Source organism: Schistocerca cancellata, chromosome 2 (assembly GCF_023864275.1).
Source record: "Schistocerca cancellata isolate TAMUIC-IGC-003103 chromosome 2, iqSchCanc2.1, whole genome shotgun sequence".
Taxonomy (NCBI): domain Eukaryota; kingdom Metazoa; phylum Arthropoda; class Insecta; order Orthoptera; family Acrididae; genus Schistocerca; species Schistocerca cancellata.
Window position 1 is genome coordinate 665,042,611 of NC_064627.1, and position 72,089 is coordinate 665,114,699.

General features: G+C 43.6%; 3 non-coding genes across 3 annotated transcripts; 2 read left to right on the top strand and 1 right to left on the bottom strand.

Moving 5' to 3' along the window:
• Window positions 1-6,912: 6,912 nt before the first annotated feature.
• On the top strand, window positions 6,913-7,002 carry Trnay-gua (transfer RNA tyrosine (anticodon GUA)). Its single transcript is given in 2 exon segments — window positions 6,913-6,949; window positions 6,967-7,002. It is a non-coding gene; the product is annotated as a tRNA-Tyr (tRNA).
• A 17,996-nt stretch (window positions 7,003-24,998) lies between these two features.
• Trnap-agg (transfer RNA proline (anticodon AGG)) lies at window positions 24,999-25,070 on the top strand. Its single transcript has one exon. It is a non-coding gene; the product is annotated as a tRNA-Pro (tRNA).
• Window positions 25,071-64,689: 39,619 nt separating this feature from the next.
• On the bottom strand, window positions 64,690-64,762 carry Trnar-acg (transfer RNA arginine (anticodon ACG)). Its single transcript has one exon. It is a non-coding gene; the product is annotated as a tRNA-Arg (tRNA).
• Between the last annotated feature and the right edge of the window lie 7,327 nt (window positions 64,763-72,089).

Genomic DNA, 72,089 nt, shown 5'->3' on the forward strand with positions numbered 1-72,089 from the left:
ACGTTGAAAACCGTTTTTGAATATCTAGTATAGTTTTAAAGTTATTAAAGCGTCAGTTTGTAAAGGTAATTCATGGACACCCCGTACTATGACTAGAACGGCTTACCTTCGTCCGCGATAACAAAAGTCATGAAATTTCAGTAGGGAGTAGAGAGGAGAAATAATGATGGTTTCCAAACAGAATTATATCGATTTACACAGACTCGATTGCCTGCACCAGACTGTCAACAATTATCGAATAACTTGACAACTGATCTCTTGGAAAGCCATGCATTGTTAAAGAGCTCACTCGCCTGAAAACCAGATAACTATATATCACCGCAACTCGTCAGGAAAGGCAAGATTATTAGGATCAATTAACACATAAGCAGACATCAGCTGCCTCTACTGAAAACAGTGCAGGTCTTGCAGTATGAAGTGACACAATGGTTAAGCTGGACACGAGATCGCAAATTTCGGCACGTGTGATCGATTTATATCCCATTCATTTCCCAAAAATAACAGTTGCGGTAGCTTTGTCATTTTCTTCGTAAATATCTTGTGTTGTCCGCGGGTTGTCCAGGAGAAGGCATACAAGTAGGTGGTTTGGATCTTCTTCAGCCCCGCAATAGCAAGAGGTGTCTGCGCTCGCTGGAAGGATTCCCCATTTCTTCAGGTTGGTCTTGCATCGGGGGACGCCCACTCTTAGACGGTTGAGGGACCTCCATACAGGGTGCTGTGGGTTTGCACCAGAAACTAGCTCATCTTTTGGTGGTACGTCTACGGGCAGTGAGCTTTTCCATGTTGTAAGATGAATTGCATCTGGTGCTCCCTCCAGTGGCGCAGTCCTAGCGTGGAAACTATTGCAGGATTTAAGGCGGGATCTTGCTGCCTGATGACCATACAGAGGATGTCGGCGGTCATTCTTTGTTCTCTCATTGTCTGCAGCAATGCCCCTCCGAATGTTGGGTGGGGTGGGGCTATTCCAACAATCGGATACAATTTCTGCACTGGTGTTGGCTCCAAGCATCCTGAGATGATCCTTTCAGTATCGTGGACCGCGATATCGACTTGCATAGCATAAGCTGAGCGTTCCACACAGGAGCAGCATACTCAGCGCCTGATACACGAAGCGCAAGTGGAGAAGTCCTTAGGAGGTGCGGGTTGGCTGCTTATGTCTTTAACAAACTTCCACCGCGTGGCTCGTTGGCCTAGGGATTGCCGGCACGGTAGCTCAGCGTGTTCGGTTAAAGGATTAACTACCCTCTGTAATCAAAAAAGAGGAAAAAAGGGAGTGAATGGATCAACGATGAACTTGAACTGTTGTCAAGGGACGTCCGCCCCAAACAAATGCAACGAACATTAACGAACAAAATGAGATAAGAGAAAAAAAAAGAGGGAGCTATGATTCTCTCTTCGGGTGCGAAAGATCCCGGCTTCAAATCCCGGGTGAGTTCTGCATTTTGTACCCGTTTGTATCCTACGACAGGGATTTGTAGAGTTTCAGAAAATGGGGTCTCTTACTTTTAACATAGCATTAGAATTTATTTTGGTGTTCTATTATCGGATATCGTCCGTTTGTTGGGTGAACTAAAGTAGCGAGCACTTGATACTATATGGGACACACATTTCCTTATACTCCCCAAATAGAAAAACGTGTACATTATATGAGCATATCGTCTGATTTAAGCAGAAGCTCCGCGTTCTTTGCTGATATGTTCGGAAGATGTACACCACCATTCGCGCGTTTCGGCGTAACTGTAAACAAGATTCGTTGTGTCTAATGTATTCTGCACCTGCTTAACAAAAAAAGTGCGCAAAGGGATTCTTAAATGCGCACAAAACTGATTTTAAATAATTTAATTGCCGTTATAAATTCCTGTAGATGCTGTGTACCTCCAGATGCTGGGTAATATACACCATGTGTACATTTGATACCTCTTCTAATGGCTCAGTCACCTGTCCACATTTGTGGATAGCTTGTATGGAACGAGCAGTTTTTGCCATGCACATACGAAAGTGATCACAGCTGTAGTTACCTGCATTTCTGGCGAATACCTGTAGTCTGTCGAGTAGTGTTGTGGGACGGTTTTCTATCTTGGCTGCAAAGGCAGCAGAGGAAACAAGAAGCAGAATGTCCCGCTGGCCTATACCGAGCACCAGCCACTGTCCGGTGATCACCTGAGGTGACTGTACTGCGTCACCACAATAAGTAGGCTGTGTGACAGTCTTCAACAGCCAGTAGAGAAATCTTCTGTGACATTTCCCTGTAGCCAAAGCCTCGTCTATGTTACTGAATCTAGGTCCCTGTGACTTCTCACTATACGTTTGATGTGTTCGAGGATAACCTAGATTGTAGATTTCCCTCGACGTGTAAACAGGAGGAGACTGTACGTGCCTGGAAATTTATTTGAAGACAAAAATATTCTTGAGCTACTACTGGATAAATTCATAACTGCATCTGGGACAAACGTCATACTGGTGACCATGTCTCCTATTTCTTTAAGCGATGTGGCGCATTGTTTAGCGCACTGGACTCGCATTCGTGAGGACGACGCAACCTGCGTCCGGCCGTCCTGATTTAGTTTTTCCGTGATTTCCCTTAATTGCTTCCGGCAAATTCCGCGACAGTTCCTTTGAAAGGACACGGCCGATTTCCTGCCCCATCCTTCCCTAATCCGATGGAACTGGTGACCTCGCTGTTTGGCCCCCTCCCCCGAATCAACCAAACAGCCTATTTCTGTGCTGTAATCGTTTGCCGCCTTAGACTGGAACAGTTATGTGACAGTTATCTGTACCTTTTCTTCGTGTAAAACAAAGTTTGGTAATCTGTGGAAATAAGGACTGCGTAATAGGATGGATGGTCAAACAGTTCCCCATGTGATGCCGACGGAAAAGACGTTGTGAACTGAACCGTAGGTGGGTTAGCATTGTGGTGAGTCATCCCTTTACCGCTGAGTAGCCCATGCCTCCAGTTCTGACTTGTACGTTTCTGCTGTCTGTGCCTTACTATATCGTCATTAACACCAGACGGCAGTCGAATGCGCTCTTCGTCCTGAACATTTTGATGATTTCGGAAAATTGCTTGTACCAACACGTCAGACACAACTGATTATCAATTTAGATGCCACTAAGTGCGATGGTAAGTGTCATAGCTGGCGTAAACTCGCTGTTGGCGTGAAAAAGTAATTTCAGTTAACATTATCAGTCCCTAAAACGGCCGCAGTGCCAGTAACCAACTGTTGCATATGAGATACACAAAGACATGTGAATTTACATAACTGCCCCGCCAACTTTTGACAGTATGGATAAATTTTAATTCGGAATATCCCTCCTAATAAGGAATTGCTTTAAATTCGTTCGTAAATAAGATAACTAAGACGACATGGACTGAAATTATTGCTGTAACAAGATCCTATCATTCTGTTAGTTAACGTCGATGCGGAAGCGATTTGCTGAACCACTTTTATTTCTTCACTATAAGCAAACAATCGAAAACATTCAGGAACGGAATTTGTGTTATATGCAACGGAAATGTCTAGTCTTTGGCGTTCCGTATTGTAAGCGAGCAAGATGAAAAGTAGCCCAAGAGATGCAACTGATTGAAGGCAGTACAAGCGTATCTGTTGTAGAGGATGTCGACTCGTCTGTATTTCTGCTCTTGATTAGCCTTGGCGTGCTCTACTGTATCAGAACACTGCGCTGTCCGTTGTGTCCAGCCGACAGCCACACGCCTGGCGACTACTGCAAGAAGTGTCACTCTCTCCACGTTTCGTGTGTCTCACAAGTGGAAAATGTTACCGTCGTGGCACGTTGTTCTAGGGGTTGTCAGAGAGGTAGCTGCCCTCTGTAATAAAAAAACTGCGTTAATCGATCAACAACGAACTCAAAAGGGCGTCTTACGACTTCCGCCCCAAGCAGATGCGACGAACAAAAGCGAACAAAATTAGGTTAAAAAAAAAGTAGGGCTATGATTCTCGCTTAGGGTGCGAGAGGTCCCGGGTTCAAATCCCGGACTAGCCCATGTTTTTTTGCTTTGATCCATCCCTTTTAAGAGCTGAATAGGACGCGCGTGCGTGTGCGGGAAATTAGGCCCTGCCCCGTCTCCCAGACACTGCACAAGCACAACGAGAGTCCAAATCTTTTGAAATGAATGAGTGTTTCGGTTTAAGAGCAAACCGACGCCGAGGTCATTAGAGATGAAGCACACGTACCAACATAGTTCCGTTTTGTTTCAGCTACAATCTGAAAAGGCTTTTCGCGTGTTGTGTGGCTCCAGTTCACCTGTAGAAGGAAAGTAAAACGAACACCGCCCGAACAAGACTTGAGGGCTCAATGGTACCGACCGGCGGCTGTGTCATCCTCAGTCCTTAGGGGTCACCGGATGGGGATAGGAGGGGCACGCGGTCAGCACACCGCTCTGCTGGACGTTGTCAGTTTCCGTGACTGGTGCCGCTACTTTTCAGTCAAGTAGCTCCTGAATTGGCCTCGCAAAAGCAGAGTGCACCCCACTTGCCGACACACACACGGAAGTCCCGGACGGTAACCCATCCAAGTGCTAGCCAAGCCCGACAGCGCTCAACCTCCTGACAAGAAACGGCGTTACCACTACGGCAAGGCCGTCGGCAAGTGTACAACAAGTAAATTTAAATATTTCAGTGCTCCACAATGCAGACGGGTGATTAATTACAGACTCAAACTCATGCTGGCGCTGTTTGTTTGGGTTTCTGTACCTGAATTACTTTAAAACGCTATCTAGAATGGTAAAGTGGGTTCTAGTATACCCAGTAATATTGGGTTGGAATTACCCTGTAACAGCTAATTGAATGTATCTCGAGAATGAAATTTTCACTGCGCAACGGGGTGTTCGCGGTTATAAAATTTCCGCCAGATTAAAACTGCGCCAGACACTAACTCATGACCTTGACTTTACTCGCTGCAGCACGCAGTTTTCATCCGCCAATACATATATATATTCAAATTATCCATTGTTGAACCTAACCTAATATCGCTGTTATGCAAAGCAGTTTAAAAAAGGAACAAATATAGAAAAAAGGAAGTAAGTAATATTACATTTGTTTTGATGAAACTGCGAGATCATTTAAAGTTATGCAAACATGCTGCCTAATGGTTGTAATAGAAAAGCACCAAATGGCTCGTTTTAAAACTAAATAGAGTTTCTTGAAATATAAGACGCGGCCAAGACGTTTCCCTTCAAAGGCCGTATAGTCCAGATCTGGTATTCTAATCAGGCAACATCGCCGTGACAGCCGAGGCAATCATACCACCGACGCGCCAGTTGAAGATACAAGTTTCGTTAAACAACGAGTTCTGGTGCTTGAAGAAGTCCATAATTGCCTCCTGTACGTCTTCGTCCGACAGGAATTGTCCACCCTTCAAGGACTGTGTTACGGAACTGAAGGCAGGATAATCGCGTGCGGGAAGACGACTATAACGCCGGTGCCCGAGTCTCTCCCACTCGTCCGTGATGGATGAGGCTGGCCTGCCAGATCGACCGTCCTCTTGTAGTGAACCGCGACCAGCACGGAACTTGGCTCAGCATTCGACAAACGTGGTTCTCGACAGACATGCTGCTCCACACGCTTGCTTCATGCTCGAATGTATGTCTGCCGGTGTTTGTCCTTCAGCACCTAAGAAAAGAGTAACAGCAAGTTGGTCCTGTTTGAACGCATTTTGTAATAACGTTGCCATTGTTTACGTTTCTGCATTTTCGCATGCACGTCGCATAAACACGAATGCCACATTAATCCCTTCCCTATATGTCGGTACTTATATACCGTCATCGGAGACATTACAGCTACACCGCAGCAGCGCCCTCAAAGAAAGCTATTGATAGCCCCTTATAATTAAGGATCAGGGCTTAATGATTTGTTTACTGCGTACTACTGGCAGTTGGCATGTGCTTGGTGCCGGCCGCGGTGGTCTAGCGGTTCTAGGCGCTCAGTCCGGAACCGCGCGACTGCTACGGTCGCAGGTTCGAATCCTGCCTCGGGCATGGATGTGTGTGATGTCCTTAGGTTAGTTAGGTTTAAGTAGTTCTAAGTTCTAGGGGAGTGATGACCACAGATGTTAAGTCCCATAGTGCTCATAGCCATTTGAACCATTTGAACCATGTGAACCATGTGCTTGGTGTGCCAAATTCTGGTGTTGTGTAAGCGTTGTACTATGCAGTAAGTATGAGCCTGTGTGATGAAAATTAAACAAAGTTTCTGTTGTTCTGATGAACATACTAAATGATGAAATGACAAATTTGTAATTTACCACTTTATTTTTCGTTGCACTTCCACAAGCGGCCTCAATTTTTAACAATGCAATATTTCTCTGTTTCTTACCTTTCCCACGTTACAAGAACAATTTGGGCTAGAAAAAGTAGGCTGGCCGCAAGACATACTTGGCGAACGGGTGGTGGACTCGTTTCCGCTAGAGGTAGATCTGTTTTGCGAAGAATGTAATACAGTATTCAGATAAACTAGCATATGTCAAACGAACTTTATTTCACGGATGACGTCTGTAATCTGCAAATTAGTAAAAAAATGCATAAATGGTTTTGTGACATGGTCAGATGGTACTCCCGCAATGACTGTGCAGGTGAGATTTGCAAGGTAAGATTTCGCACTGCAGTCTCTCTTCCTCTCGCATTTGTCAACAGAACTAGGAAAAACCTGTTCCTTCGGCCACGTACGCTGCAGAGGTAGGGAGGATGAATGTCAACCGGTAATTCAACAACGGCGGCCGGCGCACGACTTTTGCTTCCCAGTGACAGAGAAGGTGCCGCGAGAACGAGTGACACTAGAAGAGCACTGTGTACACTCACGCCGCTGACTCGACGCCCGCGCGAACACCGGGCTACGTGCCGGCTCCGGCGAGAGGCAGCCACTTATGTGGGTCACACGAGAAGGCAGTGTGTGCACTCCTTCGGTAGCTCAGTTGGTAGAGCGGTGGACTGTAGTGGTCATTCTGGCAGATATCCATAGGTCGCTGGTTCACATCCGGCCCGAAGGAATATTTTAGATTTCTCTATTTGTCAAACTTTTCCCTTGAGCGGAAATATAGGCTCGACCGCCGCAAAGATTTTGAATGCCCCGCAAAAAGTAAGAAGGGTACAATGATCTACCAGTGTCTACATCCACATAGTATTAGATTGGTGCAAAAGTTGGTAATATTTTTCAATAATTTTTATAAACACATACAGATACACATACACATAGCAGAGTCTTTACTCATCAACGTCATCAACGCTAGGGTAACTTTTCGATTCCACAATTGTAAAAATCACAAAGTTTTGAGATGAACTCATCGAGCCGTGCTCATAGCGCATTTCATCAGGAAAAGAAGTTCGTTCAAGGTTGTTCGATAGACAGCAGAGAAGGTAAAAATCTGAGCGCAGGATCTGGTGCATAATGTGGGTGCAGAATGATTTCCCAACCCAAAGCCTGTATAGCGTTTCGCCTCAGTCTAGCAGAATCTGGGTGGACGTTATCGTGGAGTAAGATTGCTTTATTCTTGGACTGCGTATGCAAGACGTCTCAGTTCTTGGCAATACAAACCAGCAGTGAGGTCACACCTCGGGGAAGCATTACATACTCGTAGTACACGCCTCTGTCGCTCTTCCACCACAAGGATAACATTATCTTTTGTGGATGTACGCAGATCTTTGTTCGGCGAGTTGTTGCTTTGTTTGGACTCAGCCATTCCTTTCTTTTCCTCTTGTTAATATAAAGATAAGATTTCTCGTCAGGCCGGCTGGAGTGGCCGAGCGGTTCTAGGCGCTACAGTCTGGAATCGCGCGACCGCTACGGTCGCAGGTTCGAATCCTGTCTTGGGCATGGATGTGTGTAATATCCTTAGGTTAGTTAGGTTTAAGTAGTTCTAAGTTCTAGGGGACTGATGACCTAAGGAGTTTAGTCCCATAGTGCTCAGAGCCATTTGAACCATTTTTCCCCAATACTGATTTTACGTAATCACTCCATTCTAAGAAGGGAAGGAAGGCTATGTTTAATGTCGACAGCGACATCTCTAGAGACGGAGCGTTTTGACCGTAGAAAATTTTAATTTCTATTCTTGCTTTTGTGACCATAATTAGAGTCCAGGCTCCATTGGCAAACAGCCAGCCGACATTAAGAAATAGTCCACCAGGACGTAGGGACAAGATAAGCGGCGGAGGCTGCCAATTATGGCTTGTTGATCAAATAACTTAGTGGTTGGCTTCCTGTCAGAGGAAGCAGCATGAATCAAACTTGCGCAATGGAAGACGCAAACACCAGGGCGACAATACAGCAAGAGAGAGTGTCAGTCACGTGCGGAAAAGACTCGTGTGGCACTAAAGTTGTGTGCAGCTAGAAAAGAAAGTGTCGTGTGAGACCGTAGGCATTCTTGCGCAAGCCGACCAATTAGAAACGAGAGTGTCGTGTGGAACCATAGGCATTCTTGTGCAATCCAATCAATAAGAAATGAAAGGGTCGCCACGTGGAAGGTGGTCATCTCTACCATATCGACTTTTTCCATCGACTCCAGTCTTCTCAACGTGGCTATTTTACGTGCGTCTCTCATTTGCGTGAAACCCAGATGGATTGGAATGCTTCTAATGTTTTGCGCAGTGCACGCCGTGTAGGTTAGATATAGCGAGTTAAAACTGAGTGCCGGATATTGACTCAAACCCAGACAGTTGTGTTCCGTGATCTTCGCGCACTACAGAATACACGAGGCTGGACTCAAAGGAGCGGAATTAATGTCTGTGGAGCGGCAGATGCTCTGCGCGTGGGCGTATTGCCCGGCGCCCCGAGGCCAGGCGGGGGGTACTTCACACCACACGGCTTCGGAACGTCGCCTCTGCCATTGGCATCGCGCGCAACAGCACATGTTGAGGGAAGGAGTTGCTCTGTTCACGAAAGCGGTGCGGCGGGTGTATGCGGAGGGAGAGGCCGGCCGATGACAGCTACTTCTGTGCTCTCCGCGATTGTCTGCAACGAAACATTATATTACCAGACAGACCACGATATTACTGCGCTCTGACTCCCGTGGCGGTTATCGTGAACACATGCTGTGACGTTACAGTAAACAGGTACAGGGCTGTCTAAGGAAAACACAACACACTGTGAATGTTTCCAAGACTGTTGTGCTTTTACTACCAAGTGGTTCAGCGAGTCCTCGTGGAACATCACGATAAAAACTCACGATAAGCCGACCTAAACGCCCGCAGTTCACATGCAATAACGTAGTCGTCTACTAAAACAGTTTGTCTGCTAGATGCCGAGAGAATTATCACCGAAATCTTAGTAACACAAATTGACAAAGGGCTTTTTATTGTTTCATAAGGATCGATAAACTCGAGCACAGAAATAAGAAAGCCTTGAAATTTCAGAATGCATTATTGACTGGAATATAGCGATCGGTGTAAAATGTTAAAAAATCAATAACAACAGTCCCGATTGCATTTTATAGTTTGTTGGCAAACGGTTTCGGCCCTTTCATCGGACATCTTCAGGCTTACACCGCCATTATGGCTGCTGCTGGCGGCATAGAAGTATCGTTGTCCACCATGAGCCATAATAGCGGTGTAAGCCTGAAAATGGTCCCAGGAAAGGGCCAAAACCGGCTGCCAACTAATAGCAAATCTGAAAACGGGATCGGGATTGTTTTTATTGATTTTTAAAGAAAGTCTTGGTTTTTGATGATATTTGCTGTGAATCGTTCCCATACGTCACAGAGCATTTAAGTGGACAAGAATAATTTGTCCAGCCCTTATCTTGTTCATTTACCCATTGTCAGTAACGCATTAGGGCGCAGTATTCCGTCGGAACAGCAAAAAAATTTGCTGTTTTGCCCACCCTAACATGTGGCAACATTTCTTTTCTTTTTTTTTTTTTACGAATAGTATCATCAGTAATGATTTAAGTACAGCTAACAATTCTCCTTTCTTTTGCCACTACACAGAAGATTCAGCGAACTTCACCATACAAATATTTCAGTTGGCATTCTCACCGAATTATGTAACCCAGTCTATTGTTCAACGTGCAACTGACTTCAAGAAACACTAAAACTTATAAAATTCGTTATACTCATATGTTATAAAAATAAATATTTAATATTTTCATCCATGTTAGAACAACAATTATAGTTAACTATATATAGCAATGAAGCCATCGTAGTAATTACGTTATAGCAATTTTCTACCAGATACAACAGGATCTTTCTTAGTTTTCTTTAATTCCTGATTTGCCATTTATTCACATGTCGCATTATTTTTTGGTACAGGATTTTTGTAATAGAAATGTAGCTAAATGTTTCGGTCTTTCAACAACGATAACAGAAAGAAACTAAAATTATTCGTCTCCTTATTTAAACTGATGCATAACATGTATTAAAATTGCCCTCCCTTGTTTTTTAAAGTTTAGATGACACCTATTGCATGTTCTGTGGACAAACTTTCCCCTCTGTTCACATAAATATGCAGTTGGAACTCCTATAATCACACTCTAATTTATTCTTCAAGAAAGGGATACAAATGGTGATGCAGTCGCCAAACACAAGAAAAAGAACCATGTTTACGTAAAGTTCATGTAATGTAGGCAACGTCCATGTCATCGATTACAATGGAGCAAGAAAGAACATGAAACTCAAGGCAAACTGATGAACACATGATGGCAACTCAAAATAACTGCACACCCGTGTGTTCAGTACACAAGTGGTATCAAAATGCCACAGTAATACTGAAGGCAAGACAGAACAGCAGGAAACGACAACATACTAAGGCGCATACACACATTCGCTGAATAAAACGCCAATCAACAAGGCAGGCTCTGTAATAACACACTGCCTTCGTAAGGTCTCTACAACAGGGATGACCAAGATTTCGGCTCACTAGCTGGGCCCAGGCACGAGTGCCAAAGCGCACAGCCTCGCTGGACATTACCGCTACCGCTGACTGAGCGCGAAGAGGGAAAGCTGCGAATGCGCCACATTTAAACGGCAGTGCAGTCGCATTGCATACGACTTGCTTTTATGTTTCACAATTCCCAACCACATAGATCACAAACAATTTTTCAGCATTATTTAATTATTTAATTATTTTTGGTGCGATGAATACATATAATTTTTATCTAGTGCAAACTGTCGGCGTACGCACAAGCACAGACAATTTCACAGTGTTTTGCACTTAAGTTGTCAGGCAATCCTGACTTATTAAAGCTTAATAATCGAAAAAAGATCTTTCATACAAATATGCAGATCGAAGTTTTGCAACCTCGTTACGGAGACTTGGAAATCCTATCTTTGAAACTCTTCAGGACGTCCACATTGCTTTTCTGTGTGAAAAGATTCGTCACCAAAACTGGAATTACCTCACAGGTTAACCATCTACGTCTGCACTTACACAGGGACGCTTTCAACTGTAACGGAATAAGGTGTCGAAAACAGTTCGAAAACAGATGTAAGATTGACAGTGTCCTCATAACCTTTATAAAACTATCTTTGTAATTATTTCAAGGCCACAACGAATTCTTCGAACCTCGCGTTTTATTTAATGCTAGTGGACATAGGGAACTGGACGGTCATTGTCACAATGTGTACCGCTATTAAATACATCCCTATCAAATCAGAAAGAAGTTGTCTTGCAGTGACTTACTAGTGGGAAGTGAGCAGTCGAGTCCACTTAAAATGCGAAGTCTGCAGTCCATGTCTGATGTTCTAATTTTCGTCCCAGCATGTTTGTTCCTTCAAACTTTCAATAATGGCGAGTTTTAAATCGAAAAATCGTTCCAGGCATGCCCCGTGACTTAACCAACGTAATTTACAGTAATATATGAAGTCTCCATACTCTTCGTCCAGTTCCATTGGAAACCGTGCAACTTACAAAAGAATAGCTCTCCGACTTCAGAAATTTTACTATTCGTACTACTACTTTTATTACGTGCTCTATGCCTGTAAATTTAGCACAAAGTGTTCTTGATGCACAGAAAAATAAATCCCGTCTGTCTATAGTTTTAAGTTTTTACTGTTTCATTGTCAACTAAGTCTTTAAATTGCTTATGCATGTTATTGTAATGACTTACCATTACAAATACGCTGTACCCTTCTCATCGTTCTCTTCTGTCATTCCCATTCATTTTAAAGGATTATGACGACAGATCGCTAGACTGCCTCGTTTTTGTGCAGTCACTGGAGCTGTGAACGTCCTGAATACCACAAACAAATGGTGAAGGGTAAACAGGGCTGACGCCACGATTCTGTTGAATTCAGAGTTGTGCCGACCACTAAATAGCGCCCGCAATACTAAATGAGAAGTCGCGCTGTTCTGGGAACTCCCGAGCAGTACCACGCAAAGCCAAATGACAGGCTGGGCCGGCCTTGAGCCGCACAAAGCCAGCACACACTGCACCTGTCAAGTTTCACACGCCATCTCTACAGAGCGTTTGGAAATTCCCCTTATAAGACTTCTAGGATTTGTAGAGGCGACTGAGGAGCCATCTTGAATTGGAACGCACGTCACGAAACGTACCATTTCGATGCTACAGTCATTTTAAAACATGTTTACTAGGTAGGTACGCAACAGGGTAGTTCAAAAATGGTTCAAATGGCTCTAAGCACTATGGGACTTAACAGTTGACGTCATCAGTCCCGTAGAACTTAGAACTACTTAAACCTAACTGACCTAAGGGCATCACACACATCCATGCCCGAGGTAGGATTGGAACCTGCGACCGCAGCTGCAGGGCGGTTCCGGACTGAAGCGCCTAGAACCGCTCGGCCACAACGGCCTGCCAGGGTAGTTATGGTTGGCTTTATGGAGATCGTTATCCATAATGTCCGACTCCATCGCATATCCTCTGCTCCATAATTACGCAACGGCTTCGAGAAAGGGGTGACTTCATTCTTAGCAGGTGTGACTGTGGAGCTCCGAGGAGACGCCGCACACCCGAATAGGAAAAGGCCGCATTGCATCAGGTTAAAGAGAACCTGTCGACGAGTACACGAATAATTTATTTTGTTATTAATGAGTAAAACTGTGAAAAAAAGGTAATGTACAGGATCATGCAAGATCAATTACTTGTAAAAGTGTTCGCGTTACAAAAAGTTTTCAAAAGACTGTAGCACAGAAACGGTACGTTTCCGGACGCTTGTTGCAATTCAAAACATTGTACACTTGGTCCCCTCTACAAGCCCTAGAAGTTTGTAACGGGAATTTCCGAATAGCCTCTATGCATAAGCCATGTGACAGCCGAGAACAATTCAAGTCCATATGGACTTTCCCTTCCAGAAGCATACTGCTTAATAACTAACATGGAGCACATTTCACTGCATGTCATTAAGCTGCCTACAGCAATAAGTGAGTACAACTGGCCGTACGAAGTATCGGCAACGTATGTATGGAGGCCCAAACCTCTAGAGGTTTCACAAGCCCAGCGAACGTTACTGCTCCGTTAGCAGCCGCACGTCACTGAGGCAACTTCGCAAAGCGAAACAAAAGTAAAGCCGCTGCGAACCACGCAGGCATTAACATGCCCGGGACTAAAAAACAACTACGGCTGGTAGAATGTACCGAGTCTAGCCGATGCTCAGTCGATTCGTCATTTAGTATCCAAAGAAGCAAAGCGCTTCTGATCCTAAGTGGTTAGCACACCGGACTCCCATTCGGGAGGACGCCGGTTCTAACACGCGTCTGTCCAGCCTGATTTAGGTTTCCCGTGAATTCCCTAAACCGCTTCAGGTTTGGCCCCTTTATAAGGTCACGGCCGATGTCCTTCCCCACCCGCGCATATGTCCTGTCTCTAATGATCTCGTTGTCGACGAGACGTTAAACACTAAATCATCTCCTCCTCCTCCTTGTCAGAACAGAGATCTCCTCTCTGGACGTCGCATCTCCGTAAGGCTTTCGCGCTCTCTACTTAAGCCTGTTACGAGGTGCCGGGACTAGCAGTGTATTTAACACTAAATTCTTCTAGAATCTACATATGTAAATGATGCTCTAAGCCCCCCCTATTCTAACTCCGACTTTTGCTGTTGCACAAGGATAAAAAAAATACGCGAACTGACTCTAATCAACCCTGCCAGTGGAGTAGAAGAGAGTTTGGCACCTGCAATAATTTAATTTGATAAATAAGTTAAATAAACGAAGGCTTCATTAACATAGTGAGGAATGATAGGGTTGCTCTACCGATTAACAGAATGAAAGTTCTGTCCAAAATAACAATATGATTTATTAAGACTAAACACAAAATAATAAACAAAAACACATGAAACATTTACAATACATCAAATTGGCTCAAATTGGATACTCAAACAAAGGCTGTGAATGTGAAGTTGTCCCTAAACTAGATTGTGAGGATTATGACGAAGTGGTATGTGCAGCCAATTCCTTGCAACTCAAATCTTAGAGAAAACACATAGCCAACCCAACATTAATTGCTGCTACCCAAGACAGAACAAAGTTAGAAAAAGACGAACAGGGGCGCTCTGCTGAGCTCTGATGATCACCTAGGAAAATCCCTGTCTGCCGGTGCTGCGGACATACCTTACCAAACTGTCTTCTTAACTGCCAGAAGACGATCTGGCGTACCGGAGGCGGTGGCTGGTTGCTTCGACGTCCTCGACCGAAAGGCGAGAGCTGACTACCTAGAGCACCCGTACAGGCCAAACACACAACATTCCCGCCCCCACGACAGTGGCCGTGGTTAAACGTTCCAATCAGCAACTCGAAAACCGGCGGAAAATTCCCTCTATTGCCGGAGCACTACCATTCCACCAACGGAGATTCTTGGCGCCAATTTCTGCACTGATTTTGCTACGTCACGGAGCTATGCCCTGAGCAAGCCAATCACAGTTACTATTTTGCAGAAAGCGCGGGAATTTTCCCGCCACAGCTGCCTGGGTACACAAGTCATTCCCACGCCTCGCTGGTAGCCCGCCAGAAAGTGTTTTCGCTAAGTTTCTGCGAAGTAACGGAACCTCTAGCCCAGCCGCTACTTCAGACCCCTCCGGGCGTGTCTTTTGACAATGTCGGCGTCTGCAAAGCATTCACTCGACTTCCTCACACCCGTCGGGTTAAGGCTTTCCAGATCAGCAGAGCCCGCCTGTCACCGGACCACCCGGGTGACGAGAGACGCTGCGTGGGAAGTCCGCGTGTGAAGGAATAGCGACTTTTCACTGCATGCAATTAGAGAGGAAAATCGTAAGATAGAAATATGAGAGGGGGCTCATGCCACCTCTCACTGTAATGTAAAGTGCTGCTCTTCTTTGGAACTTCTCTATTTCCTGTATCAGTCCTATCTGGTACGGATCCCACACTGATGGATAATATTCAAGTAGTGGTAGAGCGAGTGTTTTGTAAGCTGCATCCCTTCTGATGGACTAAATTTCCTGAAGATTCTTCCGATTTATTTGTGTGGTGTCTGCCTTTCCCCTGATTCATAATATGCGATCGTCCCACTGCAAATCGCTCTGTACGCAGACTCCCATATACGTTATGGAAGTAACTATTTTCAGTAACAGTTCTGCAATCGCTTGATCATATAATAAAGGTATTTTTGTCTGTCTATTCGCAATATGGCAAATTTGTTTTTGTTGGCAGTCAAGAGCCACTACTTGCACCAAGCGGCGATCAACTGTAGTTTTCCTTCATTTGGCTACAATTTTCTAGTGTAGCGAGTTCTCTTTATACAACAGCATCATCCGCGAAAAGCCGTGTGGGGCTTCTGACATCATCTGCTAGATTCCTAACTTTGGAAATTGCACAGGTAGCCGCACCTGAGCAACGCAGAGATGTTACTCATACCTGACACGCCAGTACATGGAAGGTTGGGAAAGGGGACGGGGGGGGGGGGCGGGTTACACCTCCTGTGGTAACTACCTGGAGGCAGCACGAGAAAAGACTGTGCGTAGTTGATGCGTGTTTATCGTGATATGAACGTAACATGGGCTCAAGGCAAAAAAAAAAAAATCAGGTTTAGATTAATTAACAACTGATTGCATAAATGTAATGAAAGAAGGCTGGTTACGACGGCCGTGTGCTGTAGCAGTTTCTCAACCAAGAGAGGACTTGCATGAATCTGAATAGTTTGCTAGATATGACCTGATGACTTGTTACAGAAAAAATTTTATATTGACGCGTTTCGGGCGTAGTGCATCTTCAAGACGTCTGCCAAACAAAAGTAAAAATTCATAAGCATAAGCGTAATTCGCAAAAATCCATGGGAACGTGAGTCTGTACGAAACAGTGCCGGCTCGATATGCAAAACGCGTACCCCGAAACATCGCAACTCTTATGCTGATGTACGTTTTGTTGCCATGGAAACTGAATATTGTGAAGAATCGAATGTAAGTGCTTCATACTACTGTGTTATATCCGGTAATAACTAAACAGTATTGTCGCCTACAATGATAATGTTCACGCAGTTATGAATAAAACAAGACACGGGGGACAGAATCGTTGAGAAACTTCAGTAATGTGAACAGTGCCCTTGATGGAGAAACGTTAACTGACAATTCGCCTGCGATATTTATAAACTTTATTTCGATATTAGGTCGCCAAATAATCGAAGTTTGTGTGTTCTATAATGAATGATTAACGACACACTTAGGCCACACACAGGTGATTAACTCAGAATGAGATTTTCACTCTGCAGCGGAGTGTACGCTGATATGAAACTTCCTGGCAGATTAAAACTGTGTGCCCGACCGAGCTTTTGGAAGGTAGGAGACGAGGTACTGGCAGAAGTAAAGCTGTGAGTACCGGGCGTGAGTCGTTCTTCGGTAGCTCAGTTGGTAGAGCACTTGCCCGCGAAAGGCAAAGGTCCCGAGTTCGAGTCTCGGTCGGGCACACAGTTTTAATCTGCCAGGAAGTTTCATATCAGCGTACACTCCGCTGTAGAGCGAAAATTTCAATCTAGAAACATCTCCCAGGCTGTGGCTAAGCCATGTCTCCGCAACTATCCTTTCTTCCAGGAGTGCTATTTCTGCAAGGTTCGCAGGAGAGCTTCTGTGAAGTTTGGAAGGTAGGAGATGAGGTACTGGCGGAATTAAAGCTGTAAGGACGGGGCGTGAGTCGTGCTTGGGTAGCTCAGTCGGTAGAGCACTTGCCCGCGAAAGGCAAAGGTCCCGAGTTCGAGTCTCGGTCCGGTACACAGTTTTAATCTGCCAGGAAGTTTCATATCAGTGCACACTCCGCTGTAGAGTGAAAATTTCGTTCTAGTAAGAAGAGAATCATTTGAATTTGGTGCTACAGAAGAATGCTGAAGATTAGATAGGTTGATCACGCAAATGTACTGAGCCGCGCGGGATTAGCCGAGCGGTGGGGTGAAGGGGGCGGGGGCGCAAAGGTCATGGACTGTGCGGCTGGTCCCGGCGGAGGTTCGAGTCCTCCCTCGGGCATGGGTGTGTGTGTTTGTCCTTAGGATAATTTAGGTTAAGTAGTGTGTAAGCTTAGGGACCTTAGGGACCTTAGCAGTTCAGTCCCATAAGATTTCACACAATTTTCAATTTTTGAGGTACTGAATATAATTGGGGCGTGAAGAAATTTGTGGCACAGCCTGACTAGAAGAAGTGATCTGTTGATAGGTCAGATTCGGAGACAACAAGGTTCAAATGCTTCAAATGGCTCTGAGCACTATGGGACTTAACGAGACAACAAGGAATCACCAGTTTAGTGCTGGAGAGAAGAGTGTGCGTGTGTGTATGTATGAAGGGGGGGGGGGAGGAGATCTTAGAGGGAGACCGAGAGCTGAATATAGTAACCAGATGCAGAAAGATATAGGCTACAGTAATTACTCGGAGATGAAGAGGTTTGCGCAGGATAGGGTAGCAAGGAGAGTTGTACCAAACCACTCTTCGGACTGGGGACCAACAACAACAACATTCGAAGGTGGTCCTACACCCTGTGCAGTTGACTATGCAATTTTTAGTGCGCATTGGGCTATATTTGGGTACAGGCAACACGATTGATTATTCTAAGAGGAGAGCGCAGAAATGGCCGGAGCTGCGCTTACACGTTCAGCAAGACGCACAGACGCCAACGTTCACCGCACCGCTTGGGCGAAATACTTTTCATTGTGCGAAACTTACGTTATACACAGCAGCTCGTTGGTATAAATGTGTGACACTCACTCTCCAGTGCGAGAGCTCATGGGTTAAAATCACGAACGAGCCCTAATGTTTTCCCCAATTAATCATGCAGAGTTCTTGGAGAGAGAGAGAGAGAGAGAGAGAGAGAAACGATCGCTATTTATTTTCATATGCCATCTTCTGTTAATGTGTTTCCTACGGTCAATCTGTTTTCAGGTTGGACAAAGCGTACCACTAGAAAGCGCACTCTTGGATAAGGAGCTGGTTGTGGCAACTCAGAAGAGGTAGCTAGGTCCTCTAATGCCCCAACTCGAATTCCACATCTAGCCCTCTGGGTAGAAGAGCGCCTTTTCCTTCAAACGGGTGCGTCAGGCAACGCCACCTTAAAGGGCCAGGTACTCCAGGTTTTGGCTGGCGACAGGGACGAGCAGGGTAGTGATGAACCGATGCCAAGACAGTAAGTTACTGATATGTGCTGTTAGACTTGTAGGATAGTGATACTGAAAATAGAGGGTAGTGTAAAAGTATCGTATAGCCAAGGTGTCCACTCACTCCTACTTAATTGAAACTTTACTGTCAATGGGAAGGTGGAATCTTCTGGTTGACAGGGTTCGACAAGGGGGAGGGGGGGGACTAGACTTGTAACGCCAAAATTTTCTGAATAAAAGTGTAAAAGTGCTTTCAATTGGAGTTCATTATATAACCTCTTTCCTTCAAAAACTTTCGCCATCCTGCTACCGGTTAAGGTATATTTAAGATAATAGTTCGCTTTTTCGTAGATTTTTGTAATTGAAATATAACAGTAATTAGCTTAACATTGCTATACTGTTACGTTATGAGTTACTGATGTGGTCAAGACAAAGCCACATGTGTGCTGCTGGTTGTTCGAGTACTGGCAGTAAGAGCAGTTTACAAGAGTCGGGGAGTTCGTGAGAGCCGAAATTTTGCATACTGCCTTCCTGTTAAAATTGCACGGGCGGACATTTAGAAACAAAGGAAAAAAGGAGGACAAACGGAAAAGATAAAAAGAAAACAACCGATAAATAAATGAAAGGAGCAAACTGGATCCGGCTGCAGGTAAATAATGCTGAGTAGATTGAAATCACTTCCTCTGAATGGCCATTGTCTATCTACATCTATATGGTTACTTTGCAGTTCACAGTTACGTGCCTGGTAGAGGGTTCATCAACCCACGTTCAAGCTATTTCTACACCGTTCCAAACTCGAACAGCGGCGTGGAAGACGAACACTTGAATCTTTCATCTGATATCTCTCTTTGTATTATGATTATCATTTCTTCCTATATAGGTAGGCTCCAACAAAATATTTTCACACTCTTAGAAGAAAGTTGGTGACTGAAATTCATGAGAAGATAATACCGCAGACAAAAACACTTTTGTTTTTAATGATTGACACCATATCTCACGTACCATATCCGTGACACTCTCTGGTCTATTTCGTGATAATACGAAACAAGCTGTCGTCCTTTGAACTTTTTCGATATCCTTCGTCAGTCGTGTTTGATGTGGATGCCACGCCCCACAGCAGTATTCCAGAAAAGGGCGCACAAGCGTAGTGTAAGCAGTCTCTTCTGTCGGTTAGTCGGTGTCTGCTTTTCTTTCCCCACAACATTATGTATGCGATCATTCCAATTTCAAGTTATTAGTAATTGTAATCCCTAAGTATTTAGTTGATTTTACAGCCTTTACGGCGCCGGCCGAAGTGGCCGTGCGGTTAAAGGCGCTGCAGTCTGGAACCGCAAGACCGCTACGATCGCAGGTTCGAATCCTGCCTCGGGCATGGATGTTTGTGATGTCCTTAGGTTAGTTAGGTTTAACTAGTTCTAAGTTCTAGGGGACTAATGACCTCAGCAGTTGAGTCCCATAGTGCTCAGAGCCATTTGAACCATTTGAACAGCCTTTACATATATATGATTTATCGTGTAACCATAATGTAGCGGATTTCTTTTAGTGCTCATGTGGATGACCTCACACTTTTCATTATTTAGAGCGAACAGCCACTTTTCTCATCACACAGATATCTTGTCCATATCATTTGCAATTGGTTTAGATCACCAGATGACTTTGTGAGACGGTAAATCACAGCATCAACTACCAACAATCTACGAGGGCTGTTCAGATTGTCTGCTAAATCGTTCATGGTGATCAGGAACAGCAGAGGGCTTATAACGCTTCCTTGGGAACTCCAGACACTATTTCTGTTTTACTCGATGAATTTCCTTCAATTACTACTAACTGCGATATTTCTGACACTAAATCACAAATTTAGTAGCGCAACTGAGACGACACTCCATAGGCTTGGAATCTGACTAGAAGTAGTTTGTCAGGAACGCTGCCAAACGCCTTCTGGAAATCTAAAAATATGGAATCAATTTGACAGCCCCTGTCGATAGCACTCACTGCTTCATGAGAATAAAGAGCTATCTGTGTTTCCCAATAACTACATTTTTTGAATCTGTGTTGGCTGATTGTCAATAAATCGTCTTCTTTGAGGTAATTCATAATGTTCGAACACAGTATATGTTCGAAAATCCTACTGCAAATCGACGTTAGTGACATGGGTCTGTAATACAGCGGATAACTCCTGTTTCCTTTCTTTGGGGTTGGTGGGTCTTGCGCAGCTTTCCACTCTCTGAGGACGGATCTTTCGACGACAGAGCGCTGGTGTATGGATGTTAATGGTGAAGCTATTTTATCAGTGTATTCTGAAAGGAACCTGTCTGGTATACAATCTGGACTGGAGTATTGCCCTTATTAAGTGATATAAGCTGTTTCTCTACACCGAGGATATCTACCAAGTTAATCATACAGGCAGTTGTTCTCGATTCGAATTGTGGAATATTTACTTCTTTCTTTTTGATGAAGGAAAATCGGAAAACCGTCACATTGAAGTTCGTGCTAAATTTCGATCTGCTGTAAAACTGCACCCGTCTTGGGCGTTTTGCAGTCTTTTAAATTTGGCATGCTTTTTTTCGTTGTGCGGCAACAGTGTTCTGACCTGTTTCGTGTACCGTGGGGAATCAGTGCCATCCCTTATTAATTTATTTGGTGTATAATTCTCAATTGCCGTCGACAGTATTTCACGTAATTTAAACCACTTCTGCTGTACGCTTCCTAGTGAAACAGCAAAGATTGGAGACAAACGCAGCCACACATTGGAATCGAACACTCCCCTTGACCTGCGCACTGTTAATTTTATCCGTCTTGTCCATTCCTGAACAAAAAACAACCGATTAATTTTACTAAAATTATCACACGATGTACTGCGAACACGCTAAATTAACCTTCACATAAAATCGTTAAGGTGTCGAGGGAATTATTATCTGATTTTTTGGAAATACGGAAGCGTCCGATCCCGCCCATCTGCTTTGACCCACGACGTCACAAATTTGGCGGAAACGACCATAAACCACGATTCCAATATGGCGCATATAAAGTCGATACGTACACATTATGAGGACGAAAATACATCGAGAAACACACACACACTTTCCACAAAAAGCCTAATGACACTAACGGGACAAGCGCGGGAAATGGGGTGTTTCTGGGTGGGGACAAACTAAATATAAACAAATTCAGACACCCACCCCCATACAAAACCATACAAAACCACACAAAACGACGAAAAACGACGAAAAAAACGACATCACAAAACTCCCCAAATACACAAACACAATACCATCTGGAACCGGACACTTCCCTTTACCTATATAGCTCAACAGCAGCTCCCGATCCTATAAATTAGAATCAAACACTTCCCATGGCCTATATAGCTCAAAAACATCTCCCGATACCAATATCAACAAACGCAGCCACACATTGGAATCGAACACTTCCCTTGACCTGCGCACTGTTAATTTTATCCGTCTTGTCCATTCCTGAACAAAAAAACAACCGATTAATTTTACTAAAATTATCACACGATGTACTGCGAACACGCTAAATTAACCTTCACATAAAATCGTTAACTCACTGAAACGAATTCCACTACAAACACAGCCGACACTCGAACAATTCTGGATAATGAGCAAAAGCAAACTGAGCCCATTACACCACACAAACGAAAACCCTGAACATACCACCAGGGAGCACTACAAACCACAACACGACAACATCTACAAATTCGCCACACTCACAAACCAAACTCCGCACCGTCATGACGTCACACACGACAACACCCTTACGTCACGGGTCAAAACCGACGCGTGGGATCGGACGCTTCTGTCGACGCGATGTTTTAAATAGATGTGTTTTGCGTTTATTTTCGGTTGGTCTGGATGTGAAGGTATTCAGTCTTGCTACCACAACCTTGTGGTCACTAATCCCTGTATCCGCCATGATGCTTCCTGTTTGCTCAGGAAGGGAGGTTGCAACCTCTAACAATACCACCACTTGCAAAGTAGGTTAGAAATCAGATTAATAATGTTGCTCACGCAGAACATGTTCGCTTTATTGAGCAACAACAATGTTATTGACTGTGGATGGTATTCTCAGAATGGAAATAATGAAGTTACTGTAAAAAAGTCATTAATTTTGGCACTTATCTTGAATGGATTCCCACGTAGATTTCGTCGAAGTTGTTATGGCTCATCTTGTTGATTCTAGGGTGAGTCCATTTTGACTGCTAGGAGGTCCAGATCTGTATTTTAGCAATATTTGAAGACATAACAAATGCGTTTTTCAAGAAATTCTTAATGATCAAACAATCCCAGATCAGAAAAATGGTATGGTAGAAATAATTTTTGACTTCGTGTTCACGATCCACATTTTTATTAAACTTCCTGTAAATTCACATAAACTACTTCTTAATTGTCACATCATCAAGAAAACAGTTTTGTATCAATCTTCATATATTTAATTTCCACTTTAACCATACACAAGACTTGACTGTTCTTTTACAAAGCGAAATAACAACTTCTGCAAAGTGAAACGAAGACTGCTCTTTGCGCATTCGCGACAAAACGGTTACATGTAAGTCAAAGATTATGACAGTCTCACAGAAATAAACACACACAAGAACCATATCACTGTAACATATCGATACATCGGAGTACCTATACATTAATAAAAGCAAATACGAATATTGTGACAAAAATATGTCTGTTACTTCGCAGAAAAGTAGTACGATATTACTGGTATCGAGAACTGGGGTTGGAGTGCCGTAATGGTCACGTAAATAAAGAACCATTACAAACCGTTTATATTTACACTGGGCTCCTGAACTAATTGTTGAAAATAATTTTCTGACAAAGCATTCAGTACAACTTGGATGACATTTTATGCCAACCACCGACTTTGAGTATGTATTTTCGCCGACATGTAGAGGGCAGATTGAAGTTACCACGAACTATAATTCTATGATTGGGATAACAATTTGAAATGAGACTGAACCGTTAAGTAACTGTATCATCTGAGTCAGGGGGTCGGTAAAAGGAACCGGTTATTAATTTATTCCGTTTGCCAAGTATAACTTCTGCCCATACTAATCCACAGGAATTATCTGTTTCTATTTCACTACAAGTTAAACTACGTCTGACAATAATAAAACATTCCATCACAAACTGTTTTTAATCTACCCTTTATCAACAGGGTTCGATCCTTTGTAAAAATTTCGGCTGAACTTATTTTCGACTTTAGCCGGGAGGAATCGGAACGAGATAGCTCTCCACGAGAAACTACTGAAAACGGGTGTTCTGCGGGCGCTAGTGTTAGTTTTACGGAGGTGAATCGCTTTGTGGTAGCTAGTTAATGCATTTTGTGGCAGATTTATTTCCTAGGACTGCTACATTGATGAGAAACGACAGTGAAATGACATTCACATTTCTTTTAATTGACAAAGCAAAGAACACGGGACAGCTAAGTACGAAGTTTGGTATTGCATACAATTGGTGCAGCTTTATGATGAACGTCGTTTCGGACGAAATTTAAACTGACACCAACCTGTTTTTCGTGACAATATTTTCAGATGTTCAACATACAAACACGGGATGTCATTGAATTCTACATTAAAGCATCAATGTCTGGTACCACTTTCCGAGTACAGTTAATTCGAAGAAATTAGAAGCTTATTTGTAAGTCTCTGAGTGAGCTTCCGTGGGTAGATTTCGATCTCATAACTGCGGACCAAGTTGATGGCACATGTATGGAGGTCTAGACAGACATAATCGTATCTGCGAACTAGGAAGTCGTGGAAATTTATGCCGAGGACAATTTTTATATGAGACTGCTAGACATTTTATTACGAAACCTATCACTGCCTGTAACACAGTAGATCGATACGTCCTAACTGTGGACATCCTACACTCACCTCTACTATGTTGCTGACGGTGTGTCCGACCTTCGGGCTGAAGTTCCTAAATAAGGCCAATCGATTTAATAAGAGCTGCTCTCTATTTTAGCATCGCGTCATTAAGGATATCCACTTGCGACCAAGGCTCCAACGAACTTAACACATGATCATTCCCCTGAAAACAGCGCACAATTTGCACTTCCCCTGCGCTACATAACGACGTTTGACCGTCTCATTTTACGAGCGCTCACTAGCCAGGCTGAGAAAGAGCGGGTGCCCTCTTGGTTCCCTAGGCGACTCGGACAGGCCTGCTCTAGGTAGTAGTCACACAGATAAATAAGTCGCTCCTGTTTGAAGCTCGAAAAAATAATTCACAAACTAAAGGTGTACTCGCCCGATCTGCTATAGGAACGTAAGGTGGTGTCTCAGTGACGGCCTAACCGCTGCCTGTTGCATCTAAATAGCACGCCGGACATCGGCCCAGCAGCCTGGTGGGGCTGCTTAGCGAATCTGTCAGAGTGGGAGAGGCTCGGGCCGGCGCCGCTCCCGGCCTTGGCAGCCAGCCACGCAGCTGCTCAGAACTGGGTTACTGTCTCCACAGCGAGGCAGCCACACAGAAATCACCTCGTATCGGCGGCTCGTTGGTCTAGGGGTATGATTCTCGCTTAGGGTGCGAGAGGTCCCGGGTTCAAATCCCGGACGAGCCCGTATTTTTTTTATTTCCCAAAGCCAAAACACTTGGACACGATGTGGATCCTTGCGATGACGTCACATGCGATAGCGAGACAGTCAGACAAGTTGCGAGTTCCTCACGGACCTGTGGGAAGAACACAAGAGGGCCAAACAGCGCGCCATGTACCGCCAGACCTTCTTGCAGGTCTCGCTGGACGCCAACTTCAGAGACGTTCCGCGCACGCCGTGACCGCCATCATCACCAACATCCGAGCCCACCGTCGCCATAGTTGTCTTCCTCGAATCCCTCTACCTACCCAAAGTCAAGGGCAATGTCATGTGCCAAACTGTGTGCTCAAGCATGCAAAGTGCAAGGTGAAAGTCTGCAAGTGTCGCAGTCCCAAAATGTATGTAACATGTGCAAGCCCCATCCTTACAGTGTCCTTTTCTCGTAGCCAAATAAATCAGGCAAAAAAATGAGCGGGTATAAATACAATGAAAAGGGTATCTAATAGGTGTATCAACGTAACAATGTAATTTAAGTAGTGTCTTTCATATATTAATATGCGCTCGCTCTCTCTCTCTCCTCGCGCTCGCTCGCACGCTCTCTCTCTCAAGTTATGTATTTTGTTCATGTCATATAGATGTAAATTTCTCTTCATCATATGCCTAAATGTTGTAACATCGTTTGCCTCATTAATATGTACGTGAAATTTTTCTGTCCACCTAAATGCAGTACATTAGTATCCTTCACATTATTATTCCCATATATGGTTTTTTTGTCAAATATCGCGAACATCATTCTATATGTGCAGTTTCCGCTAACCTGCAGCACTTATGTGAAACCTAAAAAACATTTAAACTCAAACTACAACAAAACAAAGTAAGACAAGTGGTGTAACGAGCCACGGAAACTATAACTTTATGTTATTTAATTATTATTTTTTGTGATTTCGTACTTTAGTAGAACATTGGTCATCAGATGGTAATAAAGACTCTGAATTTGTCTACTTTGCAATAATAATCACTGTTCGCACTGATGACACGTACACCTTATTATATGTGACGTGTAACAATTTTTCTCGTTTCACCCATTGGGCACAAAATTACTTTGGCTGGCATTTTTATCCGAATACCTTATTGCAGGTTCTCCAACACTGCGATGTTTTTTCGGGACGTAGCTCTGCAGACTCGCACTAACGGAAGACATTTGTAGCGCTGAGTCTGAAGCTATGTGCCACTTTATCCGAATTTATAGTTGCGGTAAAGAAACGGAATGCGTATGTACCAATAACGAATAACTTTGGACATATTTTTACAACTTCTCAAGAACTATTTGATACAGAAGCCATCTTCGCTAAGCAGAATGTTGTCTCTTTAAGCCAAGTTGATAGCACATGCTCTTAGTCTTCAAAACTTCGTCGCATCTGCTGTATCTACGACCTTTAAGTGAGAGTAGTTGGCGTTTGTCATGTAGAAGATTTTTTTTTCGAATAATAACACACAACTGGCCATGAAAATTGCTACACCATGAAGATGACGTCCTACAGACGCGAAATTTAACCGACAGGATGATTAACTTTTCAGAGCATTCACACAAGGTTGGTGCCGGTAGAGACACCTACAACGTGCTGACACGAGGAAAGTTTCCAACCGATTTCTCATACACAAACAGCAGTTGACCGGCGTTGCCTGGTGAAACGTTGTTTTGATGCCTCGTGTAAGGAGGAGAAATGCGTACCATCACGTTTCAGACTTTGATAAAGGTCGGATTGTAGCCTATCGCGATTGCGGTTTATCGTACCGCGTTATTGCTGCTCGCGTTGGTCGATATCCAATGACTGTTAGCAGAATATGGAATCAATGGGTCCAGGAGCGTAATACGGAACGCCGTGCTGGATCCCAACGGCCTCGTATCACTAGCAGTCGAGATGACAGGCATCTTACCCGCATGGCTGTAACGGATCGTGCAGCCACGTCTCGATCCCTGAGTCAACAGATGGGGACATTTGCAAGACAACAACCATCTGCACGAACAGTTCGACGACGTTTGTAGCAGCATAGACTATCAGCTCGGAGGCCACGGCCGCGGTTACCTTTGACGCTGCATCACAGACAGGAGCACCTGCGATGATCTACTCAACAACGAACCTGGGTGCACGAATGGCAAAACGTCATTTTTTCGGACGAATCCAGGTACTGTTTACAGCATCATGATGGTCGCATCCGTGTTTGGCTACATCACGGTGAACGCACATTGGAAGCGTGTATTCGTCATCGCCATACTGGCGGCGTGATGGTATGGGGTGCTATTGGTTACACGTGTGTCACCTCTTGGTCTGATTGACGGCACTTTGAACAGTGGAAGTCACATTTCAGATGTGTTACGACCCGTGGCTCTACCCTTCATTCGATCCCTTAGCAACCCTACATTTCAGCAGGATAATGCACGACCGCATGTTGCAGGTCCTGTACGGGCCTTTCTGGATTCAGAAAATGTTCAACTGCTGCCCTGGCCAGCACATTCTCCAGATCTCTCACCAACGGAAAACGTCTGGTCAATGGTGGCCGAGTAACTGGCTCGTCCCAATACGCCAGTCACTACTCTTGATGAACTGTGGTATCCTGTTGAAGCTGCATGGGCAGCTGTACCTGTACATGCCATCCAAGCTCTGTTTGACACATTGCCCAGGCGTGTATCAAGGCCGTTATTACGGCCAGAGGTGGTTGTTCTGGGTACTGATTTCTTAGTATCCATGCACTCAAATTGCGTGAAAATGTAATCATTTGTCAGTTCCGGTATAATATATTTGTCCAATGAATACCCGTTTCTGATCTGCATTTCTTCTAGGTGTAGCAGTTTTAATCGCCAGTAGTGTAATAATTGTTCAATGGATTTGAACTTGTTTTCATAAAATTGCGCCGCGCGGGATTAACCGAGCGACCTGGGGCGCTGCGGTCATGGACTGTGCGGCTGGTCCCGGCGGAGGTTCGAGTCCTCCCTCGGGCATGGGTATGTGTGTTTGTCTTTAGGATAATTTAGGTTAAGTAGTGTGTAAGCTTAGAGACTGATGACCTTAGCAGTTAAGTCCCGTAAGATTTTACACACTTACTTATCATAAAATTGCAAAATAATTTGAAGTAGTTCAAATGGTTCAAATGGCTCTGAGCACTATGGGACTCAACATCTTAGGTCATAAGTCCCCTAGAACTTAGAACTACTTAAACCTAACTGACCTAAGGACATCACACACACCCATGCCCGAGGCAGGATTCGAACCTGCGACCGTAGCAGTCCCGCGGTTCCGGACTGCAGCGCCAGAACCGCTAGACGACCGCGGCCGGCAATTTGAAGTAGTGCAAACATATTATTGCCTGATGATTTTAACAGAAAAGTAGGTCACGGCTAATGCACAGACTAAATACTTATTTCTTCATTAATAATAAGTGATCCGGGATTAATTAACGAGTCGTTAAGTTTATACCACTGGCAGTTCGCATGGGCTTGGTGTGCCGAATTGCGGCGTCGCCTAAGCGTTGTTCTATGTACTGAATATTTGTAAGTGTGAACAGAAATTAAAGGTTCTGTGGTTCTGCTGGTATTAGTTAATGATGAACTGACAAGTGTTCTACTTTGTCACTTTCCTTTGCGCCGCGCTACTACAAAAAACCCCGATTTTTTAACAAAGTAAATGATTTTTTCTCCTGTGTTTTTTCTGTTCCTTACTTTCTTTCTTTTACTAGAGCTGTATGACCTACAGCAAGTAAGCTGTCCGCACGATGTGAGTACCAAGGGGGCACTTTCCTCCTAGACTTAGAGCTGTTCGTGAAGATGTAGTATTCATACAAAACTAAAATGTCAAATTTAATTTATTTCACGGATGACGTATAATAAACAATTTTTTAAAAAAAGGTATGTAACTGGTTTTCTGACATACGCTCTAGTACTCCCAAGCGGCTGCTCACGTTATATGTACACTGTAAAATCTCACACAGCAGTCTGTAAAAGAAAAATAGCATGTATTTGTTTATCAAAGAGAAAGGAATGATGTAGTTTTCCAGTTAAGACTGGTTTTAAACAGCAGTTGAGACAAGAATGAAACCGACATCACTCTACTTGATGGACACATCGAAAACATACGAGTTCGAAAGTAAAGTTTGAAGTGATGTGGCCCGGCCCGTGTGGCCGAGCGGTTCTAGGCGCTTCAGTCTGGAACCGTCCGACCGCTACGGTCGCAGGTCCGAATCCAGCCTCTGGCATGGATGTGTGTGATGTCCATAGGTTAGTTAGGTTTAAGTAGTTCTAAGTTCTAGGGGACTGATAACAACAGATGTTAAGTCCCTTAGTGCTCAGAGCCATTTTTTTGAAATTATATGATGTATTTAAAAGATCTTGAAAGTTGTGAACCTGAAGCAGATTGTACTGTCGTATGACGTGCGCCTCTTTTTTATGCAGGCTGTTTCCGTGATGGTGTTACAAACTTTCTGTGATGATGGAGAAGGGTGAATGTATCAATTTGAGACAGGGAATCCTGATCCGGAAAGACCGAGATGGAAGTTATAACCCAAAAGCGTTCTGATACCTCTGACAGTGGAATATTTGTACCGATTCTGATGTTGCTAAGATTGTGGGAATGACACTTTCAGAAGCGGTAGTATGGATCAAAACAAAAGTCCACTAAACATGGGATCTAAAATGCATACCTTAGGAGCCACCTGTTCAATAGGAGACGTGGTTCTCAGTAGCGAAGACTATTAAGTGCTCACAGCTCTTAAGGTATGTATTTTACAACCCCTGTTTGCTCGACTTTTTTTTCTTGTTTTGGTCCATACTATCACATCTGAAAATTGCCTGACCTACATTCTTAACAACGACCGTACCGGTACATATATTCCATTGTCTGAGGTATTAGAATGATTTTGGCATAAAACTTTCGACTCAGTCGTTTTCGCACCAGGGTCCCTTATCTCTAATTCATACAATATCCCCAAAAGTTTGTAACATCATGATGGAATCACACTTTATACTACTTCTCGTGACTGCCATTGCATGACTGACATTCAAAGAACTTACTTACTCCTATTTTATTCCCAAACTGCGATAGAGGTATCAGAGCCGTTTGAACCAACCTGACATTTATTTTCCTTTTCAACATACCCCCCTTGTACATTTAAACACTTATCCCGTCGCTTGACAATGAGTTATAAGTCTGCAGCACAGAATTCTTGTAGCATCGCTCACATGTAGCGAGTGACCTCTCGAGATATAAATTTCTTAAATTACTGCAACCCATAAGAGCGATGTGTTCTGGGGGTAGCGAAATGCTCCTAAACGGGGAGACAACGCGTCATCGCTGGATGACCATGGCGGCCAGAACACTCCTTGTTTGTGACTCTTTTTTGTCCTTTGCTGTATTTCTGTATCCAATTGAAAACACATTTCCATGAAATACAATATATTTACAATATATACGGGACACAATTCACCTGGAAGTGCCCTGCGGACATCCCCTCGAATCACAAAATCATGTTCTAGTCGGGTACACACTCATAACACACCCGCCATCTTGGTTTGATTACAGATAATTAACCATTGGCCGCGGAATACTATGTATCGGCTACGTTCCAAGTTATATATTTTGCCACCTTCTAGACACATATAGGCGTCAAATTTAAAACGATATTCGGTATTCCCACCTTTGCGCCTTACTGGCTCATCCTCGTAAAGCTATGGCTGTCCGCAGTACAAGCAGAATGGGGCCACATTACTATTTTTCCGGCTATGCTATGCTGGCAGCTCACTTCACAGCTGCAACGGAAGATTCGTGTCAATCGGAGAAACCGCGCAAGAATATGGAGCTGTTTATTTACGGGGAAATGTAAGGATTTTTTGTAGGTTGACCAAAAGAAACGGCAAAAACACGATGCGCCAGAAACAGCTGTATTAGAGAGATTTGGTGTAAACATTTTCATTGTTTTAGTTAGTCCTCAACAGGACATGTAGAGAATAGAGACATTCGAAATAGTTGTTTTAAATAAATTCACTTCCTAATTTGTTTTATGACAGTACCAAGTCTTAGGCATGGAGCGCTAAAAATCAGTTTGACCATTTGCTCACTCGATGAGTCCGTGTACATTTATACTAGTGAGCTGCATTTTTAGGCATTTTTAGAATGTGAGCCGAATAATCATTGTCAAAAAATTCTTTTCGTGCGAGTAAGCTTTTAAAAAACACAAGTATTCCCCAAACATGTTTGAGCATCATTGTCTGAAGGTGTTATTTGTTTAATGCTTGGAAATGGTTTTTATAATAAAAACGTAGATGTACATGCAGCCTTGCACGCAGCACCGAAAAATGAGGGAGGCCATCGAAATAATTAGATGCTCCAACACCATGAACAGGAAAGCTGGCAGTATAACACGCCACACCCTCTCGGAAAGTTTTCGATCAAGTTGCAAACCTGGTTTCACATATCGTTAGAAGGTTGAAAGAGGACGAGTCATTCATTATTCTCCATGTTCAAGGGTACAATTTAACGTTGATTTTTGGCCCAAGACATCTTTGTGAGACGACAGGAAGTTATCAAAATGAGCAGGCATTGACGGAAGCGTTTACATTGTTAATACATGCAGGCTCTTGATGGTGGCTCTCCTTTGAATAGCGTTTTTCTGGAGTTGAGAACAAGCAGACAGTTTGCTCAATTGACAGTAAATCTTGCAATGGACGTCTGGGGGCTTGAAAACTACATGCTGCTATTAGGGAAAGGGACATCTCGAAGCATTTCCTGGAGAGAGAATGCTGGCTCAAGAATTTCTCCTACGGTGTGCAGACAGTGCGTTCAATCGATGAGGCGAAAAACAGCCAACCTGGACCTAGCTGTCAGGTGCCTCTTCCAACAGTGGAGGTCGGGGGTGTGAAATAAATCTAGCTCGCCCAGCCAACGCGTTACGACAGCATCCTAAAAAGCCCTCTGTGAACGCGGATGACGCCCATAAAAATCCTCGAGTTTCCATGTTCACTGTGGACAGTACGCTATCGAGGGAGGCATAAGGTGGTGTCGTCCCTCTGCCTGCAGAGCTTTCGGGAGCCTCAGGCCTTCAGAACAATTTTAAAAGGCACGCAACATTTGTGGCGGCTCTGAAATGGTCTATGTTGGGACAGAAAAATCACTTATCTTGGTTTAGCCGGGGACCCGGGTCGAAGACATGGTAACGTTCACGCTGTCCAGATAATAATCTTCATGATAAATGTTTTGTCCACTTTACAGCTATACGGAAACTAAAAATAACAAGCTGCTTAAAGCGGACGTGGAAAAGAAAAAAGAGAAAAAAACAAGTTAGGAGCACAATGTCTCCTCCTCTATGCGCGGGAATCTGCAGGTCAGGGATTGGCCACTTCTACTGAAAAGTGATGACTATTGTTAACTGATTAGAACTGGCCAATGAATAGAGCAGACGAGGTAAAGGGCAGACGTGGAGCTCGTGGAGTCTTTGTGATTTCACGAAAACCTTGTGGGGGCAGTTGCGCTTTTGCACAGTTTACCGAGGCTTGATGGAAAGTGAGGACAGGAGAGCAGATTCTTGGTCTTGCGATTCAGATTGTCTGGAGTGGGTCTTCTGATTCAGACTCTGGTCTGGAGAGGATACTGGTCTTGACTTGTTATGAGTGGGATGCACCAGCGACACTTGTACGGAGCGTGACTGGTCTTGACTGGGGAGCCTTTGGTGAGGACTCGGCTGTACCGACAGTTAGGACCTTCAGTCATCTCCGACAACTCGCTGTGCCGAGGGATGGGCGATCTTGTTCGTGACAGGTCTGCCACTCTGACGTTTGATCATCTTGTGCGCACTGCCGTGTAGGTGAGTCAAACTGGTCCATGATGTGACTGGAGTGTCAAATGCTGCAATCGCAATCTGCCGAGATTTGAGGGCTCCGTTAGAGAGTAACTGCGATCCGTCTAACAGATCGCATATGTCGTGCTCGCGATAGCGAATTACAGGCGCCGCACATCACTGCTCCACAGACGTTGGAACCACGACCGTCACCTGAGACAGAGCCGCACACCGACAAAAAGGGGTACTGTACTGCTCCGGCTTGTTAGGGCAACCGAGATCAAAATCTCGCCACTTGTTCTCAGCCGCACCAGCGTAGTATAACTTCTGTTTAGAACAAATCCATCAAGGTCTGTTCAGTGTTAGATAATTTCAGACTGCGCTATCCATATTTTGAGCCAGAGTAAATAGTTCAATCAGACAAACCTTAGTCTTTGCCAACCAGCCGCCATACAGGGTTGTTAACTGTTCGCTGTGTATTTGTGCTACCATCAGATCATGTCGTATTTTTGTTATCACGCTTAAAATTTATTTTTGTCCAATTTTTAGTGAATAAACTTGTAGCAATGTTTATAAAAGATCAATCCCATGTTGATATATTACTCACCCATCAGCAACTGACAAAACAGGATGACACTGTCACCAAAATATTATTTGAGCACTCAAGCTCATATAGATTCTGGTAACTGTGATAACCTCAAATGCAGGCTCTCAGCAACAAAAACGCAGTTAAAGGGCAAAACCAATTTAGTAGACGCGTGGGTCAGGTAGTAATGGGGAAGGTTCAGTAATTAAAGTGATTGCTCTCAGGGCGGTAACTCAGAATCGTCTGTCGCCTTCCAAAACAAACCCCAAGTCCAGTGTAATCTTGCAAGATGTCAAGGGACACTCAATCAAACGTTTGTCGAAAATTTAGAAACGGCGGATTGACGTGGTTGGCTCTATGGAAAGGCCGGGCATTTGGTGTGACAGGAGTTTAAGTTGAGTTTCGCATACGTTCCCGATACCATAAGCTTTTTCATGGAGAAAGTTATTTTATTACAAATAATTCGCAACAATTAAACACACAATGTTCTAGGCTCCTGCTACATATACGTGTGGATGACAGTTGTGTGTATCAGTTGTACTCTTTTTTTTATAGATGGGTATGGTCTGTACTTCCAAATCTCGAGGGACACCTTTACTCAAGGGATCTTCTGTAGACAATTATAGCCAAGATCTCCAACGGAATCTTGATCCTTATTGACGTTATAGAGAAGAGCTACTTGCAGTATTATTAACTGTCTACTCTTTAACAAGTGTACTAATACACTACTGGCCCTTAAAATTTCTACACCAAGAAGAAATGCAGATGATAAACGGGTATTCATTGGACAAATATATTATACTAGAACTGGCTCTGAACACTATGCGACTTAACTTCTGAGGTCATCGGTCGCCTAGAACTTAGAACTAATTAAACTTAACTAACCTAAGGACATCACACACATCCACGCCCGAGGCAGGATTCGAACCTGCGACCGTTGCGGTCGGTCGGTTCCAGACTGTAGCGCCGAGAACCGCACGGCCACTCCGGCCGGCTACTAGAACTGACGTGATTACATTTTCACGCAATTGGGGTGCATAGACCCTGAGAAATCAGTACCCAGAACAACCACCTCTGGCTGTAATAACGGCCTTGATACGCCTGAGCATTGAGTCAAACAGAGCTTGGATGGCGTGTACAGGTACAGCTGACCATGCCGCTTCAACACTATACCACAGTTCATCAAGAGTAGTGACGCGTATTGTGACGAGCCAGTTCCTCGGCCACCATTGACCAGACGTTTTTAGTTGGTGAGAGATCTGGAGAATGTGCTGGCCAGGGTAGCAGTCGAACATTTTCTGTATCCAGAAAGGCCCGTACAGGACCTGCAACATGCGGTCGTGCATTATCCTGCTGAAATTTAGGGTTTCTCAGGGATCGAATTAAGGGTAGAGCCACGGGTCGTAACACATCTGAAACGTAACGTCCACTTTTCAAAGTGCCGTCAATGCGAATAAGAGGTGACCGAGACGTGTAACCAATGGCACCCCATACCATCACGCCGGGTGACACGCCAGTATGGCGATGATGAATACACACTTCCTATGTGCGTTCACCGCGATGTCGCCAAACACGGATGTGACCATCATGATGCTGTAAACAGAACCTAGATTCGTCCGAGAATATGACGTTCTGCCATTCGTGCACCCAGGTTCGTCGTTCAGCAAATCATCGCAGGCGCTCCTGTCTGATGCTGCGTCAAGTGTGACCGCATCCATTGTCTCCGAGCTGATATTCCATGCTGCTGCAAACGGTTTCAAACTGTTCGTGCAGATGGTTGTCGTCTTGCGAACGTCCCCATCTGTTGACTCAGGGATCGAGACGTGGCTGCACGATCCGTTACGGCCATGCGGAAAAGATGCCTGTCATCTCGACTGCTAGTGATACGAGGCCGTTGGGATCCAGCACGGCGTTCCGTATTACCCTCCTGAACCCACCGATTCCATATTCTGCTAACAGTCATTGGATCTCGACCAACGCGAGCAGCAATGTCGCGATACGATAAACCGCATTCGCGATAGGCTACAATCCGACCTTTATCAATGTGGGAAACGTAATGGTACGCATTTCTCCTCCTCACACGAGGCATCACAAACAACGTTTCACCAGGCAACGCTGGTCAACTACTGTTTGTGTGTGAGAAATCAGTTGGAAACTTTCCTCATGTCAGTATGCTGTAGGTGTCGCCACCGGCGCCAACTTTGTGTGAATGCTCTGAAAAGCAAATCATTTGCATATCACAGCATCTTCTTCCTGTCGATTAAATTTCGCTCCTGTAGCACGTCGTCTTCGTGGTGTAGCAATTTTAATGGCCGGTAGTATAATTTTGGTTTCACTAAGTTGTTCCCCTGAAATTAATGGAAAGAAATCACGTCTCCCATAAAGTGAAATGATTGGACTGTTTATATATGAAAGGATGTCTTTATTAACCTTCAATACGGGTAACTGTACAGAGCTCAACAATTAGCGTGATGCCTGCATGTGCAGAATATTATGAAGAAAACGCGGTGAACTGCTATGGGTCAACTTCTGCGAACTCCTGTGGCCGTAAATGGGTAACATATCCGGTGTGCAAGGACACAGATTCTTTCTCTGCTGTTGAAGTTTCTTGACAAATGTAAACCTTTTGTAGCGTGAGAAATGCTGGACTATTTTGTCGAAGGAAAATCCCCGGGGCTGAGGGGGGGGGGGGGGGGTTGTCTGCTGAGTAATATATGGAACTATCATTTGCAACAAAATAGTAACCCCAACTTATAAACTATTCAGGTTATGTAGCACACTGTTAATCACCAACTAATGCAGGAAATGTAAAAATGTAAAATGACACCTAATTAGGTAAACTCCCCTTACGCGTTAAATATCTTATTATTTTATAAATTAGATGTGTGTGTAATTTACGAGGTCGAGTCATACGTATAAGAGGAGAGATGCGGCCCAGTAAGACTTAATAGCCGATTCCATAGCGGACGAAGATGTGTAGTAATGCTAAAGAAAAATGTTAGGCTCGGTGTTAAAAAAGGAGTTTTACAAGAACAGAGCAGTACTACACGGATTGTTCGAAAGAATTTCTAAGTAGCAGCATGTTTTAGTTACGCGTAGTCACACGTTTATTACATTTCGATCAGGTAATGACTTGCTGAGTGAAAAGAAAAGGTATACCTTTTGCCTATGAAGGTATTTCGAGCGAGGATTGTGTGCGTTCTTTAGACAAGATGCCTCTATTTTCGAAGTTATTTCCCTAGTTTTCGGTGTCGCTGATCGCCTACTGGCCCAATGATGCTGCTTTAATTCTTGTTCGTAGTTAAGTTTAGAACACGAAGCTCGGCAAACCTTTCAGTATGAAGCTCAGTTTCACGTTATGTTTTGGAGGGACGACGTAAAGGCTCGCGTGGTGTTGCGTTTTCTTCAGGTGCGTGTGTCAGTTTTATGGTCACAAACACATATTAAATTCTTAATTCTGTTCCAGATCGTTATCTGTCACATTCGGGCTAAGATGTTCTTATTTCTTCCTTTGTTAGTATTGTGTCCATGAACTTTGAATGTAAGCATGATTGATATCTATCTCATAAAGGGATGAAGTCATCTTTCATGCGCTCTTGCGAATTTCAAAGCACCGAAAGTGACTTTTGACCAAATCTATGAATTCATATATGGCCAATCAAGAGATGACTACCCACCTATGAATTAAATACGAGTACTACCTTCGTTGAAGTCTCGGCTACGTTACTGACGATTTCCTTCTGCGGCCACCTGTTTGTAACATTCAAAACGGGACAATTACATACAGCACGGGACAGTGTGAACGGAGCTGCGGGAATACCCCTGGGTGCAATGACTGCAGCCCAGTGCTGCGTAGTCGGTGTTTGTGGCGCTTGCAGATGCTATAGTAAGCAGTGATTCTGTTGGCACACAGCCTACGCCGACAAGTAAGCAGCTAGGCACGAAGTACTCAAATTACTGGACGCCGAGCACTTACTGAGTCAAAACCCTTGAGGTTTCGTCATAGCTGTTACGAGCATCAACCTAGTAATTGTAGTAGTTAGATGTAATTACATAAAAATCCTTCAAACCTGGCAAGTTCCAAGTTTCAGTGATCAAAGTTGCTTTTCAGCATCACTATAACAGACTTCCAAATATTGGAAAGAAGTAGAGAAGTACTGGCGGAGGTAAAAAAGAGTGCAGTTCCTGAGTTGTGCCCTGTATAGCTGAGTAGGCAAATGGTCTGGGTTCTAGTATGGTAGGTACACTATTCTAATGTCAGAGACTTTCATACTAGCGCACACTCCGCAGCAGATTGAAAATTCATTCAGGATTTAAAGTCATTTCGGTTCGCGTTTCGTCTACAAGAGTCTAGATACTGACTTATGTGCCGCTAACAGTGTGCTGTGTTTCACTTGTTGAAGGCATCACCATGAATTGCCCTTCGGATAACCTAGAGCGTTTCAGTTGGCACTGTTTCTTATCGTCGCTCTTGATCTCTATCATCTTTAATTATCCTCCTACGTAAATATATTTGTAGAGGTTTGTGAAGTATTCATTGGAACTTTGGCCACAGTTCCTCAACAGTTACATTGCTCGGATAAATCTACCCTCTGCTAATGTCTGCTACTGCGCACAGAAGCAGAATGTGACGTTTCCTTGGAACCTCCTTTGGAGATCGTCGCTAATACCGCTTGTAGAGAACTTTAGAATCTATTATGAACATGTCGCTGTGGATATTAACAACGTAACAAAACTAACCCCAGTCTGGAATACACCGCTCGCCTTGGAACACATTGCCGGCCAGAGTGGCCGTGCGGTTCTAGGCGCTACAGTCTGGAACCGAGCGACCGCTACGATCGCAGGTTCGAATCCTGCCTCGTGCATGGATGTGTGTGATGTGCTTAGGTTAGTTAGGTTTAATTAGTTCTAAGTTCTAGGCGACTGATGACCTCAGAACTTAAGTCGCATAGTGCTCAGACCCATTTGAACCATTTGAAACACATTAACGAGCTGGAGACCCAGAAACGCTTTTTCTTTAAAGTTAATCCTTAAAATTCGCCATCTGTCACGTCATTTTCTGCTTGTGACTATAAAAGTTTTATTTCTGCTAGCTGAACAATTCATATAGGGCGCGGACACACACGACAAGAACTACTTCATGCAATCTGAACGGAGTGTTCTCTGTACGAATTCAGATTCTCTCTTCGTTAGTCTTGGGTAGTAAAGGAATCTACAAAAAATATTGATACTAAAACCATCTGTGTACAGATAACAGGTTCTGATCTATACGATTTGTGGGCCACAAACAACACATCACATTATCATACGAAATAGTCTGAAGTCAGAGTAAGAACCATCTACTCAACTTCCCAAACAACCCATCCTAATACGTTTCAGAAGGCTTCTCTCAGTTCATAGATTGTCATGCCATTACTCAACAAAAACACATATCAGTTTGCTGACTTGCAGTCGTTTCCGCAGGGGTTGAGTCACTGAACTTACTTTGGGTTCAAATCTTCGTCCGGTCACCCATATTTAGAATTTCTGTGGTTTGTCTGAATGAGTTAAGGTGAACCCAGGACAATTCCTTTGCAAAGGCTGCACTCTGTTTACAGCCCTGTCCCACGATTATCCATTCTGAGACCGTGCTTCGTCTCTAACGACCTCTTGGGCGACTGGATGACTATTTTTCATGCGTAATTAGAGACGCGGTCTTGGTTCCATTTGTTCAGTTTCAGGACAGTCTTGAAACTGTGGAATAACTGAACTTCCGTCTAATTGTTCTTATACAAAATAGAAACGAAAATTTCTTCGCAACAGTTTAGTTGCATATACGCCTTTTATCACCTTACAACCAGGTCAGTACAAATCCACAACTAATCCATATGGTAAAGTTACAATAAGCTCCGTCCTTCGTAGTTTTCCATATCTGGTAAGAACTACAGCTGTAGTGGTTACAGATAAAAGAGGGAATCCTTTGCACACACAATGGAAGGTTTACAATTATTTTAGTTCCATCTTTCGAAGAGAGTATGCTACTCCTGCCTTTGGTTTTTGCGATAATTTCTCCACCTCTCCATATCTTTTAACCAAAAATCCCCACCTCTCCATATGCTAATCTGTGACTTAATATAGCCGGCCGAAGTGGCCGTGCGGTTCTAGGCGCTGCAGTCTGGAACCGCGAGACCGCTACGGTCGCAGGTTCGTATCCTGCCGCGGGCGTGGATGCGTGTGATGTCCTTAGGTTAGTTAGGTTTAACTAGTTCTAAGTTCTAGGGGACTAATGACCTCAGAAGTTGAGTCCCATAGTGCTCAGAGCCATTTGAACCATTTTGACTTAATATAATTTTTACGGTTCGGTAACTCAGATGGTAAATACGAAACCATATAAGATCGTTTCGTTGTCTGTCTCTCTATCCGACCGTTAAGGACCTTCTTTCTCAGGAACGGGCACACGTATCAATTTGAAATTTATGTCACATACTAAGTAATGCCTACGGCCCGTTGGCGGTGTAACATGTTTGAGCTTCTTAGTAATTCTGTGGAATCAAAACATACTACCATTAACTTCACATATTTTGATACTTTAAAACTTACACATCAAAACCTATAGGGACTTCCCGTTGACCTAGAACCATGACATTCGACAAGAAGCTAGGATTCACAGTAGAAGTAAAGGAAAACATCCGAAAATTGGTAAGCTGTAATTATGTTGCAAAAAAAGTATCTTTGCCATTAGAACTTCCATTCATTATCCATCAAAAGCATAACAGAAAAAAATTACTGCATGCAAACATGACATGTAAGTTATGTTTTAGTAAATAAATAAAGAGTATTTTATTAAGTTTTCTCTCTCCACATAGGTAAACTGAAGTCCTCCGAAATCATCGAAATTCGAGATTCTAGATTCTAGATTCCCGAAATGGGCGAACTATTCATATACATAATTAAGTATGTAAGAGCGCGGGAGTCTTAAGGGTCTCTGCGGTACACGAGCACTTTAAAAAAGGTCTGTCCTCCATGTGCTGATTTCCAGAAGCTTTTTCCTAAATACGTTTGTATTTGACATTTGTAGAGCCTACGCTTCTCTTGTTATGATATATTCCCTAAATTGACCTCCTCTGTAGTTTTTCTAAATAACTAGGAATATCTTTTCGATTCTACTACTAATGACTAAAATAATTCGCTTGTTTTCTGCATATTGCTATTTTAATTTCTTGCTTTATAATTTTTGCCTATTTTTTTCTTATTTCTTAATAAATTGTGCATTACTAGTAAGTAGCGTAACGATCTCTTACAATATTACTTCTAAGTTTTTCCCACTTTAGTCTGCGAATCTCAGCATTGCTATCTTTTCACCTCACATTTACTTTCTTCTAATATTTTCTCTATTCCTTCTTTGCTATTTCAATATAAAGCATAATCAAGACTGGCGGTAATCCGTAACCGCGCCTTATACCTTCAGTAATAAGTCTTAGTTTTTCCTTATTTTCTTCTAAGATGTTATAGGTACTGTAAATTATCCGTCCATCTCTGCACTCTACCTCCATTCTTCACCGACTGCGAACACCTTATTCCATGTCCGCTCTTTTGAAACCTTGAACTGTTTATCTAGATCCACATCTTCTATCACTGTATGCAGGTACTTCTCCTTACATCTCTTTGTGGTATTTCAGAAACTCTTGTGGTATATTTTCAAATCTTGAAACCAAACTGAAAATTCCCTCCTCCTGTTCAGTATATCATTTTAGGCCTCGTTTCAGATGTCAGACTAAGCCTCCCATAGTTTTCGCATTAAATGCCAGTAATGGACGGAAACACTTGCAGACAGAAGGGTTTAAAATATTCCTTCGGGCCGGATTTGAACCAGCGGCCTATGGATATCTGCCAGAACGACCACTACAGTCCACCGCTCTACCAACTTTTTTTCTTATTTTTTTTTTTTTTTAAAAAAATCTCATTTTGTTCGATTTCGTTCGTTGTACCTGCTCGGAGCGGACGTCGAAAGACACCTGTTTTACTTCGTTGTTGATCCATTAGCTCACTCTGACCAAACCCGCTGAGGTACCGTGCGGGCGACCAACTGAGCTACCGAAGGAATGGAAGAGTCGTGCGCAGCGTGGCACAGATTCGGGGTACCGCATTGCTCTCGCCGCCGCTTCCGTTTACCGTGACAGATGGTGGAATGTGGCGTACAGTCAGCGTAGTGCACATATGGAATGTCATAGTTCGGCAGAGGATTATGCCTTAATAAAGAGATGAGATACATTGTACAAATGTAGTATACACCTTTTAGTCAAAAATTCGAAACAAACACGAAAATAAAGATGAATTAAGGCAAAGCGTATTTGCTGCTTAGTTCAGAATCGCTTTCTCCCTCGACTCTGTCGCTACCTGAGTGAGTTCTGGTCCATGGACGAGTCACTGGAATTGCCCAAGGATATACCGTAATTATATTTTCAATATTGCTCTCTACACACTCTTCACTTTTCCATGCTCCTTTAATAACCGTTTCTGTGTGGCATACAACATTACTTCTGGCGTTTTTGTGCCACTGCTTCCGCTAATGTTTTTGAATTTCTGTCGCAGTGTTTTTTTTTTATTTGTTGTCACGTAGTGCTTAATCTGTGCCCAATCCATTTTGGTGGTGCTGAAGTGACAGTAGTGTGGTGGAAGCCTAAGAATCCTGTGGCTACGTTCTTCAGCTACGTCGTCCATAACATAAGCTCCTCTTTATATAAATCGACCCGAATTATCACATCGTGGCTTTTCAACCATTCAACAACGTCGGATTTTTTTCGTTGCCGTCGTTGAAGCTTTATCCTTAACAACTGAATGGTAGTGGGCATTATCCATTAGAATAACAGACGGCCGAGTTAATTATTCCAATATTTGCCCCTTGAACCACTTCAGGAAACTATTGCGGTTCATCTCCTCATGGTAGTCTTTTTTCCTCGTTTTGTAAACGAGGAGACAGTTAGGTAGGGAACCAGATGCGCTCCAGCGTACAATTCTTGCGCCCTTTCCCACGGGAACAGCAGGACCTTCACGTACAAGTATACTATCATTTGTTAAGTCTTTCCCGACGGAATGACCGGCGTTTATCCAGCTTTTGTCGAGCTACACAGTGTCTCGCTGTAGCATACGGTTTGAATCTCGACCACCGCGAGCAGCATGTCGCGATACGATAAACCGCAATCGCGATAGGCTACAATCCGCCCTTTATCAAAGTCGGAAACGTGATGGTACGCATTTCTCCTCCTTACACGAGGCATCACAATGTTTCACCAGGCAACGCCGGTCAACTGCTGTTTGTGTATGAGAAATCGATTGGAAACTTTCCTCATGTCAGCACGTTGTAGGTGTCGCCACTGGCGCCAACCTTGTGTGAATGCTCTGAAAAGCTAATCATTTGTATATCACAGCATCTTCTTCCTGTTGGTTAAATTTCGCGTCTGTAGCACGTCATCTTCGTGGTGTAGCAATTTTAATGGCCAGTAGTGTAGCTTCGGCAAGCGCTAATCCCAAGCGTCCACCACGACCTCTACTGTCGCATACTGCTGCATGAGGGATGCCTTCCTTCCAAAGCAAATATCTGAAAGGGAATCGATCCAGAAACAGTGCTGAAGTTAATAAATTAATATTTTCTGACACACACACACGCGCGCGCGCGTTACTAAACTAGTAGCAGGCTACCTCGAAATACATTGAGCGAGAGAGCTGTAGTTTGCTTTGCAGATGATACAGAAACTAGTACGACAAATTTCATTCTGCCGTCGATTCTAAACTGCCCCAGCCTTTCTGATGCACTTCTCTTGTTGTACACTTCAAAAACTGCTTCAGGAGTTATTAAATCTGGTGCGGAATATCATATCTTGAAGATGTCACAAACGTACTTCAGAAAGATGTGCCATAGGAAATATTAATTAAATCGTCAATATAGGCGTTTAAACTATGTGCTTCAAGCACACACAGTTTAAAACTACTCGAAATAAAATAAAGACCGACGTTGCACTGTAGTTTGCGTGCATAAACAGTGTTCTGTTTTTTAACGAGAAATTTCATTAAATAATCTAAATCTAGTATTATTTGACATCACGATTGGTAGCTGTGATGTATGAAATAATAGTTGGAACTTCAAACTGAAACGTGAATTTATACCGTCACGATTATGGGATTCCCGATCACAATAAGTCTGCTAAGTGTACTTTCTCTTTTAAAAGTGCTACAGAATTCCCAAGTTGACAGGTTCTCTCAGCTACACCAGGTCAAAGGAGGAGGGAGGAAAGGGTCTGCCGCGTAATAGGATAGTAACAACAACAAAGACCGCTGCGACGCGTTGAGAAACACGATCCATTCACAGCTAGATGCCCGAGATCTAGGAAAACACTCTTACACCCCATACATTCACCTTCACCGTCCACGCACAGTGCACAGGTGCAGCAGTACAGCGCCAAGGCTCACAGACCGGAGAATACCACCGTAAATGGGGCTCATGAATACAGCCGCGGAAGCTAGTGTCAGCAGAGAGAGGAACATCAGCAGTGGAGGGTCCTCCCAGGAGGAGCTGAGTGGTAGGAATTCGAATGCTATGAATTCTCCCAACGCCAACACTTGTCATAGTGAACCTTCTCAAATTTCCACGTGGTGTACTTGCAAAGGGATTCGACACAAACTAAGTATTAGTTCACTATTCCCCCATCCAGGGGAAGCCGCGAGGCAAATCGTCGTATGCCGCGGCAGACCGGAACCGAAGTATGGGCTGGCCCCAGACCGGAAGAAAGGTACCCGCTTAGATACTGTTTCTGGTCCCCGCTTGCCTGCTTACTGCTATACTTTCTACAGCCATGTCGAGACTCACAAGAATATTTTAAAGCATTCATGTACTCTATCAGCGTAATTACAATTAAATATTACGATTGCTGCTGCAGTCTGACACAGAGTGATGTCTCTTGACGGCTGTGGTTCTGGAACGAATCTCAATACCTATAGCGCACACAATTTTACACATGAAATCTTTCTCGTACCCTTGCACCTATCGATCTATTGAATCTATACTTCCCTTACGACCAGACAAAGCCATTTCTTTGCGCCGGCCGCTGTGGCCGACAGGTTCTAGGCGCTTAAGTGCGGAACCGTGCTGCTGCTACGGTCGCAGGTTCGAATCCAGCGTCGGGCATGGATGTGTGTGATGTCCTTAGGTTAGTTAGGTTTAAGTAGTTCTAAGTTCTAGGGACTGATGCCCTCAGATGTTAAGTCTCGTAGTGCTTGGAGCCATTTGAACCATTTCTTTGCACATGCCAGGACATAAGCCACCGTAACTTTGCACTTCAACATATACACATTTCAGACATGCAGTGCAGTTATCGTTTATGTGTGTGCAGCAACTGAAAAATATTATGGCATGCCCACACTCACACCGGCTAGTTGTCTCGATTCTCCTCAGTTACAGGAAATTATTTGGCGTGTAAGTCTTCCAATCAGCGCTTCTGGAAGGTGCTGCATCCTGTCAAGACTCTCTCAAACAAGTGTTGTAAAGCATAGACATCTGGCAGCACTATGTGATAATCAACAGTACTCCTGCACACGAAGGGGCTGGAAGTACATCACCGATAAGGGTTGGTGTACTGTAACCAACATCGCAGTCGATAGTGCAACAATGAAAACGGGAGGATCTGCTTAGGGGAGCCGATGAGGAGACGTTCTGTGTATCCATTTTGTTACAGTCGTATTCCCTGTCTGTACACTATGGCAGATCCAGTTGAACCCTCACACTGTTATATTGTTCAGCTGTTTACGAAATGAGCCTATCACCCCTTACGTTCAGATATACTCCCCCATGCATTTAAATCACAATTCACCACATCATATCTATCCTCTCCTTACAACTAGACATAGGTAAATTTTTTTACGTAAATAGTAGTCTCATTACTTCCCACTAAAGCCTGGTGATATATCGAAACATAAGCCACAGTACTTTTACGTTAAAGCAGCAGGAGCCTAATCCTGACTCATTTATAGGTGTATAAAAAAACTGATACGACCACACTTGCACCAGCTGGGTGTCGTTTTCACACCACCCATTAGCAAATGGTTCAAATGGCTCTGAGCACTATGGGACTTAACAATTGTGATCATCAGTCCCCTATAACTTAGAACTACTTAAACCTAACTAACCTAAGAACATCACACACATCCATGCCCCAGGCAGGATTCGAACCTGCGACCGTAGCGGTCACGCGGTTCCAGACTGAAGCGCCTAGAACCGCACGGCCACACCGGCCGGCACCCATTAGCAAAAAAAGCCTTCCGCCATCACATATTTGCTGTTGAATAAAGGATGTAATTACAATTTAGTGTCCTTGTGTGTTATCCATTTCACCACTTCCACGAAACCTTTTCGTATTTTTGATACTTGTAAAGCCAGCCATCACACTGTGACGTCTTATGTATATTCAGACCACCGAGTTCGTGTTTCAGTCAATACATACCACGCGTAGCTACTGTAGAACTACCAACCACTCAGATCATATCAATTTCCGCCGACTAAGAAATCACTGAGTGCAATATACACTAGAGTTCCTCCATTCGGAATTTTTTCCAGAGGCCAGGCAGATGGGGGAGACATGGCAAAACTGTCCTGTACCGAGTCTGACGTATTTTAAGTTCCTGTTCATCAGCACCATACCTGTTTAACACTTTTTAGCAGGAGGATCACTGCAAGGTGGATCTGTTGTTGCCAATGGCAATATTGAGTTTGTGAGGAAACAAGAGTCTGTTAGAGCATCATACAAAGGTGTTGTTTGTTATATGTGCGAGAAACGGCGTCTCAGTTATACATACCATTTAGATCCTATAACGTGTGTGTGGGAGCTGAATTTTCAAAAAGGAATACCATGTTATGTAGAAATCTCCTATAGGCTTGAATGAAAAGAATGCTTTATTCCAAACATACAATAGACTTCTGTTTGTGTCTTTCAACACACCTCCTGAATAACGACTACGAATCGATCGTCATTTAATTATTCAACTTTAAGTGTGTGCAGGATGTCTGTGAATAAGGTAGTGCCGTAATTCTAATTGTGAATTTGAGGAGTGGTAGTGAGTGTATTGTGCGAAGTATGGTCATGCCTTAGTTATTGCTATTGAAGGAGGATAGTGACTGCACAACTCTGCTTATTCAAGAACACAGTTGTACCCACTCATTAAAAAAATTGTTCTGAAACCCATACTTCCTCAATATGAGGACTACGGATTCGCTGAGGAAAGAGAATGTTATGCTTACAACGTGTTTATACTAGTAAAATCAAGAAATGTGGAATGTGCTCTTGAATATTTATATGAAACTGGTAAAGAGTCGTCGCCATGTGAACGCTTTTCATTACTACATGTTCCCTACACAATTTTTACCATTGCTATGTGATATATATCGCGCAGATTTTATTTACTACCTGACGTAATTAAAAGGGATGAACTCATTTCAAAGTATGGGACCTGCTTTAAGCACTGACTCGAATGCGCAATGCCACACTGATGGACCACCACCAATGTCCCTTATCCCATTCAAGTTTAAGCTAAGCAGCAACATGATTCTCTGTTTCACTAAATAGTATCGCGGCTAACTTTTTATAAAGGTTTTAAGTGAACTCAAATGCCGAAGACGAAGTGTTCATTGCAAGAAAAATATTCAGATGAATGGTTCTTCAAAAAACGAGGGAGGTGTGACTATGGGGCAGTATGTGTAATTTGTAAGTGTTATGATATTATAGCGGATGGGAAGGGCAGATATTAAGGAGAATTTAGATGATGTGAAGCACAAATCAAATGTGCACTCTGGGAGCACTTAAAGAAAAGGACAGTTACTTTGTTTGACTTTCAAACAGTGTGAATCAGTAACACCAGTGAAATGAGCAATGCGCTGTCATACTGTTAAACATCATCATGTCTTTGAAATCAGTGAACTATACTTTTATGGTAAGCTCCAAAGTTTTTAATGTTTTCGAGGATGCAAAAACAAATGTGGTGTTAGGCATAACTAATCATTAACAATTGTAAAATAATTGTGAGAGTCCGACACTGTCAAATAAATACACAGTAACCTTTCAAAGTTGCTTTATTTTTGGTATAGCTGCAGCTGTTCGTAACTAACAGTGTAATTTGCTCCAGTTTTTCACCCTTTTGTGCTTAGGAGAAGTAGCCCGCTTTTTCACCGACTTCTCCGTCCCAAATTATGTCCATTTTTAGTCAATTTGAGAAAAATGTCCTAGTGTGTCAGCCAAACTATGGCAACCCCAGACAGATAGAAAGCTGAATGCAGAGTTAATCTTGCTGAATGCAGAGTTAATATTATGTGCGGTTTTGTCGAATAGCAAAAAACCCGCAACCAGCAGGACACAGGCCGTGTTCGCAGACCGGCACAAACTTGTAAAGCGTGCTCAGACCAGCATTCTGCAGTTCCTACAGGCTCTCTGGGGGAAGTGGTGGGTGGAGTGGGCAGAGGGCATATAAAGGTCACTCCGGCCACATTCGCCCTCATTCCGCGGTCAACCACCGTTGTTTGACGTCGAGTGTCTTGTTCTTGCTTGTTTGCTTGCATTAATCGTCAGTTTTCTCCTTTTTTGCGAGTGTGTTTCCAGTTAAAGTGAAAAATGGAGCCGCGATCTGAGAAACATTCGGTATGAACCGAATGTAGTACGTAATCTTGCCTAGTACTGACTGCAGTTCAGATACACTGTGAGGAAGAGGAAGGTCACGAATTGCAAGCAAATCAGATTGGAGGGGGGTGCACACCCTGACTGTATCACATGACCTAAAGACTGTAGCTCACTTTGATAAAAGCCACACTGTTCGAGACGACACTTTAATCCTGCTTCTGACAACACTCGAAAAAGAGTACGCAAATTGGCAATGTGTTCCTCTGGTGTACGACCTGAGACAATTTCGTCAAGGTAGTTCGAACAAAATGTCACTTTAGCAGCCGGCCGGGATGGCCGAGCGGTTCTAGGCGCTACAGTCTGGAACCGCGCGACCGCTACGGTCGCAGGTTCGATTCCTGCCTCGGGCACGGATGTGTGTGATGTCCTTAGGTTAGTTAGGTTTAAGTAGTTCTAAGTTCTAGGGGACTGATGACCTCAGAAGTTAAGTCCCATAGTGATCAGAGCCCTTCTTTTCACTTTAGCAGACAGCTGTTCCAAGTAATGTTGAAAAATGGCGGGTGTGGAAGCACTGCAGAAGGACAAACGCAAATATTTGAACAGTCCTAAGTGCGTATTTACAACAAACACTCTTTATGATTCTTCATCCAATGGCATTTGCAAGTAGGCATCACGTAAATCTATCTTAGAAAACGCACGTCCTGCACCATACCTGTCCATGAGTTCCTCAGGGCGAGGTAATGGATAAATGTCAACTACTGTCTGTGTGTTGACAGTAGACTAAGTCAACACAAATGCAAATGCGACCAGATGGCTTAGGCAACAAAACGAGAGCACTTGCGCATTGACTAGCTTGGATGGGAGGAATTATTTCAATTCACTGGCTACTTTGTCTCTTAAAGCAGTTGAAATGGGGCGGGCCCGATAAAACCTAGGCTGCGCGTTGTCTTTCAATGTGACAAGCACTACGAAGTTATTTGCTTTTCCAATTCCTTCTGAAAATAATTCATGAAATTTTTTAAAAAAGCTAGCGACATTATCTTTTGATGTTAATGCAGAGACTGGCAATACATTGTCGTAGATGCTAAGGTCAAACAAATCAAAGGCACCTAAACCGAAACTGTTCTCACTGTCTATTTCAACGCAGTAAAATTCGCTGTCCTGGTGTGAGATCTGTAAGTGGCAGGCAAATTACACTGTCCGAGCACTGGAACTTCCTGTCTCTTGGAAGCAGTGAGGTGCTAGCTAAATTCAGAAAGGCGTGGTGAGACTAACTGTTCGTACGTGGCACAATTAAGCAAAGTTACTGAAGCACCTGTGTGTAACTGAAACGGCCAGCAATGCACAATGAGTCAAATAGTTTGTTGGAACGTCATCCCATGGCACTAGAGCGAGGAGGCACTATCTTAATTTATATTTGACGGAACTCGTTCTAGGTTTGGAAAACACAACGTTCAATGCATATGCACGAGGCTATTTTTTCTGAGAGCGGGCAAAATTTGCGTTTTTGTGTTATTGCAAACAAGCGACTTGGACATGGCCTTTTTTTCCACACATGTAACACGTTGTGTTGTGGCGAGCAAGACATCTAGGTCAAGACGTCACTAAGTTCACATGCCTTTTTTTTTGTTTGGGTTTTAGGGCGCAAAACTGCTATGGTCATTAGCGCCCGGTCTGTGACTTAGGAAGCAGTAAAAAACCGAAAACGGAAACCAGCAGCAATGGGAACGAAAGTCATAAAATTGGAGAAACTAAAAGCAGAAGGAAGGCTTAAAAATCCACTACAGAAGGTGGTTGGTTGTCCCAAAAAAAAACTTCAAATGACTGACGTCATTTCACTGGCACGAATGAACTCTAGAACGCGATCGGCCGAGCGCGTGTCATCGGCTAAAATTGACGATATATCAGGCGACAGCTGTAGACGGGTGCGTAACGGATTAAAATAGGGGCACTCAATTAAAAGGTGTCTTACCGTCCACAGCTGAGAGCAGTGGGGACAGAGTGGGGGAGCATCGCCGCTTAAAAGATGTCGATGGCTAAAAAGACAGTGTCCTTTCCGGAGTCTAGTTAAAATTACCTCCTCCCGACGACGCGTTCGGGAGGAAGACGTCCAAGCACAAGGAAGAGTTTTCACGTCCCGCAATTTATTGTGGGAAAGTGTCGACCAATGCGCGTGCCATAAATGAACAACACGACGACATAAAACGCTCCGGAGATCGGCGACGGGAAGCGATTGAATTGCTGGCCGAAGAAGAGAGACTGCAGCCTTGGCTGCAATATCGGCCGCCTCATTTCCGCAGATACCAACGTGTCCCGGGAGCCAGAGGAACGCCACCGAGACGCCCCCCAGGTGGAGCAAGCGCAGACAGTCCTGAATCCGGTGGACCAGAGGGTGCACAGGGTAAAGAGCTTGGAGACTGAGGAGAGAGCTGAGAGAATCGGAGCAGATAACGTACCGTATCTGCCGATGGCGGCGGATGTAGTGGACAGCCTGGAGAACAGCGTAAAGCTCCGCAGTATAAACTGAACACTGGTCGGGAAGCCGAAAATGATTTGGGGTGTCGCCAACAATATAGGCACTCCCTACACCTAACGATGTTTTCGAGCCGTCGGTGTAAATAAATGTGGCGTCCGTCATTTGTGCACGTAGAGCAGCAAATGCCCGACGATAAACAAGTGAAGGGGTACCATCCTTGGGAAATCGACACAGGTCTCTGAGCAGGCAGATCCGGGGACGGAGCCAAGGCGGTGCTGTACCCCAAGTCGTCAAGAAGGTTTTAGGAAAGCGGAAGGAAATAGAATGGAGCAGTTGACGAAAGCGGACTCCCGGTGGTAGTAGGGAGGAGGGGCGGCCTGCATACCCTACATCAAAGGAGGCGTCGAAAAAAAATGTCATGGGCTGGATTAGCAGGCATGGAAGACAGATGGCTTGCATAACGACTCAGAAGGACTGCTCGCCGATTGGACAGCGGAGGTTCAGCAGTCTCAGCATAAAGGCTTTCCACAGGGCTGGTGTAAAAAGGTCCAGACACTAACCGTAATCCACGGTGGTGGATAGAGTCGAGACGCCGAAGAATAGACGGCCGAGCAGAGGAGTAGACAATGCTTCCGTAGTCCAATTTCGAGCGCACTAAGGCACGATAGAGGCGGAGAAGGGCCACTCGGTCCGCTCCCCAGGAGGTACCATTCAGGAGACGGAGGGTGTTGAGCGATCGCAGACAGCGAGCCGAAAGATAGGAAACGTGGGAGGACCAGCACAGTTTTCTGTCAAACATAAGACCCAAGAATTTAACGACGTCTGAAAACGGAAGGTTGACAGGACCTAGATGTAAGGAGGGCGGAAGAAACTCCTTACGTCGCCAAAAATTGACACAAACGGTCTTACTGGGAGAAAAACTGAAGCCGGTGTCGATGCTCCAAGAGTGGAGGCGATCGAGACATCCTTGAAGACGTCGTTCAAGAAGGCTGGTCCGTTGAGAGCTGTAGTAGATCGCAAAATCGTCCACAAAGAGGGAGCCCGAGACATCAGGAAGGAGACAATCCATAATTGGATTTATGGCAATGGCAAACAGTACAACACTCAGCACGGAGCCCTGAGGTACCCCGTTTTCTTGGGAGAAAGTACGGGAGAGAGCAGTGTTCACCCGCACCCTAAATGTGCGCTCTGCCATAAATTCGCGAAGAAAAAGGGGCAGCCGACCTCGAAAGCCCCAAGAGAACAGTATGCGGAGGATACCTGTCCTCCAACAGGTATCGTATGCTCTCTCCAGATCAAAAAATATTGCTACTGTTTGGCGTTTCCGGAGAAAATTATTCATGACGTAAGTGGAGAGAGCAACAAGATGGTCAACTGCAGAACGATGCTTTCGGAATCCGCATTGGGCAGGTGTTAAAAGACTGCGGGATTCCAGCCACCAAGTTAAACGGTAATTCACCATACGCTCCAAAACCTTACAGACACTACTCGTGAGAGAAATGGGGCGATAGCTAGAGGGGAGATGTTTGTCCTTTCCAGGTTTCGGAACAGGAACGACGATAGCTTCCCGCCATCGTCTGGGAAAAGTACTCTCAGTCCAAATGCGATTATAAAGGCGAAGGAGGTAACGCAGACTATGGGTTGATAATTGCAGCAACATTTGGACATGGATACCATCCGGTCCTGGGGCGGAGGAGCGAGAAGAAGAGAGTGCATGTTGGAGTTCCCGCATGGAGAAAACAGTATTGTAGCTTTCGCGATTTTGAGAGGAGAAAGCAAGAGGTCGCACTTCCGCTGCACGTTTCTTCGGGAGAAACGCTGGCGGGTAATTTGAAGAGCTCGAAATCTCAGCGAAGTGCTGACCCAATGAGTTAGAAATTGCGACGGGGTCCACTAATGTATCATGCGCGACAGTGAGTCCAGAGACCGGGGAGAAACTAGGCGCGCCTGAGAACCGTCGAAGCCGACTCCAAACTTCCGAGGATGGAGTGAAGGTATTAAATGAGCTAATAAAGAATTTCCAGATGGCCTTCTTGCTATCTTGGATGACACGACGGCATCGCGCTCGGAACTGCTTTTAGCGGATACAGTTGGCCAAAGTAGGATGGTGGCGGAAAATGCGGAGAGCACGTCGCCGCTCACGTATTGCGTCACAGCATGCCTCGTTCCACCAAGGAATTGGGGGGCGCCGGGGCAATTCGGAGGTGCGTGGTATTGAACGTTCCGCAGCTGTAAGAATAACGTCGGTAATGTGTGTGACCGCATCGTCGACGCTAGGAAAGTGACGGTCATCGAATGTCGCTAGAGACGAAAAAAGTGTGTAGTCGGCCTGGGCAAACTTCCAGCGTCTCGGGCGCATATATGGCAGTTGAGGCTGCAGTCTAAGGACACATGGAAAGTGGTCACTCTGTGTATCATCAAGGGCGAACCATTCGAAGCGCCGAGCTAGCGGAACAGTACAGACCGCAAGATCCAAATGAGATAAATTTGTCGTGGAGGCAGACAAAAATGTAGGGACCCCAGTGTTGAGGCAAACTAGATCCACTTGGTGGAATACGTCTAGCAATAGTGAGCCACGTGGACAAGGATGTGGAGATCCCCAAAGCGGGTGGTGGGCATTGAAGTCCCCAACCAGCAAATAGGGGGGTGGAAGCTGACCAAGAAGATGAAGGAGATCAGCTCGTGCCATTGGTGTGGACGATGGAATGTATACAGTACAAAGAGAGAACGTGTATCCAGAAAGGGAAAGACCGACGGCGACAGCTTGGAAGGAAGTGTTTAAGTGGATTGGGTGATAATGGAGAGTATCATGGAGAAGAATCATGAGTCCTCCATGGGCTGGAGTGCCTTCAACAGAGGGGAGATCATATCGGACGGACTGAAAATGAGGGAGAACAAAGCGGTCATGGGGACGCAGCTTTGTTTCCTGAAGACAGAAGATGACCGGCGAGTAGGATCGTAAGAGGATCGACAATTCATCCCGATTGGCTCGAATGCCGCGGATATTCCAGTGGATAATGGACATAGGGTGAACAGAAAATGGAGGAATGTGACCGAGGTTGCTGTCAACTCAACGACTGCTCAGAGCTTGCGACCGACAGCATGGAATGGCATTCAGCCGAAGGCAGAAGATCCTGATCCATAGGTTGTTCAGGAGCAGCTCCTGCCACCAGCGATCGGCCGGTTGATCGGCCGCCAGCAGTGCGCCTCGGCGACACAGAAGACGGCCGAGGGCGATTTCCGCCAGGTGGTGCTGTAGATGGGACACGCCTTGGCGGAGGAGGAGAGGACCTGGGTTTCTTTGTAGCCTTCTTAGAAGTATGATGTTTAGATGAAGGAGGAACCGATGGTTGGGAAGTTGCGGTACGTAAAAACTCTTCACGAGTATGCTCTTTTTTGGAAGGCTTGGTGTCTGACTTTTGGGCTCGAGATTTAGCAGAACCCGATGAAGGGTGAGCCATAGAGTGGGCAGGCGAAAGTGGTGAGGTTGAACGGGCGATCTTTGCGCTGGCCGATCTGACGACCGTGGCACTAAAGGTGAGGTCGCAAGTCTGCATGGCCGCCTCCTTTGTTGGCCGAGGAGAAGCAAGGACAGTGCTGTATTTTCCTGTCTGAGGCACAGTGGGCTGGCGACTGGCGAATAATTTTCGAGCAGCAAAGGTCGACACCTTTTCCTTCACTCTTATTTCCTGGATGAGCTTTTCGTCCTTAAAAACGGGGCAATCTCGAGAGGAAGCAGCATGGTCACCCATACAGTTGATGCAGCGAGGGGATGGAGGTGGACAAGCACCCTCATGGGCATCCTTGCCACACGTAACACATTTGGCCGGATTGGAACAGGACTGGCTGGTGTGATTGAACCGCTGACACCGATAGCAACGCGTAGGGTTTGGGACATAAGGGCGAATGGAAATTCTCTCATAGCCTGCTTTGATTTTCGATGGGAGTTGAACTTTGTCAAATGTCAAGAAGACAGTGCGGGTTGGAATGATGTTCGTGTCAACCCTTTTCATAACTATGAACAGCCATTACGCCCTGGTCAGACAGGTAGTGCTGAATTTCTTGGTCAGACAATCCATCGAGGGAGCGTGTATAAAAGACTCCATGCGAGGAATTTAAGGTACGGTGCGGCTCCACCCGGACAGGGAAGGTGTGGAGCAGAGAAGTACGCAGCAATTTTTGTGCCTGGAGGGCACTGACTGTTTCTAACAACAGGGTTGTAATGTTGTAACTTTAATTTTGTATGCTGAAATCGGTGCTAATTGACAATGAAAGTGGGTTAAAAGCCGTGATCTGTCTGGGGACGTTAACCGTGGATTACTGGGCAACTGTTTCATCAGATATTTAGTCTAGGTTTACCAAGCAGACTAACATTAATGATAATCTTAATAGTCATACAAAACCGGTAATTTATATTTATATATATATATATATATAAAGGAGAATTTAAATAAAAAGAAAGAAATCAGTTTATATTTGGAAATTTATTTTAAGATTGTTCATTGAAATTTCAGCGTATTATAAGTGAGTTATAACTGAGCTGGTGCCTTATTTACGATTGAAAAAATGTGAGATTGTAATCTTACGGAACACACAAAATATGGAGCCAATATTGTGAGACAGCATACAACACTGCATTCATAAAATAACACACGAAGAACATTGAAACATAAGCAAGAAGAAATTAACCACAACCAACAGATTCAGTTTTTACCCTAAGAAATTACGTTCATACCACAATCATGTCCGTCATGTAATTACCACACACTGGTATACTAAATTCATATTAACTCTTTGTGAAGACTTCGCAAAAAGAATAGCTGAGGGCTACTTTGATGATTACACCACATGCTTCACGTGGTCAACTTGGTTTACACAAAGCGTACAACTCCACACTAATTGATAATTAAAATAAATTAGATCGAAAAGCAATTGACAAAAGAAAAACCTTGAACTGGTTACTAACGTCTTACTATTAACCTGATGGGTCAAACAGTTATATAAGCACGTGGTACTGGTCTCGCAAAGTACACCCCCACGTGGGCTGAACATAAAGAAAAGTTGCTATATTGAAAATATAGTCAAGACGAGACGTTATAATCACACAAGCATTCGCATTTAAGATTGATCTTAGTTAGAGTTACTGATCAACACGTAGATCCACTTTACTCACAAAGTAGTAACAAAGCAACTACCGGAAAATAATCTGAACTTCACACGAGAATTATACTGCGCTGCAATTTAAGATAACATCGGATGTTTTAGACCTAAACCCGAAATAAAGGTGATTAAATTTTCAGTTAGGCTGAACTTAAGAAATCCATTGTCCTACGGACTTAGCAGTCACGCGCTTAGCCGGAGATCTTACCACTTCAGACGCTCGCCACGGCCACACTGCAACTGCCCTACTGCCGAGCGTGCTTCCTGAGGGTGGCTCACAAAGACCAACTGAAGTGGCCAGAGGGGCAGCTTCCTATACCAACATGACAACGGACGGACAGGACCATACTAAGGATAGAAACCTCTTTGCTTTTAGGGAGCGTAGCTACCTGTTCCGACGTTGGTCCTACTGTTCTCTAGCAGACAGGCTTGTCTGCTACCCTCAAGCATGCAACTAGAAATACATATGCTCATTCATCCTCACACAAAAGGGAAGGGGGATAACAGTATCTTATCATATACAGTTGTAACCTCCCCCTCACTTTCCGACCTTAATGACAGTGAAAAATGAAACCGCGTGTACCTAATGGGAGTTTTGGAAAAGCAATCGTCACCGAAGTTAACCTGTCGGTAAAGAGGGAGGAAAGGGTTACATCTAAATGGAAGGAAATGTGCTAATGAAACTGGTGGGAATTAATTTTGAAAAGGGGTAAAGTTAATAAAGAAAGTAAATGTGCAGCCGTTACGTTAACAATTAACTAGCGGTAATTAGGTATTTGAGATTTGGGGGAAATCACGGTCGCCAGTCCTAAGGACAATTACTATAGTAACTGAAAAAGAAAGGTTATTACACATATAATTACCACTAGAAGCGTGGCAACTGAAGGTTGACACGTGTAGTGTGAAAACTGAAAGTTTGTCAGAAGTAATAAATCTCGCTACACACTGACTTAATTTAGCAAAAGAATTAATAAAACCGGAAAATCGAAAGTTACTTTAGGGACTGAAGTTAATAGTGAGCTTTCTTTCTGAAGCACATCGAAATTCAGTAAAATACGGTTAGTCTTGGACTACCTCAACAATCATTTCAAAAGCTACTTGAATCTACGCAATTTAGAAATAAGAGATTTAACTTTGAACTTGAATTAAATGATTCTGGACAATTAACAATAGAAAAATTTAGTACGTACCAAGCTGAGCTGCAGTCACAGGTAACTAAAATACAGTAACAAAACTCGCACTCTTAATTTGTGCTTGTGCAATCTAAATACTGTAGCCAGCTATGACTGAACTTTGAAATTAAAGCAGTGAAATAAATTGATGCTGGCGTTTGAATTTCAACGACACTCGGATTCATTCCGGAAAAGGAAGGGACCCTGCTTGGTAATGCAACTGGGACAATGAGCAACAAAGGTTCATGCTAAGTTGCTGTAATTATAGTTACTAAAATGGTACAGTTTGAAATGCTGAGGTCTGCCATACAGTTCTAGAACTTTACGTGCGTCCAGTCTTCCTTGTTGGTTGATTGAAGGTTTGAAGCCGTCGATCGAGGAGGTGGCGACAGTCACTCATTGTCGGCCGTCGCTGTTGCAGAAGCTGGATGTGGGCGCGCCTTCTTCTCGACACGGTCACCAGACGAAACGGGCTCTTGATGTGCGCCAGCTAATGCTTCCCGTCCGCGACGCCATGTCAGAAACTATCATCGCAAGTCGAGCGCAATTACATGCTGCCAAACCCCGAAAGCGCGGCAACTCGCGGGAGCGTCACACAACACACCTGCTCCACTCGCTACTCCAGCCAGACTCTTTTTGCTCAGCCCGCGCTCCACGCGGCAGAGTTAACACTACCAAAGATCCTACACACTTTGATTCTTCACACGACCTATCGACGTAATCGTTCGATAGCAGTCTTCCCTAGGCAAGACCCAGCGTAAAAATACAAATAATATTTACGAAACAAACCAATTATACATCGACATAAATATACAAATAGTAAAACAATTACAATATACAAAGAGACAGAAATGTCATATCTTGAGGTAACAAAGCAAGGAAAGAAAATAATAGCACAATAGATGGAAATAGGAGGATATGCATTTCTGGCGTTACACAGTATATAAAAGAAAGCGGATGTAGGTTCCGTATGAGACTGTGTGACATGAATTACATATAAGAATTACATATAAACTGTGCTTTAAAGTGTAGTAGTGTGACAGATCGTTCTTGTTTATGTGTAAAAGTAACACGTTCCACTGCTCAGTCTCCTCCCAGATAGTCAGAAACGCCACAGTACATTTAGAAGAGGAATTTATTCCATAAATGTCAACAGATTTAAGAAATTAAACATGAAAGGAATCCAACAGAGACCTTTCAGGGTGCCATTCCGTAATCGGGAACAAGACTTTACAGGACCTGCAATTGCGTCGACACCTTTCTGAATAATGAAAGGGTTGACCGTGGAGAAGTCGTGACCTTCGTCAGACCGAGAAACAAGAAGGAACTGTGGCAACGATGGAAGAACTGTCTGTGGCTGAGACTCAGTATACTTACGCTTGTGAGCAGACATAGTGGAAGGTGAGGAAACCATTGCGGAAGAATCCCCCATGATTACCGGCGTCTCCGATGGCGCCCTCCTCCCTTGTGGGGGCCCTCTCTGAGGGCACTCCCGCCTTAGGTGATTGTTCACACCTCAGGTCACACCTCCCGACAAACGGACGGAGGGACCAATCGGCACTTTCGTAAGGTATCAGCTCGGGTAATCACCCCTCCCTGGGCCTGGCCATTACCAGGGGGTACGTACGTGTCCTACCAATCTACCCGGGGCGGGGAATTACGCGTTACCCCGTCACCGGCTACGCATAAAAATGCGTGGGTCGGCCTTCAGACACGCACAGGGAGGAAGAAAGAGAAAGGAAAGAAGAGAAGTCTCAAACGCCGCAGCGGAGAAAAGGGTAAAGAGAAGAGGTAAGGAAAAGAGAAGAGGTAAGGAAAAGAGAAGAGGTAAGGAAAAGAGAAGAGGTAAGGAAAAGAGAAGAGGTAAGGAAAAGAGAAGAGGTAAGGAAAAGAGAAGAGGTAAGGAAAAGAGAAGAACAAAGGAAGGAAGAAGACATACAAGCAAAGAAGGCGAAGAATGCGTTACATTTTCGAGCGTCCGTCTCCGGACGTAGGCACAAACCATACTCCCAGATGGGGAGAAAGGGAAGGAAAGAGCCAGAGGTGAGGGGAGGGGGGGCGAAGATGGGGGATGGGGAAGGATGCGGAAAGGGAAGGTATGCAGCCCGGAAAGGAAGGAAGGCCACATCAGCTCGGGGTCCTGTGCTCGCTACGCACGTATCCACAGAAGAGTTGTGGACCCCCTGGGGGAAGTTCACAGGCCTGTTTACCTGTCAACGTGGCTGTCCGTGCGGCTGAGTACGCGCTCATTGTTTAGGCTGCTTCGGGCGGTCGCGGGCAAGGGGTGACGCGACGCGACAAATCGGGGCCTGGTCAAACTCATCGGCCGCTATGGCACCCGAATCATATTGTTCTAAGATTTGCAAGGAAGTGATGGATCAGAGAACTTTAAGATCTATTCCTGTGTTCTACTATCTGGGACATAGACAGGTAACACTTAGTCCAGGTGTTGTGGTACAAGCTCTCACTTAATAGTCCATGTTAGCCTCATTACCGGTGAAGTACAAGTCGCCGCTATGTACACTGCTCTGGTCACTAGGCACTAACTCTGCGCTAGAGGCTGAGCTGACTGAACTAGCTACGACAGTGCCTGGGCTGCTACTGATGACTCGACTCTGTGACTAACTGAATGCCTGAGCTAATCGTCGCCCGGAAGTAGCCTTTCGCCCGTCCACAAACTTCACCAGCGGGAGCTCTTTATAGATACACAAACTGTGTACTTGTGTCAGTATTCTACTTAGTCTCGAGGTCGAGAACAGAATTTTAACCGAAAGAAAGAAACAACGGTGTTTAGTTATTGCTACACCACACGTGGTGATTCAGTTAGCAGCGCTAAAGCGCCTGTACTACTCATATTCGTCTTACAAGTGGACCGTACATACTTGCCTCACTGATTTAATTCATGTCGACAGGGTGTGTAGAGTGTGGCTAAGTCTTCAACTTATGTAAAGAGCAAGGTGCAGCTCTCAACCGTTTTCGAGACAACTAGGTTTGGACGTTTTTGGTGTGCATGTATATATTATTGTGTGGTCACTAACAGGCAAGGAGTCTGGTAGCAGTGTCATTAAGTGTATAGTTTCAGAAGCGCAACATCTCTGGATCGAACCTCGCTGCTCCTACCCTTTTTTTTTTCACGCAACTAACAAAGATTTATTATGGGTGTCCATATTATCAGTATTTAAGGATTTTATTTTTTGCTTAATATTTATCCAGAAAAATAGGAAAACAAAATATTTTTCTAAGGACATTAGAAATAAAGGATACACAACCATTTTGAATCGAATCAAATCACTGTACATACCTTTGTGACATGTATGGAGCATTGCATAAATAAGGATGATACTAATCGTAAAAACATGCAAAACAATAATTATTGTGGTATATAGCACATGTAGTCAACGCCGAGTTTTTGCACGAGCATGTTTTTTCAGTGTTTTTCTGCAAAACAAACTTGGTTTAGGTACATAAACGGTTCTAGGTCATCAGACGGTTTCGCGGCATACCACACACATCTGATATCACCGAATATTGGTGCAGGCAACTGATGGTGTAGATTGATTGAATTTTTAAGCAGTCTTTTCTTTAAGCTCTCTCTCTACTGTGTTTGGTGATGTGTAAGAAATTTTGTAGTCGCTTTGTAATGTTTATCACCTGTCTATAAAAATAAACGTCGCAGGGCTGCCGGCTGCTGTGGCCGAGCAGTTCTAGGCACTTCAGTCCGGAACCGCGCTGCTGCTACGGTCGTAGGTTCGAATCCTGCCTGGGGCATGTATGTGTGTGATGTCCTTAGGTTAGTTAGGTTTAAGTAGTTCTAAGTCTAGAGGACTGATGACCTCAGATGTTAAGTCCCATAGTGCTTAGAACCATTTGAGTCGCAGGGCTGCACCAACGTCGTACAAAACCAGGTTCGTTTGCCCTCCCCATGAATCTAGCGTAAAATAAATTATTATTCTCTCAACTACGGCTTCAAGACAATTAGAAATTTAGTTTATGGTACTGTTTGTTTTTGTGTACGTACTCATTAGCTGCTTTTCGCACCGTCAGATCAAATGATCCAGTGGTCTCTTACAAGCAAACGAAGACCGTTGGTAGTAATTTTCTAGATATAGTGACAGCATATTGTGCGGTATACGAATGTGTCACCTTGTACGTATCCTTTCGCTGCACAAGAACCACCTTTGTTTCGCGTTCGACGAGAGTTCGCTCATAAGTTGATTTGATTGGCGTTGGCACCCTAGAACAAACATTCACAAATTAGCATCGTATGATCTATAAAAATACTATAGCAATTGATGTAAATGAATCAAGTACTTTTGTGCGTAACACCTGTTTGACCATTGTTAAACTAGAGCACAGACACGTAATAGACTATCACATCTATGGGAAGAAAATAAGAAAGCCATGGTTGCTATGAGGATCAGGACACACTTCGTGAAATTCCTGAAAATAGCACTCTGGGCGTCTTTCAAGAAAGCCACGCAGCCCGCGTGACGTCACCGTCCACCCCCCGCCGCACAGACGGAAGCCCACATGAACAGAAGGATCACAGAACTGTGGAAATCATGTCACTCACCGCCCCTCCTGCGAAATGCTTCCGACGACTCTAATGCGTTGCCGCCACCTGGACACTAGCGATGACGGCAAGCCATAATCGCAAAGGACCAGACGGACAAGCTGCAGTTCCCACAGATCTCTGGAGTCTGGGAGGAGGACAAGAGAGCCAAGCAGAAAAGCAGCTACAGGCCGACGTTCCAGAGCTACCTGCAGATCCCGCTGGACGCCGCCTTCAGGGACACACCCCCCCCCCCCACCACACCCCAGGAGTGGCCATGGCCGCTGCCGGCGCCACCCCCACCCCCTCCTCCTCCTCCTCCTCCTCACGCCATTGTCGTCGCTACCGCGGACACCCTCCAACACCCACAAAAGTAAATGTAGTTAAAGAAAGTACACAAGCGTCTCAACGCAGTTTTCCATGGAGAAGTATAACGTTTAAAGGTTTACAGTGTATTCTCTCTTATGAAAAATAGTGCAACCTACCAACTATATCGTCAAATCACAGAAAAACTAGTGTTTTATTACATCGTTTTCTGTGTGTCCAAATGTTTGTGAATTCCTATGGGACCAAACTGCTGAGGCCATCGGTTCCTAGATTTACCCTACTTAAACTAACTTATGCTAAGAACAACCCACACACCCATACACCCATGACCGGGGGAGGACTCAACGTCCGGCGGGAGGCGCCACGCAACCCGTGACATGGCGCCACTAACCGCGCGGCTTTTTGTGAGTCTTTTGTTCTATTTTGCCTAACAAAACAGTGTCTCCATAATAATGCGACAAAAATAGTTCGTCACAAAGCTTGTTTATTTAAATAGTATGTCAAAAATAAACCATCACTCTGAAATTCATATCATTTATCAGGTTATGTTTATTTACTTTGTTTTGTGACTCCTTGCGTGTTGTTAAGATTCCAGAAGAGTTCTCCACATGTAAAATATGATTTCCTCAATTTCAACTTTACTTTGTTAACTCCAGTATGTTATTTTTATATATATCTTTATTTTTTAAATATGTATGTCATAAGCAGAATGTAAAAACTACAAACATTTTTTAAAGAGATGACTTATGGCATCTAATTAGAATCAATTTTTTCACATATCAGCAACTACAGAAAGGCAATATTATCTAACTTATATCAACAAATATTTCCATGTCAAATCAGAAACAAAATTGCTGACAAAATTTAATGGAGCTTTGCTACAACCAACTAAAGGACTAGGAATAAAACAAACTTACAAAGCCATTGTAAGACAATTCGCAAGCAAATAAAACGCAGCAAACAACGAAGATGCTTGAACAAAGCAATTTTGTGAAAAACAAAACAAAGGACAATCGAAACAAAAAGACTTAATAAAAATACAGAAATTGCACACTTGAAACTTAAAGATATCATCATCTGTACAAATGTATTTGTTAATTTGTAAATTAAAGTGTGTTACGTTACAAAAAAGAAGTTCTCGCTTAGGGTGTAACAGGTACTGGGTTCGAAACACGGACGAGCCCACATTTTTGAACAGTTGTTGGAGACATGCGAAGTAGATGCTGAAATAAAGTAGGTTTGCGGTGAGCCTTCATCTCCAGAAAATTAGTTTCTTCTCGAAGGCATGGACTGTGAAAATCAACAATCTGAGTTAGCGAAGTCTTAAGTAGATAACCCAAATACATTCAAATAAAGTGTACGATAGCATAATGAATAATGACAAACACGAAACATTTCCTTGGTGGTTATCAACAACTCGTTTCTGTAATTATCTCTGGCCGAGAGAGACAAGATATCTAGTCTTACCGCCTTTTTTTGTGTGAATTTCCAGATGGCTTGCTGTAGCAGGAAATTGCTCCGAGTCTGACATCATATCTAATACAGCATCATCTGATCTCCGACGATAACAGGTATTGTACTGAGAATGGAGTAAGATATGCAACGAAGTACTTCTTGGAATATTTGCAACCAATAAAATTCTTCCTCACCTTCCACTTACCAGGCTTTAATGTAGAAAATATGTATGAGATTTCTACAGCCTCTACGAATCTACTCTTGCGATTTGGAAGACAGGAGGAGAAATAACTGGACACGTAATCCGGACGTGGCTGGAGACTCAACTAAAAATTAAGTCTACCAAGAAAAACCGGGACCCGCTTCAACCGCATCAGAACCAGGTACGCAGGCAGAAGAGCATCCCTTTATGAACGTAGTACCTTACACAACCCACAATGTGACTGTATCGCAATGGAACACGCATTAGACCACATTATTAATGAACGTCCAATAAGAATATTTCAAGGACTTCATGAAGGTCCCTCGAAAGTCTACTGTATAGTTAAGTTCCTCGCATGTAGGACTCTGATGAAAGTGTGATATGAGTAACCATTCTAAATGTGTATTTGCTGTTATCTTACATTCACTTGTTAATATTTTTGTATTTGTTTTGTGCCTCCTGTTTCTATAGCTCTCGAGACAAGAGCCCAAAAGTAAGTCAACGCTCTACCCGTTGAAGTGTGCGTATTTATCCCCAAACAGAACCCTGATACAGCGTTTGCGGAACATTGCCTTCACAAAAACCACAAATGCGTAATAGATGTAGAAGTCTTACATAGAGAAGAAAAGGGGAAAAACTCAGCCAGTTAGAAATTCTAGAAATTAGATGTGTACATTCCCACGCCTATTATTAAATGAGCAAATCCAATTCAATTCAATTATGCACCTCTTTTAGATATCACAACACCTGGATAGAATTAAAACTTTGGGCCCAGATCCTTGAGTAGATAAAAAGTCCTGCGGTGATGCATAACTATATTCCTAGGTATGTTTAGCCACGTTAGTATAATTGCTGGGTTGTGTAATTCCATACGTAATTTGTCAAAAAAAAAAAATAAGTCATGGAAGTAGTTTACATTAAGGGAACGATCGATCAGTTAACAAGTCGAGATGTTTATCCTTGTCTTAGCATCGAGTTTATCTTTGCTTTATCATCTTTGGAATCAGTAATGTACTTGACAATAGGCTTTTAACCTGAAACCTAGGTTGTGCGGTAATCATAATAAAATTTGCGAAACTGGGCAAAAAACAGTGTGTCTAGTTATATGTTCGAATCACGTAGGAAGCAGTCAATCTATATTAACAGTACGATCCTCCATGCCAGACAGACGGCGGTTGCAGATTGTAACGAACTATTTAAAAACCTTTAAGAAACAAGAACAGACCTGTAGTGTTTATTCAGCTATAAAAATGTACGACCCTGCCAGGATTCGAACCTGGAATCTTCTGATCCGTAGTCAGACGCGTTATCCATTGCGCCACAGGGCCTACGTCTTACATGTGTGTTGCAGAGTATATGATCAAGAACAAAGATTTACAGTACTCTGGGCGAACAACATTAGCTTACATTCCTTGTTTCGGAAAAATTTTATTTAACAAATATAATTACAAAGATGTATTTCAAAAAACATTTACAGAATTTCATTTGAAACTTAATACTCCATTTCGCAATAGCTTTGATATTTGGCTCATTTTTTTGTCAATTTACAAGAACGAACAGTGAGGCCGAATCGCGGTCTGTGGATCCCTGACCTACACCTTTAATAACGTTGTGATTTTTGTTATATACGTCTGAAGACAAGACGTGTTGCCGACGCAGTCCAAATATCTGTCGTCCAGCCTTTGGTTAACGGTATTGAGTGGTGTCAACTAAGAGGGAAAATAAGCATAGTTTTACACCTGTTTTTCCCACTTCGTCTAATATATGCATACATTTCCAGCGTTCTCATCAATGTGTGATGTATATTCAGATTCGTATCTGGACCTGCAGCCTACCCTTCTAGTTGTTGAAGGCACTGAAGAGTTGGTTAGACACAATGTATCAGAAGCAGAATTATGGTTATCTGAGAGTACGTGTACTGTCTTTGTATGAAGAAGACAAAAATACATGTAGCTGAACATTGAGTGTCGTATCATATTCGTTATAAAGTTAACAGACAAAAGTGAACACACAACAGGCTATTGGCCTTAGCGCTCTAAAAATTAAAAAAAAAAACACGAAATCAGTGGGTGCAGACAATGTAAAAAGATCGCGAAATCAACAAAGAAACGCAAGAACGATCAAGAGACGTGGAAAGAAGGAAAGCACCTAAAAATTCCCCAAGAAAATAACGAATTTCATGTAATAGAATTGCTCAACGACAGCACTACTTTCGCCATGTGGGAAGTCAAAATCAGAATATTGTTTACTACGCAAGAGCTGTGTGACACTGTGGATGGAACTGAGTACGTTTAAAAATGCGACTCGGAAGAGAGAAAAGAATAAATGGTAGCAACGGCATAGCAAGACGAAACAATGTTGATAACTGACAAGAAGGTAAAGCCACATGTGCTGTGAACTTCGAAGCCTGTGTACGATAAACTTAAAGCTATGTACAAGAGAGATGCTGCTCAAAGAAATCAATAGTTACTTTAAAAATTTTATAGTTCCATATTGGATAAAACTAAGCACATGGCTAGAAACTAACGTATGCCGCGCGGGATTACCCGTGCGGTCTCAGGCGCTGCAATCATGGACTGTGAGGCTGGTCGCGGAGGACGTTCGAGTCCTCCCTCGGGCATGGGTGTGTGTGTGTTTGTCCTTAGGATAATTCAGGTTAAGTGGTGTGTAAGCATAGCAGTTAAGTCCCGTTAGATTTCACACACATTTAAACTAACGTAAGTGCTTTACAGAATATAGCGTTTGAACAATCTTCTCATGTCAGAAAACATGTCAGACACTACGCTCATACCCAAAGTACTGTCTGTTTTGCCAGAAGAATTAAAACATTTCCTCCAGCATAGAATTTAACAACCAGTGGTGAGAGGCCTATGGGAAAACTCAGCTGCAGGGCTCGTGGTTAACATAAAGAGGAACGGTTGAAAGCTAACATCCAAGAAGTCTAAGAAGGAGTACTGTTATATATGCATGACAACTAATCACAGATAAAGAGAGTGCTACTTTAAAAACACAAAATTCAAGAACACACACTGAGGCCTTTCGAGCCCTCTCGTCTCTTCAAAAGGATAAACTGTAAAGCACAAGGTTATTTTAAGAACGAAAATACAAAAATAGCATTTTTTCACAAAGAAGAGAGAAAAAAGAAAGATACTGTATGTATTGCACATGAATGCAACAAAGGAAAGATTTCAGAAGAAGCTAATGAGAAAGAAGAGGAAGACATGGTTGATGAACATGTGCAGGTCCTACATCTCTTGAACTGGACAAAAAAACAAATGAGAGAATGTGATAGTGTTGTGATACTTGACAAACAAGGTGAATCAATGAAAATGGTTGTAACAGGAATCTCTGTGGATTAAAACTGAATTTTCAGGAGTGTTGTGAATGTCCTGAACTGAGTAGAAATCTGAATGCTATCACTGAAAAAGATTACACAGTTGTGTTTAATAAATATTCTGTTCCAATTTGTGAAGATAAAACGCTCATTCTAGAAGGACTAAAATATATATGAAGTTAACATTGAAAAAGAAATGCAATTGCTATTGACAGTAGAAAGAAAACTAAAATGGCATAGGAAGCTAGGTCACCCTGACATATAAGCTACTTCGTAGATAAAAAAAATGTGCAATGGAATTGGTAACAGTTTGTGCCTAGCAGAAAAGATGTGTGAAGCTTGTGTGAGAGCTCTGCTTACAAGAAAGCCATTTTCTACTGAGAGAGAAAGAGCAACTAGACGTCTGTGGATATATCCTCCCAATATTTACTGGATACAGACACTACGTGATAGATGGTTTCACTCATTTTTGTGTAACCCATTTTTCAAGATATAGGTTAGAGGCTCCAAGATTCAGAAGAATGTGTGTGCCAGAAGATGGAAATCTTTTCAATCCGAATGTGTCAAAGATAAGATGTTACGAAGGCGGTAAACACACCTGTCATTTTATGAATGTGTACGAAAGGAAAGGAATTGCGCTAGCCTGTAGTACTACTTATAGTTCTCAACACAATGTGAAAGCAGTGTCTAAATGAGTAAGGCAATATTTATGATCTGCAGTAGCAAGCTAAGGAAAGAGGAAAAGCGTTGTTCACAGCTACACGTTTAACAGGATGAAAGGTGGCTTTTATTTGTGACATACATTTCGCAGATTATTCTGCATATTTGGAGTAAATAAACCCATATAATGGTTAATTAGTCTTATTAGGTGGATTAGAAAGAGAGATACGTGATGATTAGACACATGTCAGAATAATACGGGCTTTGGTAATAATATTTAGTTGCATGCTGTAGATGTAAGCAAAGTGGATTTGCCAGTGGAGGCGGGGAGGCGAAGGCCGGTGAGCGCCGGAAGAGCATTGTGTAGGGGCCGGGGGTCCCGGGGGATGTGGCCACTGACCTGCAAGCATCAAAAGGAACGCCGCCGAGTGCCAGGTGTGTGTGTGTGAGAGAGAGAGAGAGAGAGAGAGAGAGAGAGAGAGAGAGGAAATGTCGAGCAGACAGAGAGCGTCCAACGTACGCGCTGGCGCCGCCCGGTCGCGCGCTGTTTTAGCGGCAAATGGGCTGAGCTCTGATTGGGCAGTTCATAAGAAAGTGCGGGAAACGCTGAGGGTCAACGCCCACTGTTTGGACAGAGAAAGTTTTGGATAGGTGGAGAAATTTTATCACTCCGCGAGGGAGATGGGGGAGGCCTTTGCAGCGTCGGGATTGGCTGATTAGAGTTTGGCGGCAGATACAGACACTACATGACAGATGGTTTCACTCATTTTTGTGTAACCCATTTTTCAAGATATAGGTTAGAGGCTCCAAGATTCAGAAGAATGTGTGTGCCAGAAGATGGAAATCTTTTCAATCTGAATGTGTCAAAGATAAGATGTTACGAAGTTCCCTGGTAGGTGGATTGGACGAGGTGGCCCAGTTAGGTGGCCTGCCCGATCTCCGGACCTTACACCGCTGGATTATTTTCTTTGGGGAGCAGTGAAGGATGCTGTTTACCAACATGACCCGACAACACCAGAGGACATGAAGCAACGCATTATTGATGCTCGTACAGCCATCAAAGAGGAAACAGTAGCACGAAGTAGGGCATCCTTCATCCGCAGAGTGACCTATGTATGCAAGCCAATGGGCATCACTTTGAGCATGAGATGTGAACACTATGTTTAGTATGTAGTGCTGGTATCACAGTGGAAGTTTCTACAAAGGGCCATTTTACCCAGTGATGTTAAGAAACATTTGTTTGCAACAATTTATCATTTAACGCATTAGATAAACATAACATTGATAATTATGTGATAAACTAATTGGTTAAACATGTTTATATTCATCTTCTATGTCCTACCTGAACTTCCCAAATCAAAACATTTTTACCTAAACAACGGTAAAACTTTTAGTCCACTTGCTCGTTTCACTAAAACCATCAACATGAATTTTACTATTACGAGTGAATGGTTAACTGTCACTTGCGCTAGATCTACAGTAAAGTTTTAACGTTGAACGGCATTACCTTTTTAGTAACGAATTAACGATAAGCGAAGACTAACGTTGCGGTAGACAGATATGTTACAGAACCGCATCACCCCCCTAGCCTATGGGATAAATACCTGCTGGAATGTACGACGTTAATGCAGGATGGCAGCAGACCGTATTATTCGTTTCGGACCACTTGATAAGTATGGAAGTGTGATTACGCATGTCAATCACATCGCGATTACGGGCAGCATGGGGTTCACGCCTGAGCCTCAGGACGTGCGCTAGCAGCGTATGTCGGGTGTTTCAAGCGTCAACTTCGCGTCTTAATATATCGGGATGTAATGGGAATATTGCGATGCAATCAACGCCATTGTGTATGTGCTTTGTCATGCTATGGATTGCTGAAGAAAAAATATAGGAGGTCCATTTAAAAAAACAAGTTTGTGTTAAAAAACACATATGCTTTCGTTTTAGAATGTTTCCAAATATGTACATTCATGGGCCCCAGCCCTACTTTGATACCGGTGAAAGTCGTTTTCCAACAGTTGTTATTGTTCCAGAGATATTTTGGGTGGACAAGATAGCTGGGACACCCTGTATATGCAAAAGTATACTAGTCCTGCCATTTACATTTTACAACATACATTTTTTATTACAGGGTAAGAACACCAGTTAATAAAGAGAGAAAGCAAGAGAATAAAGCAGTCCTTCAAGGCTTCAAAACCTAGCAAACCAACTGTTTCTGAAAACTCTACATTGCTGTACAGAAGCGTGACAGAAAGTCGAGTCCAGAACAGAATGTTTGGTATTCCGTTTTCTCGTTACATTCCTAGAAGCGATAATCTTAAGACTGAAATTCTGTGGTCTATGAAGTGCGGAAATTTGAATTACTCTTATAATGGTTATAATATGGTTGGGAGCAGGATACAGGGGCTGCTGGAGTGGAAGGCTGAGCAACAATTTGAGGATAGGCTATAAATTTTAATTTGTTGCGCAAGAAAAGTCATGCAAGGTACTGGTAACAACATATTGACATATAACTTGTTCAGTTTAAATGTATATCAGCCGATTTAACAGGAATCATCAGGTTATCTAACATCAAACACTCTGCAGATATGAGATTTAAATCTTTCCCAAAATTGTAATGCTTGTAAAATGTTATTACGAAACACAGAAAATTACCAAACTGGTCGCTGTATTTAAGCCTTACATAACCTAATGGGCACAATGGCTTACAGGAAATAATTTCACAGACTTATAGCAATATCTGCCCACTACAACACTGTCTTACGTAACCTTGTGTGCCACAATGATTCACAGAACCAACTCATAGTTAAATGGTAAATATTACCCACAATGGCGCTTGCGCTATAATCTTACATAGCACACGGGTTTACCAAGAAAATGCAATTAATGCCAAGTACAGTGTGATCCAGAATAACGAGGGCCCTACCACTCAAACTACTCAGAATCAGTAATGAACTGTTTTACAAGGCAAGCACATTCAGTTCAGACAAGTTAACAAGACGGTGCCTCCATTTGAATTTTACCACAGAAATTCAGCAATAGTCGTGGGCCAACAGGTAAACAGTAGTGTCACAGTAGACTTAAACTTTACTTAACTAGCGTGACAATTTGGGCGTCCCTTAGCTGACAAGTTCAGTAACGAACTGAAATGCAATTTGGAGACACTCAAGTAAGGGTATTGTCCAACGCTTCATCAACAATTTAAGCAAACACGCCCACATATTCACTCCAAATCATACGTAAATCAACCAGCGCAGAAGTCAGTATTTCGACATGCGACGTGGGAACACTCACTGCTCAGCTGCGATAGCCAGAATACGACGGAAAGAAGTCTCGTTGTAACTCCACCAGATGAAGATGCACCAAACTAACAACTCACCTTTAACAATATGAATCCAAATGCCGCTAATAAGGTAATGGCCAGAACAACACCAGACCATAGCCACAGCGTGAGGAACGTTGAACTCGTAAACAGAACGAACGACAGCGAGTCACTGCAGCACCTCCAGTTCGGCTGCTCGGCCGGCCCCAATGCAACTAACTGCCACACTCACACCACTTGCCGACGCGACTTCCACGGTCTTCCGGCGTCGCTCCGCCAAGGCCCGCTCCGCTCCGCTCCTCCCTCCCTCCAGACACTCTTTCGGCTTCCCGCATGGAATCCCAGAGGGCGCACCAACGCGCGCACCGCATAGCGAATCGAAAGAGATCGAACACACTACAACGGAACAATCAAATCGGGCAGAAGCACACGGCACAAGTTATACTACTATTAATGAACTTTTTTCTAATGTGTTTCATGATAGCCAAATTGAGTAAAACTTTTCTTACAGTGAGAAAACGTGTGCGTAATTATGTTATTTCGAGACAGCTCCCCATTTTCTGCAGATTTTGCTTCAGTATGTTAAGAAAGTAATTCATATTGTTTGACGAGACCTTTAATTCTTCAATCCAAACTACGCCAATGGATATTTACTTGCGATAGTGGCTCATTGAAGAAATGGTTTAATGTTGAGGCAACGTATTCTTGTATTTTTAAGATTATGTATTTTATGTGAAAAATTATTTGTTGAATCCTACAGTTTATGAAATTGCAATTGTTTTACTTCTTTAAGGTTTTTATCTACAATGTGAATACATGTAAGCAGTGACTCCCTAAAAAACATGTTTATGAGCTCCTAAAAAATTCAATTTTTTTCTAAATAGTAGAGTATAAACCATGGATAAGACTGCAACCAGGAAAACAAGCAGAAGGCGAATTATTTGAGAATCTGTCGTATGAAGAATACAATAAAAATTCATTTAGTTGTATAGTGTGTATCTTAAAATATCGATAATCAAGTGAAAACACAAAAGTCATGTTTACAGTCTCACAGTCATCTACAATATTCAAAAAACGATATTGTTTACTCACAAAATGAGACACTCAAGTCACAAGCATTATTTCATTCACAAATATGATGGCGATTTTGTCGTCGTACATTTGAACAACACTGGTTAGGTTCATGAGGTTTCGTATAGACTTGATACAACATACAAATTTCAGAAAATGTGCAGCATAATTCAGGTAAACAATGAGTTAATGACGGAACAGTTCACAGGTGAACGGCCAGATGTTAAGTGTCCAAAAGCATAATGTTTCTAGAAGTGGCCACGTTGCC